We start from the raw sequence: 60948 nt of genomic DNA, 5'->3' as shown, positions 1-60948 counted from the left end.
GAGAAGAGCCATGGGGCCTGGACTGGACCACGATGGGGGCTGCCCTTCTGGTCAGCGGAGCAAGGATATGTAGCCCATAGCTGAGAGGGAGGAGGCACCTCTTATGTGGAAATGTATATGCCAAGGTCACGGTCACTTCTTAGTAGGAGGTGAGGGACCAAGGAGAAGAAAGCACAGACAGACTCCACAAAGGAAATAGGTCTGAGTAGAGGAAGCCTACTGGACCAGCATCTCCCAAGTCTTCAGACAATAACCAAAATGGCTGAAGGTACAGCTGCCCTTGCCAGGATATCTGTAGTCCTTTCTATCAGTCAGGCCTCAGTTTAGTAACACTGTCACTGGGGCAACTGGAGACAAATGAACTCCCAGGCTGAGGGCCAAGACCCCCCTTTCCCAGGCTCCTCTGCTCTCACACACCTTCCGGGAAGGGCCAGCCTAGTCAGACAGTGAGGACAGGGGTGCCGAACTCAAGGCTGGAAAAGAAGCACCTCTGCAGAGGGGGGCCCAGCAAGGGTGGGAGGAGGGCCCACCCGGCCAGTCACTTGAAGGTGTCATCAGTGTTTTTGAACATGAGAATAGCGTTATAGATCTTCAAGGCTGGGCCCAGCTTGACACTCATGATCTTCACAATGTCCGCCTGTGTCAGCAAAAGGAAGGCCTCGCCGTCAATCATCTGAGAGGGTGGGAGAGGGAGGAGGAAATCGGAGGAGGAGGAGGAGGAGGAGGAACCGGTGTGGGGTGTGTGTGTGTGTGGTGAGGGGTGTGGGAGACAGGTGAAAGGAGGTTAGGGGTAGATATGTGAGGGGGTATGAGGAGGAGAGAGAGGGCGTGTGGCAGGTGGGGAAGGGAGGAGGAGGAGGAGGAGGGCAAAGAGGAAGGACAAGGGAGGGACAAAGGAGAAAAGGAAGATAACAAAATGGGGACAGAGAAGGAAAGCGAGGCAGCCTGGTTCCCCGTGTCACACGCATGCAGTTTCTCTTTCTGCCTACTGCTCGGGGTCACCACCTATACAGACAGTAGCTTCAAGATACCAGCTGCTGCGGCACAACTGTGGGGCTCGCTACTAAACGAAAACGTGGAGCACCTTGCTTGAAAGTTAGTAAGAATTGCAAGACGGGGACAGCTGAGCACAAAGCCGAGAGCACAGGGCCCCAGGAGGCTGCACAGGTCACACGCCCAGGACGCCAACCTGGCTCCTGGTCTAAGCAGTTTCACTCATTAGTCATCAGGTTCGGGCTGCCTGGACCCATTCTGTAACCTGGGTAACAGCCTCCCCGTCTACCCATGGGATCTAGCGTTTGTGAACCGCCTGAAGTCAAAACAAATACAAACACAGCCACCAGCAGCCCCATCTCTGCCCGGGGGAGCCCACTAAACAATCTCAGTGCTACCAACAGAAGACCTGGGCAGACCGAGCATTCTGAGGTCTACAGCACAGGGTATACTATTACCTCCCACCTATTCCTGCCCTCAAATCAGAGAGAAGAAAAGAACACTTGACTCTAACTAAGCCTTTGATTTGATTTCTAGTTTAAAATTTTTTCTATTGCAATTAATTGTTTTGTGCATGTATGAGTGTGGATGTGAGCGTGGATGTGTGCCTGTTACCACATGTGTGTGTGTGGGGGGGGGCCAGAGGACAAGTTTTGGGAGTCAGCTCTCTCCTTCCATCATATGAGTCTCGGGGATCAAACTCAGGCCTTGGGGCTTGGTGGCAAACACCTCTACCTGCTTATTAGCCAACTTGGTGGTCCTGACTATGAGACTTTTAAAACTGTCAAAGGAAAAGGAAAACACGAAGTGAGAAATAGAAGAGGAAAACAAGTACTGCCCTAGAATGGAAGATAAGAAATGTAAGGGCCATGTAACACCTGAAAGGACCTATGTGGGTCTTACTTGGCTCATAAACTATTTTAAAAAAATGTTCTGAGGTAACAGGAAATGTGCATAAGGGTGTGGGTGATTGGAGAAGCCACTCCAGATTACAGTAACAACACTGTATAAAGAAGTCACGAGTCACTGAGCTCAGGGGTGAAACATCGTGGTGCCTGTAATCTACCTCAAAGCAAGTGTGTGAAAGGCTGCTAAGTGTGCATTCTCGTCAGGGAGGTGAGAGGCAAGTTGTGAGGAGGGAGTGAGTTGAAGCAAACAGGGGAAGGTGGTTGTATGGGAAAAGGGACTCAGAGGTCCATACACGGGCGTGCTGCGGTCTGTTCATTAAGTGGAGAAAAACCAATGAGAGTCCAGTGCACTATACAAGCCCCTCCCCCAGTGCTACCGGGAGATACCTATAGAGCACCTGGGGCCTGACCCTGCTCATATAACTCACCAGGCAAAGCCAAACCACAGCGCTACAGATCCACAGTGCTGAGAAGTGTGAGAATCTACACAGTTATGCCTTGGGGTGGGGACTGACTAGAAGTCGCTGGGGCAGAACTTCCTGGTGTGACAGGAGTGTTCTGTCTTGATCAAGTACACACATCGCACAAACCTTGTGGTATTGGATCTTCACCTCAGTCAAAATTCACCTGGGGTGGGGGTGGAGCATAGCTACTGACTGAGCAGTGGTAGAGGACAGTCTCAGCATGCAGGAAGCTCGGGGCTCAACTCTCAGCAACCAAACCAAACCAAGACAAAACTCAAACATACAAAAGGAAGACAACACGCCATCCCAGGGAGAAGGAGCTCAGTGTTCCATGTTGTGAGAAGGTTCTAGAAATAAGAGTCCAGCTGGACACCCAGGATAGCATAAATAAGATCAGCAACACAGGAGGCAAGCCCAACACCCGGATCAGAAGGGGCACACCGTGCTGGGTGTAAAGACACCCCTTCCTCACAGCGCAGGCCCTGGCCCGAGCTGTGGTCTCAGCTGCCCAAAGCGGGGCAGTTGAGACCACACCATGCTGATGCAGGGGAGTGTTTCTATTGTTCTGGAAAGAGGCCTTAAACACACTCAAGGGGCTCGCTCCTTTCAGTTCCAAACTCTAAAAATTAAGAGTCACGAATAAAGTTCTTTATTTAAAGGCAACTGTGCACAAAATGTCAGACTACCATTTATAGATGACTCCCCATATTGGGCTTTTGGTATAGTGGTGGCATTCCTATTTGACTATAACGTTGCTAGACAGATGTACACACATGCCAGGGATGCGATCATGCTAGACACCGCAGTGAAGACTCACTCCTTATTTCTAAAGTTCACATGACTTGCAAGGCAGCCCCCCAATGTGCTCGCTCTACCTCCATTTCAAAAACAGCAAGATGTGCGCTTGGAAACAAGTTGCTCAAATCGGGAGAGCTAGGATTCTAGTCCAGACCGCCTCCAAACCTGGCATTCTATTCCCTGGAACTCAACAGCTTCCTATCTTTCCTGAGCTCTTGGATGTTCATTTCAGTGTGTTAGAATCTCTGCAGCAAACATCTACACCTAGGTCACCCTGTGTCTGCTCTGGGCTCAGTGCTATGTGTAGGGAGGTAGCTCAGTAGTGGAGTATCTGCTCAGCCTGCTGGAAGCTGTGTTCTCTTCCCCAGCACCACAAACTGTGAAATGGCTTCAATTCCAACAGCCCTGCGGCAGAGAGCACAAGAGCAAACGGATTCCTTCTCCAGGATATGTGTTCCTTCCCAAAGGGAATCTGAACATAGCATCTCCAAGCGTGGCCACAGTCCCCTTACACGACCTCTCCCACAGATATGGCTGACTATGATTGGGTAGAGAGGCCTCTCTCGGGCTCAGGCAATGCTGGTGTCTCAGTGGCAGTGGCTTCATCTCTGTCCCTCTGCACTTGCACCTTACCTCATCTTTGAAGAGGCGTGCTTGGTCCTCAGAGCCCGTCAAGGTCTGAACGAAGCCAAAGACCTTGGAAATCAAAGGAGATATAGTGACCAGGGGATGGGGGATAGGGGAGGGGGTGAGACCACATGGTTTTGGTGCCCTCGAACCATGTCATCCTCAGAGAATCCTTAGGTCTTTGTATCGTGGCACATGAGGAATGGTCCTTTGTTCTTTAAAGGATGTCTGTCCTGCTGGATCTCCAGCCTTACTGACATGATGCACCCACAGGAGCCCTGTTTTGGCCAGCCTTGCTGTGGCTAGGAGGGATGAGCGTAGGTTTGGAGGCTATTCGGAGTGATATGAGTGATATGCGGCTCCATCTGGGCAAGCCCTGGCCTGAGTGCCCTGGGAGGGTGTGGTTTAGTGGGAGACTTACTTAGGATGGGAAGAAGAAGAGGAGGAGACTGAGGGAGGGGCTCTGTACCTCTTCAATGGTCCACTTGGAGACTGTGGAGGCTGTGATGCCTGCCACTCCTGGCAAGAGCTTGCAGTGCTGCTCCCAGCACACAGAGAGTGAGCGATCAGGGTGGGCCGACAAGGTGGACATGAAGAGGGACTGGTGCACCACACTGGGAGGGAGGGCTAGAAGGCACAAGCAGAAAACGGTGACCTGATACCAGGGACAGCTCACAGCTGTGTCACAGGGGATGCCTGGCTGGTATGGCAGACAGGACCAGGGCCAGGGCCCCTCCTGAAAGCCTGCAGAGTCACCTGGGTGACCCGGTGCTTACTCCTGCTGGTCCAATGGGTTGCCTGCTCACAGGCTCCAGCACCCACTGTCTGGAGTGACCCCAACACTCTGGGACTCGTGAGGCTGCTGCTCTTAGAGCTGCTGGCCTCAAACAGTCCCCAGTGTTCAAACAAGCTCATCCCTGACATCGACATGAGTTCTGTGCGTCCTTTCTGAAGTCCCTTTGGACTCTGACCAACTCTCTCAGCCTAGGGTGCTTCTGTCCCTGGAGAATGGGCTCTCCTCAGCACTCCGACTCTGCCTATAGCTTGCTTTCCGATCTCCTCAGGAGTCCCTGGCTCCGTGGGTCAGGTGACTGATGCCACTCTGTTTGGCTTCCTCTTTAGCAGGCCTGGCATGCATCCCTTGGACTTTACTCAGTTCAGCTGCTGACAACCTGACCCCATCCTCTCCAGCAGGTCCAGGGACCTCCGACAGCTTGGCTATTTTCCTGGGGGCCTACTCTGCCTCAGCCCACAGTTCAGGATAACTGCTCTGTCTTTAGTGCTTGCTACTAACTCTGGATGCAGAATGTAGCGCTTATGGTGTCCTGTTCTCTACGGCAACCCCTGCTTGCTACTGACCCTCCTGCCCCATCTCACTCTCTGTGCTTCAGGCCTTTAGGATTCTACCACAGCCCCCCGCCCCCCCCCATCACTCTCCTACAGCCTCCTATGCACTGCATCTCACCCATGCCTATGCACTGCACCTAAGTATTACTGAGGGGCTGTACTTTCCGTGACTGCTGGCCAGCTCTTGCTGTGATCCAATGGCTGCGCCTCCCCTGCTTGGCCATAATTTAGGCTCTAAAACCCTTTCTGATGTCCTGGGTCATATCTAACTCCTAGCCTCAGAGCAGCCAGACTCTTCTGAGCAGTCACATTATTTTATGTAACCACCTACCTGCATAGGCTAAAAGGCTCTTTCACAGAGGTGACCCTTGTGGGATCTGGGCAGTGAACACAGCCAACTCCCAGGTGGTGTCCCCTGGTGGAACGGTCACATCTAGAAACTATATTGAGGTCTGCCATGGCCATGGCCATGGCCATGTGAGAAGCTGCCTCTAGAAGGGTCAGCCATGGCTAGTATCCTTCTTGGTTAAAGGCCTGCTGGTACAGCAGAGAGCCCTCTGTGGTAGTGACAGATCTGGGCTCTGTCCCTGAGATGCCACAGCTACAAATGCTGGAAGGTCAGGGTACTTAAGGTACTTGCTGTGCAAGCCTGAGAACTTGAGATGGATTCCCAAAATGCATATAAAGGTAGAGAGAGAGAAATGACACTACAAAGTTCTCCTCTGATCTCCAGGAGCACACCATGACATCTCTCTCTTCCTTCCTTCCTTTCTTTCTTTCTTTCTTTCTTTCTTTCTTCCCAGGAGCACACCATGACATGTCTCTCTCCTTTCTCTCCCTTCCTTCCTTTTTCTTTCTTTCTTCCTCTCTTTCCCCTCCCCTCCACAAAGGACTAGCAATCCAATTAACTCTCCACATTCAGTCAGGAGGTGCCCTCTGGTGGTTAGAATGTAATCCAGCAAGCCAGGTGTGGTAGTGTACACCTTTAATCCCTGCACATGGAAGGCAGAGGCAGAAGGATCACTGTGAGTTCAAGGACAGTCTGGTCTACAAAGTGAGTCCAGGGCAGCCAAAGCTACACAGAGAAACCCTGTTCTGAAACAAACAAACAAACAAACAGAATATAGTCCAGCAACTGGGAGCTGACCAGGTGTACCAGGGCAGGCAGAACAGGGGCCTACCATAGCCTTACCCAGGAACAGCCTGCTAGGTGGGCCCAGAAGCCAGACAAAATGCTTGTCATTCAGGCCTGAGGCTACAAGAACTGCCTTCTATTTCCACCAAGAAGAAACAGTAAAGAGAGAAGCAAGAATCCGGGCAGTGCACATCTTTAATCCCAGCACTCGGGAGGCAGAGGCAGGCAGATCGCTGTGAGTTCGAGGCCAGCCTGGTCTACAAAGCGAGTCCTGGACAGCCAAGGCTACACAGAGAAACCCTGTCTTGAAAAACAAAATCAAAGACAAAAACAAAAACAATCGAAAAAGAGAGCAGCAAGAGGGAGTCTTCCACACGCAAGCTTCTGACTGATACGCAGCTGTGCAGGACACTTTACCAGGACCTCGTTAGTCGTCTATCATACCTTGCACTGAGCTCTTATCATTCTCAGCATCTGAGGACACCAGGCTCAGGGAATCTAGAGACACAGTGAGACACCAAGGATGCTCACACAGGAGAAACCAGCAAGGGTGCAAGTGGTCTGCATACCACAGAAAAAGGCCTGAGAAGATACCGATCCTATCACCTTGCCTGTGCCTCCAGTACTTTGAGAAATCAGCACCTGCCCAGTCTGTGATATTTTGCTATGGAAATCCATGTATTGAATCCAAGGGGACTGGGCACTGATGTGACATTAGGGCGCAGTGCTTTAAGCCTAATGCCATGTAGCAGAAGTCAGGTTCAAGTTTGAATTCCAGCTCTGCCCCTTACAAGGTGAATGACTCTGAGCAAATGATTTTTGCCCCTGTGCCTCCTATTCCTCCTTAGTTAACTAGACACAGTGCAGGAGGCTGGTAAGCAAGAGACGGCAGACAGAAAGCCTGGCTCAGTAAACCGCAGTAGCTACCGCCATCATTTCACCCACTGACTCTAAACGGTAGATAAGCATGCATGCTCTCAAGTGAGGAAAGTGAGGTACTGAGATGCCCAGCAACTTGCTCAAGGTCACACACAACTGACAGCCATGGCCTCCTGAGGAAGCCTAGAATCACAGAACAGAGCGGGGTGGGGGTGGGGCATGGCTACCCCTTGTGGAAATACAGCACCCGCCCACTTATCACCATTTCCACAGCTGCCTAGCAAGTCCGTAGGACCAGAAGCCATGCAACTCAAGGCCTCATCCCAGGCTGTGGCCACTTCTGTGTGCACCCAGACTTAAGGCAACAGCTCCCCCCTCCTCTCTGGTGCCCTGGTGTCTGATTCCGTCAATCACAGTCCATCAGTCACAATCCATCAATTACAGGCCATTCAGTGACCCACTTGACAGATGACCTTGAACAAGGGGACCCTCACTCACCTTGGAACTCTTCTTGTGGAGTCTTGCGAAACTTTGGAGGGCGTCCAATCCTGGAGAGAGAGGGACCAGGGCCGCAGCAGAGGATCAGTGGCTGGCTCAAGAAGACATGAGGCCCCACACCCGTGAAGCCCAGGACCTGACTCCCTGGCCTCCGCACCGGCCATGATGGCGAGGCTTTTTCCTTGGGGACAAATTAGACAGATTCTTCTTCCTGGCTGCAGTCTCTGAGTCGGACAGCTCCCCCGCCTTCAGCCGGCTCTGGTTCCTCTCGGCCAACGGGCAGCCAGAGAGGCAATGGTGAGCTGTGAACTTGCCTGTGACGTGGCCGGAGCCGTCACAGCCAGGAGTGGGGCACTTCCTGGAGAGATGAAGGCTGTAGTTGGATGGACCCACTTGTCTCTAGCCCTGTTCAGGTCCTGGGGAAGGCTGATGGGTCTCACGTCACAACTGTTAGAGACTCCCTAAACGATACTTGCTTGCCTCTGGGCCTCAGCTGTGACTTTACTTACCGGTGGTGAACACTATATTTGGAGGTCTTTGTGTGAGGTGGGCTCCTGTGGCTGAGAGGGGGGCAGCCCCCAGGTGAGGCAGAGCTGGACTCTTTGGGGCCTGCAGGGGCAGAGAGAGAAGTCAGCACAGAGTCCTAGAGACAGGGCAATGGGACAGGGAGGGGCAGTTTCCATGTGAGGGGAAGAGTACTGGGAACTAGCTCTTTGTAGACCAGGTCCTGAGCCAAGCTGTGCCACCATCCCTGCCACTGGGTATCAGTTCTCATTGGGGAAGGAAGGTTTGGCTCCCGTATACTTTCCTGGGACATGTGCACATGCCTTGGTTAGTGTAGCAGGAAGTCCTGGGGGCTAGTTAGGGGGTAGGCATCCCAGGCTCACTGTGAGTTATCAGAGACTGGTAGAAATGAGGGTGGGGAGAGAAGAGTGCCCTCGGGGTACACACGGAGAGGAGGCTCCAGGGGATGTCCTGTCTTGGAGCACCAGCCCGCAGGGTGGATGTCCGGGTGATCGGCATCGATCCAGAAGTCATAGTTGTGACTCCAGCCATCAAAGTGGAGCTGAGAAAGAAAGGCCCTTGGGGGGATCAGGTGTCATTCTCAGAGTCTGGCTCAGTCAGGAGGTCCCCTGAGCTACAGAGGTACTCTCCTAGCCTAGGCCAAGACCGTGGAGAGGAAGAACAGGGGCCACCTACACGGTAGCTGCTCTTGGCCACATGCTCTCAGGGTTCCTACCAGTAAAAATGCCATCGCTGTCACTCAGTCCTTGGGTAGGACAATTATTAGACCCATTTTACAGATGATAACATTAAGGCTCAGAGAAAAAGAGATTTATCCGAACCCACAAAAGCCAGTCACAGATAAGAAGAGAACGAGAGATGGGGTCTTCAGCTTCCATCTCATGCCACGCCTTTGACCTCTGAGTGTTCTACAGAATTTCTGTCCCACTGACCTGTCCACCTCCCCACTCCCCACCATCCCGGGCCTAGGGTCCCAAAGCCACCTTTATCCGATGGTCCTCCACATCTTCCACACTGGCTACCCGAATCAGTGCTGGGTTCCGGCGGTCTACAGCCTCCAGCTTCATGTTGACCAGGAAGCTGTGAGGGGGTCGCTGTGGGGAGACAGGTGCTTTCAGGCTAAGGCCCAGCTTGGAAGATCTAAGGTTCCAAGGAGAGAGCCACAGGCGAGACTGTATATTGGCCAGATCTTCTTCTGGCTGACTGGCAGGGCCACGTCTTCCTAAGCTCAATTCTGGGGAAGGCAAGAGTCAACGTACCACTTTGAAGGCCCAAGTGGGCACAGCTGAGGTCCCAGTTTCTTCTAGATATTTCTCCCAGCAGAAGCTGTCAGGGTCTGGGTAGTCTGGCGAAAACAGTGAGAACAATACCTGAGCTTGGCAGGTGACTCAGGGAACTCTCTGTCCCCAATTGGGATCAAGGACAAAGACAGAAGCCAGGCATGGTGGCACATGCCTTAGTTCCCAGCACTTGGAGCTGGAGTGGGTGGGGATGGGGTGGGATGGGGGTGGGGTTGGCACACGCCTATAATTCCAGCACTCAGGGAGGCAGAGGCAGGGGGATCGATGGGAATTTGAGACCAGCCTCGCTTACAAAGCTAGTTCCCAGGACCCAGGAGAAAGAATATATATATGTTCTTTGCTTGAGACCCCTGCGTGCTTGAGGTTGTTATCTTTCATTTCCTAAACCCCAAGAAGTCATGCTCCAGGCCCTATCTGTTCCCCACTCTGATCCTAAAGGGCCTGCTCCTGAGGTACAGGGAACACGTCTAACTAACATGTAAGAGACAGGAGGGAGAGCTAGGCTGAGAAGGATGCATGCTCAGGCAGTGGCCTCACCTTGTGGAGGGGTGAGGGGCTTTCCTTGCTTCTGGCACCAGCCTACGGGGTGGATGTAGGGACTGCTGGGGTCACACCTGCAACCCAAGAGGATGTCATTGTCCCAGGAGACATGGGGAGGGCTGAGCCTGCTGTCCTCACAGCATGGTATCAGGGACTTCCTCAGCCTCCTTCTTGGTGAGAGAGAGATGGGTGACTAGGACAGGGTCAGAAAACTGCCACCTTAACTGAAAACTCTAGCACACCGTCATAGCTAATGGAGATCTATGAGGGTATGTGTGCACATCTTAACCAAGGTATTTTTCTGATGAAACAGGAAAAAAGTGAGCCACATATCCCATGACACAGCTCAGATCCACAGGGCAGCTCACTTCCCCCCAAATAAAATCTGAATATCAGGAGAGGATTGGGTGGGGCCACACAGGTGTCTGAGGTCCTAGAGATGCCTCCTGGCCCTGGTGTCTCCTCCCCAGCAGGTCCCAGTACCAGTAGTCGTAAGTATCATCCCAGTTGTCAAAGTGCACCAGGAAGCGACTGTCCACCACGTCAGTCACACTGGCCACACAGACGAGGGATGGGTTCATGCGGTCCACAGCCTCCAGCTTCATGCCCACCTGGAAGCCCACCGGTGGAGGACTCTAGGAGTGAGAAGAGGGCTGCCACAGCCAGGGCCAAGCTAGCTGGAGCTAGCCCAGAGCTCCTGGCAAACACAGGAGTAGGTTCTCTACAGGAGTAGCCTGGGAGTGGGAAATGGGCACCAGGGAGAAGTATGCTGGGAATGAGGGTGGCTCTGGGCCAGCTGGGGGCGCTTTCTGTCCTCCAAGCGTAATGACTATCACAAGCTGACTTGTAGCATAAGATAAGTGACTGTTGGGCAGCTATATGTTTACCCAAAAGTCCTGGCAGGTTGAGGACAAGTTGCTGAACAAGCCTTCCCAGGCTCGCCTTGGGCAGCAGTGGTGTGGTGTGGAAAGGAAGTACCGACATGTTCTTCACTCACTGCGAGGAGCAGGGAGGTGGGGCGGGGGGGGGGGGGGAGAGGGGAAGAACTAGTATTGGCTGGGTAGTTGCCACAATCAGGCAGAAGCTTCAAAAGACAGCGCCCCCCTCACCTTCACACGCCTGCCCCAGACAGTTCCTCTCCTCTTAGAAGAAGCAGTATCTATGACCCAGAACACAATGCCAGCTAACAGCAGGGCCAGAATTCAAATACTTTGACTTAAAAAAACAACAACAAAAAACCTTCATTTCCTGTCACAATATTAGGTGGGACCCAATCAATCACCCGTTAAACCCAAATATGGTTTCTGGGGCAGAACTGGAATGGGAGAGCAACTGTCCCTGTGAATAGCATAGTGGCATTCTAGCCCTTTAATATGGTCATCTGGGGGGGGGGTCTCTACTAGGGTGCACATCCAGCCCCCAGTACGGGGGTATTTTCAGTGGGGGCTTCCTCTCTCTCAGACCCTTTGCTTGGGATTATGTGATACATAACTGCTAAAGCTGCCACCTGCCTGAACAGATTAAAAAGAGGAGGTGAGTTGGTGGAATGTTGGAGATTAGGAAGGAAAAGGCCTCCAGGATAGACTTTGCCCTTATACACTAAGCTGCAGAGAAATGAAGGAAGAGAATCTGAGCAGAGACAAGTCAGTGTCCAGGCTGCAGAGCCAGCAAGGACCTCTGTATGGAGAATTCTGCAGCAGAGAATGCTATGGCTCAGATGTGTTCTCCAAAGGGCCCTGGGCTGGAAGGGGACCAGAGGACCCTGGCTAGTCACTGAGAAACAGGATTCTTATTAAAAGATTAGAAAGCAAGCTAGAGATACAGCTCAGTGATTGAGAGTGTTTGCTGCCAAATCATGACTGGAGTTCAGAGGCCAGCACACGTCACGACCCACAAGTGTCTGTAGCTTCAGCTCCAGGTTCCAATGCTCTCTTCTGGGCTCTGTAGCACATAGGCACTGGCATATGCACAGACAAAACACACACACACACACACACACACACACACACACACACACACACACACACACACAGTCACTCACTCTCACACACATATACACTTAGATAAGTAAGTCATAAAAAGAAAAGAAAGCTTGAGCCTGGCAGTGGTGGCACACACCTTTAATCCCAGCACTCAGGAGGCAGAGGCAGGTGGATGTCTTTGAGTGGAGGCCAGCCTGGTCTATTGAGGGAGTTCCTGGCTACACAGAGAAACTCCGTCTCGCGTGTGTGTGGGGGCACAAAAGAAGAAAAAGGAGAGAAAGAAAGATAAAAAGAAAGAAACAGAAGGAAAGATAAAAAGAAAAAGAGACTGAAAGAAGGAAAGCAAGCAAGCTTGCGCTTAAACCCTCTGACTCTTGTGATCTCTTCTATGCATGCCTTCAACAGGGTGGGGTCGCCAGCGCAAACGCCCCCAGAGCCTCAACAGAAAGCCCCCCCACCCCCCACCCCTGTTTGTGACCTTTCCGCTTCTGAAGCTACAGGATAGAATAGGCTCCTTTCTTTCCATATTACTCAGGTTTAGACACTTTGTTGTAGCAACAAAAACTGGTGGGTAGAAGCTACTGCCATCAAGCTGCAAAACCCGAGTCTGACCCCCTGGATGCACACAGTAGAGGCAGAAAACCCACTCCCACAGTTCTGTCCTCTGACCTCTACATGTGTGGAACGTGCACCCCAAACACGGAGTACTTTTTTTTTAAAAAAGAGGTAATTCAAAACTGGGTGTAGTGGCGCACGCCTTTGATCCCAGCAATTAAGGGGGCAGAGGCAGGCAGATCTCTGAGTTCGAGGCCAGCCTGGTCTACAAAAGCAAGTCCAGGACAGCCAGGACTACACAGAAAAACCCTGTCTCAAAAAAAAAAAAAAAAAAAAAAAAAAGAAAAAAAGAAAAAAGGGGGGGGGTAATTTAAAAGAAAATGGACAAAAACAAGATAAAGGAGGAAACTAGGGGCAAACATATAACCAGCAACCCCCATTTGGGCTTCTGGCCTTTTCCCAGGCATGCCTCTAGAACCAGAAGGGACCAGAATAGAGCTGAGAGCAACAGAGAAGTTGCATTTTGCTGAGTCAGACCCCTGCACTGGCTGCAGTGACTCTGGCCTCAGGGGTGATGTTCACTTTTACTCAGATACTCACGTGGCTCTGGCTTACAAACAGGTGCTTAGGGGCTGCCTGAGCTCTTGTACTGCGCAGGTACTGGCTCCAGCTGAACTCCTCTTCCTTGTAACCTGGGCCCCTCAGGGGGAACGAACAGAGCGCTGTGCAGAGGCTGGGCCATGGTGAGGGCCCCAATAAGGAAGTAGAAACAGGCAGGTCTGAGGTCCCCAAAACCCTCAGGGACCCTCTGCTAAAGGAAGACAGGACCTGGTGAACACTCAAAGGGTTCAGAAGCCTCAGAGTGGAGTTGTATCAGAAGGGGACGGATTTACAACAAAACCAAACAACAACAAACAACAAAACCCCACGTGGGATGCAGGGTGACTTGAAGGGAGGAAGAGATGGCTCTGGGGACTCACTGTCTTCCAGGGACTAAGCTGGGGAGCTCTTACCTCTGGGAGGCTGCAGCTTGTGTCCAGTCCTCTCGAACCAGCCAGCAGGGTGAATGTCAGGGGAGTTGGCATTGACCCAGAAGTCATGGCACTCGGAATACCCATCAAAGTGCAGGCGCAGGCGGTAGCCACAGACCTGGCCGTGCAGAGCATCACAGGCACGTCAATGCCAGCAGATGCCACCCTCTGCCTCCTTCACCTCTTCCTGGGCCAGCCTGCAGTCTCAGGGTTCCAGCGCTAAGTGCAAGGTGGGTAGGCTCTAAGGCAGCCTCTTGCCCTCCTAAACCCCAGCCAGGATGTGGAAACTACTACAGACTCCTCTGTGCCTCCAGGGTCGAGCCTTCTGCCACCTCCTCCCACTGTACCCTCTCAATGTGCCCTGCTACGGTCACAGCTTGATCTCATGCCCCAGGGACCACTTTGCTGTATGTGCTTGAATTTTCCTGCTCTGGAATGGGGCGTGGCAGGTAGGCCTTCCGACGCCTTTCCTAGCCTTGGGCCAAATGGAATCCTTTCTCATCTACAAGCCCATGATGCATCACTGCTATGCTCATCTCACAACCTATCTTCCTAGAGGGTAGGGTCTTATTTGATCTGAGACAGCATCCCCACCTTTTGTAGCTTTCGTACGCTCCCACCCCTTTCAGCATGGACAACTAATATATACTCATTGATATCAGTGCTCCATTCCTTCTCATCTTTCCGGTATTTGCTTTTAGCTTTTCCTATATTCCAATGGATCTCCCTGTATGTCTGGGCTTCCAGTGGCAGGGTAGGGCCTCTCTCTCTCCCTTCCCCCTCCCATGGCTCCGTCACTTTACACTGAACTATTGGGAGGGTATTTCCAGCTCACCTCAGCCACAGTGAGAATGAAGTACATGGACGGGTGTTGGGGGTCAATGCCTTCCAGCTTCATGCCCAGTTTGAAGCCATTCTTGTTGTGGGTGACTGCCTGGGACTGTGAATGCAGAGAGAGAGGACCCAGCTTCCATCCAGCCTTATCCTTGCCTAGTGGGCTTGGGGCGAAGCGGCTGTCTTTAGGCCCCATCTGTCTGCTGCTGGTCTCAAAGGGTGACTTATTGGGGATCTGCCCTGCGGGGTTCCCAGAGGGTGAGAGCTTCAGGACCCATCTGAAGAGCTGGGCCTGGGATGGACTTAAGGCCTCTCTCATCTGCCTCATGGCGAGGTCAATGCTGAACTGGGTAAAAGGTACTAGAATCCACAAGACAGCAGGTGACCGGTGAGCTGGGAGGCCACCTCCCTATTTCCTCCCACCTAGGAAGTCCCTTACAGTGCACCCTTTTCAACTCTATACTTCATTCTGCTTGTGTGTCAAAGACTGTCCAGTAGAAAACACCAGAAGGCCTGCTCTTGGTGGTGAGTTCCCGAACTGAGAAGATAAAGAGGATAAACTCCCTTTAGGCTGAGAGGTCCCAACTCACGTCCTGGAAGAGGCTGACCGGGGCAGTGATGGCCTTCTGCTCCTCCAGGTAGGACTCCCAGGACCAGCCTTCCTTCTTCTCACTCAACACTGCAGAGACAAGACAGGCAGGCTGGCTCCTGGCTCCTCCTAAGGCATGGATCAGCTTCCTGGTTCCCCATTGAGCTCCAGCCTCTGCATGACCATGTGGACCTCTGGCCCCACTCAGCCATGACAGTGCCAGGCACAGGGGGAACCAGACATGAGGTGAGGTCACAAGATTCTGTTTGCTTCTCCTCCACCCCCAGGCCACCAGAAGCCCCGTTGGTCACAAAGGTCACAGAGTCTCAGGCGCTCTGTCACCATGAACAGGGCGAGGATCAGTTGTGAGGCCTGAGCCAGAGGACTTAAGCTCACAAAGGGGAGAGGAGGAAAGAGAGAAGTCGGAGGAGAACAAGGAGGAAGAGGTGGAGGGGTAAACACACTGAAATAAGAGCCCTTTCTAACTAGTGTACTCCCAAATACTTGCAGGTATAGACACACAAAAGTGAGCGTGAGCCTGGTGTGCCCCAGTATGTAGACCAATTCCACAGTCTTCCTAGACGTGTACACACCAAGTGTTGAGCATACATGTGTGTGATGAGCACACATATTTTCACAGACACAAGTATGTGCAAACATACAGGCACACGCACATGCGCACCACAGAGGCACACGCAACCATGCACACACTATGTACTCTGGAGCCTACAGTTCAGGTCCTGTTTATATCCCCCAGAGTCTTAAGGATCTTGGGGGAGGAGGGATGGGGAGTTTTCCTGCTGGTAGATTCCTGGCCTCCATGCACAGGACACTTTAAAGGCTGTGACAGCCAGTTACCCAGAAGGCCAGAAGGTGGGCTGACCAGTTCAGCTGAGCTACCTTCCACCGAAGGCCACAGACAATCAGAGACCCAACAACGCAAGAATCAGCCTGTGGGCTGGAGAGATGGCTCAGAGCTTAAGAGCCCTGTCTGCTCTTCCAGAGGTCCTGAGTTCAATTCCCAGCAACCACATGGTGGCTCACAACCATCTACATTGTGATCTGATGCCCTCTTCTGGCGTGCTGGTGTACATGTAGGCAGAGCACTATATTCTTAATAATAAATAAATAAAATCTTAAAAAAAAGAATCAGCTTGTATTTGGGATGGAGGGCAGCTCTTCCTTCTGGAAAATGACTCAGCTTTGTGATGTTATCTGCCAAACGGAGCTTGTGAGGACTTTTGTGACACATGGTTTAGAAGGGGGTCCGTACAAAATGGCAAGACTAGTCATGTTACCGGTCCTTCCTGGTCTTGCCCCAGACTGACTGACCTAGCTCTTCCTTGCTCTGGTTCACTCAGCCTTGGGCTATTTAAGCTTGTGGTGGTCTGTTCCTTAGTGGAACTCATTTGTTCTACAGCTGCCTAGATTCCTTAGTCACCGCTCCAAACCTTGAGCTCCCGATGACCCGAGCCAACTAATCAACCAATCAATAGAGCTATCAAACTCTCTCAAAGATTGATGCCAATGCCAAGTCTAGTGCACAGCTCTTCAGAGCATCCTTTGTCCTGAGTAAGACCCCTACTACGTTCCTCCAGAACGCCTAGCTCTCTACACAGCTTCATCTATACTTACTGAGCAGGGGCAAGGAGAAACAAAATCAGACCCCAAGATGCCAAGTCAATCAGGTTGGTGCTGGTTTTGGAGTTTTTGTTTTGGGTGTTTTGCCCCTGGGATGCCACACCACCCTGTCTGACTATTTTATCCAGATCACCGCTGCTATGACCAAGCCCTTCACAATACCCAGGTCTTTCTCCCTAGTTTGCCTTTCCCTCCCCAAACTGTGGCACAAGCACAGTCAGGGCCCGAGTATTTGCCAGCATTTAGATCTCAGGTACCTCTATGGCTCCTAGGCACTCCAGTACTGAGTTCACTCCCCTTTAGCCATTCTCCAATAGAGCCAAGCTATAAGACCTCCCTAACATACCAAGCAGACACTTCTCACAGGCCCCTGGTTGACCTGCCAGCTTACACCCCAGCCCGCCCTCACATCACTTCCTTCCTTGTACCAGTACTTAATATTTCCCAATGTATGTGGTGTCTTTTTTTTTTTTCTGACACAGGGTTTCTCTGTGTAGCCTCGACTGTCCTGGACTTGCTTTGTAGACCAGGCTGGCCTCGAACTCACAGCGATCCGCCTGCCTCTGCCTCCCAAGTGCTGGGATTCATATATGGTGTCTTAACATGCATGTCTATCTGTGAACCATGTGTATGCCCATGGAGGCCACAAGAGGGCATCAGATGCCCCTGGAACCAGAGTTAACAGATGGTTGTGAGTCACCGTGTGGATGCTGGAAATTGAACTTGTGTTCTCTGGAAGAGCAGCTAGTGCTCTTTTGTTGTTGTTTTTTGATTGTTTGTTTTCCCTGTGTAGCCCTGGCTGTCCTGGAATGCACCCATCTGTCTGCCTCTACCTCCCAACTGCTGGGATTAAAGATGTATGCCGCCACTGCCTGGTTTACAGCAGTGTCCTCAGTCATTGAGCCAGCTCTACAGCCCCCACCAATGTTATCTTGGGCATAACATATAACAGGTCTTTAGCTTTCTGTCTCCTCTTACACACTACCGTGATTTATCTTAACTATTCCTTAATACCATTTGGTGGAGCCATCTGCATGCCATGTCTGGTGCCAGAACTGGGGTTTCAGAGATGCTTCCAGGATTTCACATACATAATTTCTTTTAGAACTCCCAGTGCCCTTGAAGCGACAGGAACGGCTGGTAGGTACCCCCTTCACAGAGGCGCAAAGAGATCCTGTATTGCATATCATCTACTGAAAAGAGGCCTGGCTCTCACACCTCTCCGTAGAATCTGGATTGCTTCCATGGACAAGCCCCTGGTCTCCCCCAGTTTGCTGTATCCTTCCTTCCTGGTGAACTTTTAGCCTCATCCCCAAGCTCAAGCTCCAAAGTTCCCATGTGCGGTTCCATAATCTATGTACTATACACTGATACCCAGGCGAGGGGGCTACAAGGGCCGACATCCAGGCTGGGTTCCTTGCCAAGCCATGTGAAGACAGAGTCCTCTTCTGATCGGTCTAAGAAGAGGCACGGTTATGTGATGCATATGAAGGCACCACAGAGGCCATCTCTAAAACAGATCCCTTCTAGCTTCCAAAAGTGTCTGTCTGTCTGTCTGTCTGTCTCGCACATCCTGCCTGCAGATCAGGATGTAGGTCTGAGCTACTTCCCCAACTCCTGCTTGCCTGCTGCCATGCTTCCCACCATGATAACGGACTAAGCTCTGGAACTATAAGCCAGCCCCACAATTAAAGGCTTTCTTTTATAAGAGTTGCCTTGGTCACCATGCCTCTTTACAACAATGCAACAGTGGCTAGGACAATTGGCCTGGAACTTGATATGTAGACCAAGCTGGCCTACAGATTTCCAGAGATCTACTTGATGTACTTGCCTCTGCCTCACAAGTGCTGGGACTTAAGGTGTGTGGCGCCAAGCCCCATAGAAAAGGTGGAGGAGGTGAAAGAGCAGGGGGCGATTCTTCTGAGCTCACCCTTCCTTCTGGTTCTTTCTGGGATGGGAAAAACCCACGCAACTGAAGCACAGTCCACAAGGACTCATCCACACACAACATCAATTCACACAAGCATTCACTGAGAACCTGCCCCATACCAGGCCACACACATCTTGCCAACCTCAGCCCCAGGATGCCAAGATGGCTCAGTGTAAAAGCACTGGCTGCCACGCCTGATGATGGATCGCTGATTCCCCAGGATCCATGTGGCAGAAGGAGAGAACTGACTCTGACCTCTAACGGGCACTGAGGCACATGCGCCTCCCCACAATGTAATAAAACTATAAGTAAACAGACAAATAAATTCAGACCCTGTGTTGATAGAGTTTAAGTGTTGAGGCAGGAAGACCTGAGAGATCGCTACATCTATGTAGCTCTGCTTAGATCCATTGACAGCTGTAGAAATAGAAATATTAATAGCAGGTCTGAGGTCTGAAGCAAATTATGAAGGCTCTCTTAGAACCAAAACACCATTAAAGGGGCCTAAACAGGAAGGTCAGGCTTACGACCAGTGTGGGCTTACCAGTACCACCAAAAGAAGGCAATACTACATGGCTCAAGCCTTCAGATACTGAGCCCAGACTTCCTATTAAGGCCACCTCATAGCTGCATAATGCAAGATAAACAACCCCAGGAGGGGGCTGGGGAGATGGCGCAGAACTTAAGAGCACAATTTGCTCTTCCAAAGGCCCAGATTTCAATTCCCAGCAACCACATGGTGGCTCCCCACCATCTATAATGAGATCTGGCGCCTTTTTGTGGCGTGCAGGCACATATGTGGGCAGAATACTGTATAAATAATAAATAAATCTTAAAACAAAAACTAACTACCCCAGGAATAAACATAGTCACAAACAAACTATGAATGGTCTTACTGTGTCTTTCATACATGCTAATCCGTGCCCACGTGTACATTATACAACCATGACCCACAGTTTCAGTCTCACACCTCCAAAAGTAAACAAACATTTCACATAAACAAGCATACACAGGCCACCATACCCAGCTGGCTTCTGCTCCACTCTGCACTCTCTGGAGTGTTAGTGGTGGGCTCTCTCTCTGGATCTTTTCCTTCTTCTTGCTTCTGCAAAAAGAAAGCCTGAGTCCAGCTTCCTGTCCTCATTGGATCGGGACGGAAGTTCAGCCTCTGATCCCTGGCTCCTGCCTGGCTCTCAGGTCCAATGGGATGCCCAAAATCGCAAGCTTCCTCTAGTGTCTGTGCTCTGCAGTCAATCCAGTGCTTGGGTGTGTACCATGGGGGAGGGATGGATCCATGTGAATACGGGAATTCTCGTTACACGGCCTGAGTACACAGTCTCATTCCTAGGTGAGGAGACGGAATGTGTGAACATTTCCGTTCTGTGCTGATCCTACCCGCCCACAAGTCTTCCTGCGCCTATACCTTCCGCTCTGTGTTTCCTGACCTCTCGCGTAGGTACTAGATGCTAGAGATGGCGTTTTCCCCATTGCGGCAATGCACTCTGGGTGCCAATTTACTTGTGTGTGTCTTAATCCTGACAACAGGCTGTGAAGGGAGCCACAGAAAATCAGGAGAGAGATTTATGGGTCAGGTGTAGTGACATGTGTTTGCCGCAGGAGGTAGAGGCAGAGTTAAGTTCAAATCCTGCCTGGGCTATATACTAAGTCCCTCCCTCCCTGCCTGCCTCCCTCCCTCTAATAAGGTCTACAACCCGATTCAAGATGGACCGAGTAGGTTGCCAACAGCAGTCTTATTGACCCAGCCTCCTATCTTGGATTGACAAAAATACAAAACTGTCTCCAGTGCCGCATTTCTTTCCGCACCGCCCTCTTTTTACCATGGCCTCTGGCTCTGACTCCTCTGAGGGGCTCTGGTACTCCTTATGCTTTCTCTTTTTCATGGGTTTTAGGAGGTCAGAAGCGATGGTACAGCTTGCATTTTCTACTATGACTGACCTACAAAAGGAATGGTTTCATTAGAGAGAAAAACCATGGATATTCAGCAGCATCCAGTGTTTACCACATTCTCCTGAGCCCGAAACCGGAAAGAGGTTTTAAGGGCTTTAAAAAAAAAAAAGTAAGAAGAAAAACTGTAACCCCTCGTTCTTACCGCTTCTGGAAAAGCTGAGGGCAGCGGTCGTCCGAAGAACCAAGATCTGGGCCAATGCTTTGCTGAGGCCCACAATCCTGGCACTTGCAGGAGCTCGTGTTTTCCGGGGGTTCCTGAGAGTTGATTTCTTGAGGGTCCTGGTGGGCATCTTCTGTGGGAGCCAGTGGGGTCTTAGTCTTCCCAGCCCTGGACAGCCACACGTAGGCTCCGCCCACATCCCCTTCAGCCCATCCCCTACTGGACAACAATCCCCAGTTTTGCCCACTTAGGATCACTTCCGGTCACGTTCCTATCCAAGCCTCATCCACCCACGCATTGCCCCTGGCAGCAGGACTCTACCGGGGTGCTGGGTACCCTTGTCGCCTCCAATCGAGCCACCTTCATGTCGGACCAGGCCTTCTTGCCGCCCCTCCGGGCTTGGTGGTCGCTCCACCGCTATCATGTTCAGTGGTGTGTACTCGCTTATCTGGAACTAGGATACGGAAAATTCTGAGTACTGTGACTTCTTCACCAGCTCTCCACCCACCTTTGGGTCTCCCACGCTATCTGCTAACATTGTAGGAGGCCACTAGACTCAGCCCAAGTTTCAACCCGTCCCGACCACCTCCCTACCATCTACAGGCTCTCATACTGAGCCTCAGCCTGTCTTAAGCCCCGCCTTCAAGCCCACAGGTCCCGCCCTGGAGCTGCCAGTCATCGTGGGGACTGACCCGCAGGCCACGCCCAGCTGAGGAACTGGAAACCCCTGTCCAATCCAGAAGCCTGACTGTGCTATTGGCCCCTGGTCCGGTGCCTAGCTGCGGCAGAATGGTGGCTGTAACTGGTTCGCCACCAGCCACCTGCTCCAGGGTGCCCACGTGGATTGGCTCCCGGAGGTAGGATACATCCAGGGCAGAGCTGGGTAGACCAAGGGGAGCTGCATTGGCTAGAAATAAATACACAGATAAGACAGGGCACAGATGAGCCTGGTGACTCTGTCTCACTCTGGCCATTCATGTGTATAAAGGTGAAAAAAAAAAAAAAAAGGCACAGAAGAGTGAAACGTGGCTGGGCTTTGCGGCAAATGCCTTTAATCCCAGCACTCAGGAGGCAGACTCGGGGAAATCTCTGAGTTCCAGGCCACCCTGGTCTACAAAACAAGTTCCAGGCCAGCCAGGGCTACACAGAGAAAACAAACAAACAAACAAACAAACAAAACAAACAAACAAACAAACAAACCACCACCACCAACAACAAACCAAACCAAACCAAAACCCCCAAACAAAAAACCCCAATAGTAACAAAAGGAGTGAAAAACATCATCCTTTTTCAATATCCACACCTCCTAGAGCAAGTATGGGACCTGCAGACCCCTGGCCTTGACTTACTAGGAATTATAAAGGCAGTTGCAGGCAGGTGAGGACGGGCACCTGCACTGTCTCTGGCCACCAGGTGTACATTGACTTCCCCTGTGGAAGACCCTTTCAGTGTCCTTAGTGTGTCCATGTCACTGTGCCCCTCCATCCAGATGGGCCTACAAACCAAACACAGCCACCATGAGATAGGGAGGGAAGGATCTTCTTGGAGGAGAAACTGGCCTTCAGTTCTTTGAAAAGAAAGGTCTCATCTCTGAGAGTAAAATGTTTTAGGACACTGGCCTCAGGGCTAACTTCTGGCCTTCACCCAGGCTATTGAGAGAACTCTGGCTAGGCCCTGCATCCTTCCTTGACCTTTATTTGTGAGGATGGGTACAGTGGGATGTGTGAGGGTACCACTAACACCATGCACCCTGTGTGTATAGAGTGGCTCATATAAAGCATGACTCAGGCCAAGGTCCTGTTTTGGCCAATGACAAAGCCCAAGCCAAGTCCAAATTCACTTCTTTTTTGACATGGCCCCCCCCCCCCCCCCCCCCGCTTCCATTCCCTTTGAGAGCGCATAGCCTTCAGGTTCCACACTCTATCCTTGGTTTTGTCCTTTTGTGTTTCCCTGTGCGCCACTCCCTCTAAGTCCGGGCCGATTAGTTCAAAGAGAGCTGTCAAGCCTCTGCCGAAGCATCTGTTGCACAAATGCGTGTACCCGAAGAGCAAACGGGTAGCATATGAAAACCCAGTCAGCACAAGGCCCACACACTGGGTATAGCTCATTGGCAAAGCACTCGCTTAGCATGCATGAATCCTGTGTTCAAATCCGGCAGAGAGGATGGAGAAGAGAAAGAACTGTGTTCTGTAGTACGGCTGCTACTCAGCTGCTGCCTAGCGGCACTTGGCACATATGAGTAGAAAGGAACACAAGGCTCGGCTCAGGACAGAGTCTCAGCTTCTTATTCCCTTAACACCGTGATTTCAGATGAGTAGCTTTCCCACGCTGGGCCTCAGTTTTCTTAAGTGTAAAATAAAAGCAAGGTGGTAATAGCACCTACCTCAAGGGGCTTTGGTGACTGTTGGCTGTGAAGCATTGATACCATCAGGCCTTCACCAAACAGCAGTTCTCTCTCCCTATGGACAGAAACGCCAGGGAGCATGGCGGCTTCCAGCCAGTAACATGCACACTGCCTATTCAGGTTGCAATAGCTGCTGTCTTGTGCCCACCTTCCCTCCTTCATACTGTTTTTTGTTTTGTTTTGTTTTTTCAAGACAGGGTTTCTCTGTGTACCCTTGGCTGTCCTGGACTCCCTTTGTAGACCAGGCTGGCTTTGAACTCACAGCGATCCGCCTGGCACTGCCTCCCCAGTGCTGGGATTAAGGCGTGCGCCACCACGCCTGGCTCCTCGTGCTGTTTTCGTGTATTCATTTATTTCCAAGATTTTTTTTCCTCCCTAACACAGAAGATATTATAGATGTCTATTACAATATAAAGCTGTGGAGTAAACAGACAAGGCCACATATATGACCTGATTAATTAAAGAAACATTCAAGCAAAACAAGATGAGTTTTTAAAACTTATTTCTTTTTTTTGAGACAAGGTTTCTCTGTGTAGCCTTGGCTGTCCTGGACTAACTTTGTAGACCAGGCTGGCCTCGAACTTACAGCAATCTGCCTGCCTCTGCCTCCCAAGTGCTGGGATTAAAGGTGTGGGCCACTACCGCCCGGATGAGTTTTTAAAACTTATAATCCAGAATCCCCCAAATTTTAGTTCCAACTATTTTGCTTCTCACCGCTGACCACTTAGAAATATTTACTTTTACTTTGTGTATGGTTGCTTTTGCCCAAATGTACATCTGTGCACCATGTGCATGTAGTACCTGCAGAGGACACCAGAGGGCTTCTCATTTTTCCCCCTAAAACTGGAGAGTTCCAGATGGTTGTCAGACACCATGTAGGTGTAAGAACTGAACCTGGGTGGTCTGCCAAGAGCGTCAAGTGCTCTTAACCCTGAGCCATCTCTCTACCCCCACCTTTGCATAACTTTTAATTATTTTAAATCTAATAAACCTTTTGTTTAAAATACTGGCGATCGGGCTGGAGAGATGGCTCAGAGGTTAAGAGCACTGTCTGCTCTTCCTGAGGTCCTGAGTTCAATTCCCAGCAGCCACATGGTGGCTCACAACCATCTATAATGAGATCTGGCGCCCTCTTCTGGCCTGCAGGTGTACATGCAGGCAGAGCACTGTGTACATAATAAATAAATCTTAAAAAAAAAAAAAATACTGGCGATCATGAACTCTTTCAGAAACCAGTCCTATGTGGCAGGTGTCTCACAGAAGCTGAAGATGGCCTTTATGACTGGGAAAGCCCTGGAAAAACCAACGAAGCATCAACACTGTTCTGTGCTCTGAGGACATAGGTGCGACCAAGGTGAAGGGCTCTCATAAAGCTTGTACTTTAAAGGGTAAGGCTGGAGATGGAGACAGATGTGAAAGACATGTGCGCAGAAGGTACTTAAGACATAGAAGGGAGTACAGGGGAAAGAGGGACGCCTTGGAGCACAAAACAGAGGTTGGGAAGGGCAGTGGAGATCAGGTGCCTGTGTGGGAAGGGTCTGTAGTGAGATGCCCTTCTGGAGACTAATGAAGACAGTTGTCAGCCATCAGCATTGGGTCCTCGGGGAACTGGCCAGGGGAAATGTCTCTCTCCCTAAGCCAGATATGGGTGGCTAGTTACCTTCATTCGAGGTGTCTATGCAGGGCGATCTCAAGTTCAGGGCTTCCTGCTCCATAGGCTGAGGTCTCTGTGGAGACTAGATCAGGATTTCGTCGTCTCTGCCCGATCTTGCTGGCTTCACAAGGCTACTCTCAGAACCCTAATCTGTGTTTCCAGGGAATCCTACTTAAAGCTAGAGTAGCTGCACATAGCAGATGCTCAATAAACAATTTTTGAAAGGGTCCATGTCTCTAGCTGACATGCTTTCCACACACACTCTACCCGGAGTCCTTTGAGATCTTGAGGCCTTGTATACAGCAGACACCCAATAAATGCCCTAGTGGTAGGCGTTGGAGAGGAACTAGTGCTAGTAGCACACAGGAAACTTGGAGTGGTTCGCCAGCTCTCCCCCGCCACAGCTACCCGGTGGGAGCGACCCTGCAAGGCTGGTGTGTCCAAACCCGCTACCAGCCTCCCTGAACTAAAGCAGACTGTCGCGGGCGGGGTGGTCACTGATCCGTCTGCTCTGCAGAAGGGCTACTTTTTTAAACGCCAAAATGGCGGAATTCTTTAGACCCCCCCCCCCCCTCCGCCACCCCGCTTTATAGCCAAATTTTAAAAAATCTTATTTTCTGCCAAAAAAATTGAAAATCGATGGCGGCGCAAAGTTTGCCAAATGGCCTATGGAAACCCCAAACTCGCCCTTCACATCCCCTCATTAATGGAAACTCTTGATTGCATTTCTCTGCAAGGCCGAGCCTCTGCCCTCCCCACAGCTCCGGATACAGATAGCAGTGCCGGTGGGCTCGATCGCCCGGGAGCCCGCAGCCCCCACCTGCAGCGCCCGGCCCTAGGTCTGAAGAACCACCTCCCTCGCCCGCAGCGGGTGCGGCAGGAGATGGGAAAGGACCTGGGGCGGCGCCCGCAGGACCCCAGCACTCACTGTGCTGGCCGGGACAGGGGTGTGGCGTCCCGGCAGCAGCCAGCGAGAGCCTTGGACCCGAGCTTACCTGCAGGGTTAGCGGGTGCCGCCCGCACCCAGCGACCGTGGGAGTTCGGCGCGGCGCGCGCCTGCGCACACGGGGGCGGGGTGGGTGGGTGGGGGCGGGCTAGTTCCCTGCAGAGCGCCGCGCCGAGCTCCCTGCCTGGAAGGTTTGCGCGGGCTTGGGGCCCTGGTTGCAGCTTTTGCCTTCGGTCCGGGCCCTGGGGGTGTAGACTTAATTGTCTCTTCCCCTGGGACAGGTAGCTGCGCTGGAGAAGTGGGTGGAGATTCTGGGAACCTCAGGGCCTGGAGAAGCAGCCAGCCTGATGGACCTCCAGCTGAGCGGACTGTATTAGGCAAGGCTGCACACCTGCAGCCACACTCGAGTTCCACATTTGGAGACGAGGACTCCCGGAGTTTCAGGAAACTTTCCTAGGACGGCTGAAGAGCAAGGAAGCCTGGCTGTCTTGGGCTTGCCTGGCATGAAGAACTCCAGCCGCACCAGCCATTGGGTGACCTGGAGACATCACTGTACCTCCTGTGCTTCCATTCAACATTGGGAGACTATCAAGCCAAATTCTAGAGTCCGATAATGGTTCCTTTTGTGTTGATTTGATCAAGTCATTGCTCTTCTTGTGCCTTGCATTTCCTTAACTATCTGCCTCTACCAGACTTCTTTTATTGGTTCTTAACTCTGGCATCACAGCAGTAAAATCAGAGAGACTTAACTCGAGTTTAATCCCAGAACTCGGGAGGCAAAGGCAGGTGGATCTCGGTGAGCGCATCTACAAAGCGAGTGCAGATCAGCCAAGGCTACAGAGAGAAACAAAACAAAACAAGGGACAGGTCTATCAGGCCCTTTGGTGATAGCAATCAGCCAAATCTTTAGATTCAGTCCAGATGAAAAATAGCTTCTTTTAAATAATAAATTCTCCCAGTTGCTGTGATCAAGTTTAAATTTATGTAGATTTGAATTATTCTTTACATGTGTTCTTCCTTGCCTCAATGGTTTTAATAATATTTTGTATTGTAGGGGCAAGATTAGTCAGAAAATGGATGGAGACTACCAACACCTCTTCACACACACACACACCCCTCAGTTTAATCTCTATTCAGGCTCTGCTTATTTAAGATTCCAAAGTAGTTAAGTGTTAGAAAATGGTAAACCTATTTGAACACATGGTTTCTCTATTACAAACCCATATTTTAGGGATTCAAACAGATGCATGGAGTTTGAGCAGGTGGGACCCAGAAACAGCTTATATAGACTTCAGTTGCTATTTTTTGCCTATTTACATATTTATTGGTGGATGTGATGTGGGCAGTTCTGCCCTAATGTTCAGTGTACCCTGTGGGCCCCAGCCTGCTTTTAGGAGTGAGCAAGTCCAATGCTTGCTTCATATTCCACCCACTTCCCAAGAGCAGGCCCAGATGATGTTGGCATACAGCGGTGTGGAGGAAGCCGTTGTTTGGAAGCTACCCATGCTTCCTGTTCCTATCAGAGTAGATGCACATCGCTGATTCAGTAGTCCAAGGATCTCAGAATAGCAGGGTTTTGCCCTTTGCATGTGAAAACATCTTTGCTTCCACAGACAAGCCAGACTGTACAAATCAGGAACCCTTCTAACACAGACACCCAAAAGGGCTGTATAAAGGTACCACCAGAAGGCTTGCTGCTCTTGCAGAGGACCCATGTTTGGTATGTACTCATAACCATCTGTAACTCCAGTTCTCACCTCTGCAGTCATCAGTCATGCACATGGTGTATGTGCATACACACGTACTACACAGACATGGAGCAAAACATTCATGCACATAAACTCAAAATATTACAAGAAGCAAGCAAACACAAGGAAGGGAAGCAAATTCCCCAAACTTGCAAGGGGAAGTTGTCAGGAGCAGCACACAGGGAAGCAGCAGCTTGGCACTGGCATTTCTCTTGTTGGGGAGGTTGTTTTGGGGTAGTGCAGGGCCCAGCTGCCAGAATCTTTCGTTTTTTTTTTTTTTTTTTTTTTTTCCCAAGACAGGGTTTCTCTGTGTAGGCCTGGCTGGCCTGGGTTGGCTTTGTAGACCAGGCTAGCCTCGAACTCACAGCGATCCGCCTGCCTCTGCCTCCCGAGTGCTGGGATTACAGGCGTGCGCCACCACGCCCGGCTCAGAATCTTTCGTTTTATCATTCATGGTGACAGCAGGTAGGACATTGAGCCCTTGTGGTATTGTGGACTTGGAACTGAATTTCCCTGTCTCACGACCAGACACTTGGCAAGGCAGTGGGGGTGCATGCCTTTAATCCCAGCACTTGGGTAGCAGTGGAAGGTGTGCGCTGTGAGTTTGAGGCCAGCCTGCTCTACAGAGTGAGTTCTAGGACAGCCAAGGCTACACAGTGAAACCCTGACTTAAAAGAAAAAAAAAAAGCCCAGACACTCACCTCACAATAGGGGCTCCTTTGAAATTTTCCTTTGCTTCTCATGCAAGCAGTGTACACTGAACATAGGGGAAGAACTGCCCACATCACATCCGCCAATAAATATGTAAAAAAACTGACTCCATTTTTTCCCTCTGGCTTGTTCTAAGTCATTTCTTTTCAGCTATCTTGAGTTCCAGAATAGTTAGCCCTATAGGCTAGTCATCGCGTGTCATAACTGAATTGCCCAGCCAATGAGTTCCAAGGTGATACCAGTAACTCCATAGAACTAGCCCTGCATGACTGAGGCTGCTTGACTATGCAGAGTTCTTGCCCTGAATTCTGTCCTGGAGTAATCCTCAAGCTAATGTCAGTATCATGCAGGCACTTAGGGTACTAGTCCCATTGTTCCCAGGATGGCCGCGCTCGACCCTCCCCCAAAACGCGCAAAGCTCTGTAACCCTGAGCAATACTCCCAAACTCTCCCCCCTTTTAAATGTCCTGTTATGACAGCATCACTAATGTAGTCCTGCCTCAGCCTCCTAAGTAGCTGAGAGTACAGAAATGAGTAACAGGCACTTTTAGCCACTGTCGGACCCTTAAGGTGGCACATTGTCAAATGTGGCCTTTGGGAACCAGGCCTGTGGCAACTACCTCACTAGACTACAGCTCTAGGAAAATACACAGGTCATTTGGGGTAGGGTTCAGATATCATTTTTCTTTGTTTGGATGCTCAGTGCTTACTGGAGTCAAGACATTGATGGAAAATCAAATTCCTTTTTTTTTTTTTTTCTTCTTTTTTTTTCCAAGACAGGGTTTCCCTGTTTAGCCTTGGCTGTCCTGGACTCACTTTTACAGACCAGGCAGACCTCTAACTTACAGAGATCTGCATGCCTCTGCCTCCCAAGTGCTGGGACTACAGGTGTGCACCACCACGCCCAGCGAGAATCAAATGCCTAAACTCATGCTGTATGCACTGGCTCTGGGTTCATCCTACCCTTTAGAAAGTATTGTTGTTTTTTTTAAAGTGTGAGTGCAGGTATACATATGCCATGGCTCATGAATGTCAGAGTCAAACTTTTGGGAGTCAGTTCTTTTCTTCCATTATGGGTTCCAGGGCTCAAACTTGCGCAGCAAAAGCTTTTACCTGCTTTGCCATCTCCCTGGGCCTACCTCTTGGTAGTCACACTGAAGCCAGAAAGGTAATGCAAAATTGGTGCTGGGAAAGACACTAACTTGTAGAATTAAGAGACAAACCACCACAGACATGAGAACTTGCCTACTTAACCATCAGCAGACCTCATAGGGAGAACAGCATCTGTACTGACTTGAGATACCAGTACAATTTAGAGAATATCAGGGCACAAAGGCATGTTCCCGTAGACCCGGTGACTCGGGGCTGAGGCAGGATTCCTCGAGGCCAGTTCTGGGCTTGCCTGGGCAAAATAGCAAGGCATCATATTACTGAAAGGTTCAGATTACTTATGTGTACGAGTGTCTGCCTGCATGTTATGTGTTCTTGTGTATGCCTGGGGCCCATGGAGGCCACATGAGGGCACTGGACGCCCTGGGATTGGAGTTAAAATTGTGAACAACCATGTAGGTGCTGGGACTTGAACCTGGACCCTCTGGAAGGGCAGCCAGTGCTCTTAACCACTAAGCCATCTCTCTAGATTGTAACAATTAAGAAGGGGGAGGAGACTGGCCTGTTTGGAAATTCGGTTTTTACCTGGTTCCTTAGAAAGCCATCGGCCAAATAGTTTAATTTGGGTTGGTAACGTAACTTTACCAGGAATACCTCCTCCACTTTGTTTACAACATTGTCTTGTGTGCATATACACATGCTCACATATCCAGAGGACAGCTGGCAGTTCTTTCTTTAGACTATATGGGTCCCAAGGACTGTACTTAGGTTGTGTCAGGCTTGGTGGCACGGTGCTTTTACCTGTTTAGTCATCTCTTGGACTCCTACTTTGGTCTGCGTGTGTGGCCTAGTGCTTGAGCTCAACCCTAGACAACGGCCTCTGTTCACCATAGGAAGGGATGCTCCTGGTTTTGGCTCATTAGGCCACCCAGTGGAGCAGATGCAGGACAAGGTGACAGCGGAAGCCTAACTTTGTCCAGCCCTGCAATCTCAAGGCCCGCTGCTAAAAGCCCCCATTGATCTTCGTATGGTCACAAGCACTCTCAGAGCTCATCTGTTTTCCAATGGGACCTGGCACAAAACAGGTGCTCAAGAAAAATCCATCTCCTCTTCTTTGAACACATTTATTTAGACAGGGTTTCTTTGTGTAGAGCCCTGGCTGTCCTGGAACTCACTTTGTAGAACTCTGAGAGATTCACTTGTCTCTGCTTCCAGAGCACTGGGACTACAGTCTTGCATCCCATGACTGGCTTCCTTTATCTATTTTTTATTTTCATTTTGCCCAGGAGCTATCACAGTGACATATACACCAGAAGACAGACCACTGAGAGGAAGAATGAACTTAGACTTCCCTTCCCCTCCCCATATCCATCTTGTTCGCACAAAGACTAGCAGCTAAGTATGAAGTGACCCGCCACCTAGCTAGCTTAACAGTCCAAAAGAAGGGACAGTCCAGTTACATAACAACCTAGTTTAGAAACTTTGGGGTATTTTTCACAAATTGAAAAAACTGGTTAGTTCAACTTCCTGAGTTGAGCATGGCACCCACATGAGCCTTAGGCAATGGTGCCAACTCTCATCTATACCAATGGTTTGCTTGCTCTTCATGTCTTTAAAGTGCCACAGTACACTAGTTACTAAATGCTAACTTGGGAGGGTTAGAAATGATGTGTACTGCTGAGGGAATCCAATTCCTTATCAGAACACCAAGCAAGAAGGCCAAAAAATGGCTCCGCGGCTAGAAGCACTTGCTGCCAACTCTGGAGTTTAATTTCTAGGACCCACATACCAGGAGAGTATTTCTGAAAGCAGTCTCTGACCTTCACAAACCTATCAGCCAGATTATTGGTTACATAGCAGTTTCCTAAAAATCTGGCTCCATTTCCTTGAGCTTTTTGTAGCGACAAGCACTCAACCTAGTGTCTTGTGTGTTCTGCCAACACTGTGGCTGCTAACATTACTCGCCTGAGTGTGAAATTAAGACAGGTGCCACCACACTCAGCTCTAGGGCAGGCTCTGGGTGGTAAGGCCAATGGTACTTGACAAAGAATGGACTGGAACATGTGGCAATCTGGGATAGAGTTGGCTGTGTTTTGAAGCACTGGGTATCAAACCCATGGCTTCACATCTGCCAGGAAAGTGCTCTATCACCTCTGGTCCATGTTTTATTATAACCTTTCTGTTAGGGGAACTCAACTGGGTGTAATCCCAACTACTATGAAACTACAAATAATTTGTTAAAATAGAATAAATTTAAAGCTAAGTTTTTTTTGTGTGTGTGTTTCTAGAACTAGGCACCACCTACTTTAGAAATCAAGTATTCTGACTAGCTGAGAATTGGCTGCACAGGCAGAGGAAGCATGGAGGAACAGAACAAGATGGGGCCCTGCATTTCAAAATGTTCCTTTTCTCATAAAAGTCCAAGTGGAAGGGACCTTTGAGTGTAAATCTAGTTACAGTCCTCTTCATTTCTTGGGAGGCCAGATAAACGACTTTGCTTTTTGTATGGTGACTGCAAACTTCAGCATAAGTGACTCTGCTCAGTACTGCCGGGTAAACTTCTTAGGGCTATGTAAGGCTGGATTCCACCCACTATGTGTTCAGGGTTGGGACCAAGAAGCTGCATTTCAAATGATTTGGCAGGTGGTGGTATAGGTAAGTGAAAAATAACTTATCTATCCATTCAACAGCAAATCCAAAGCACAAAATATACGTAATTGAACCAGATTCTAACTAGCAAAACCAAGATTGGGAAACTACACAATATTGACCTAGCTTCTTCAATCAAATTGAAGCAATGGAAAGATGGATTTAGAAACCCACCCTCCTCTTGTGGGACAATCTCACCCATGTGAACCCTGATCTTGAAAATCATCTTAGATTACAGATTTTTGCCACCCACATTTGACAGGGCATTAAAGAGATTTTAGATGCCCACTAGAATTATGTACTATATTATTAGCATTATTAAATACCTAGGTTACCTTCAAGATTGGAAGTGCAAGGTATATACTGTTACAGCTAGATGCTTAAGTGGGCAGTGGTTCATCCCACTATTCTTACTGATGTTTCAAATTCACTATAAAACTGCAATGGTTCCTGCACATGCCTGTAACCTGAGGTCTCAGAGGGCTGAGACAACAGTTGTTGAGTTCAAGGCCACCCACCTCAGAGCAGCCATTTCAAAGCACGAATACATGTATTAAAGTAGCAATCTGAGTGTGAAGTGTTAAAATTCATGTTACATGAACTAAAACTTTTTGATTTTAAGAAATGTATTCATTCAATAGAATACTTATCATTTTAAGGCAGAACTCTATTATCATGTATTATCAAGTTACACATTAAGTCAACTATGAACAAATTGTTAAGACAGCTGTGGTACAGTAGCTTATGTCTATAATCCCAGTATAGAGTCTGAGGTAGAAAGATTGTTGAGGTGGAGGCCAGACTTGACTGCATAGTCCTTGCCTTAGGACAAAAGGGACAAACCCAACATGTCAGCAGTACTAATCAAAGACTAAAGTTCAAAGTCATCCTTAGCTATAGTTGTTGAGATTATATAGACCAGCACAAGACTCTGTAAATAGTGGCATCCTTAGTAATTGGACTCAAAACATTATTTTATACTCCAAGTAGTTTCCCCTCCCCTGCCCCCAGACAAGGTATCCTGCTAATTATCACTGGCTAGCCTCAGATTTGTAGCAATCCTCCTGCCTTAGCCTCCCATGCTAAGATTAGAAGCAGGTACCACACTAGGATATGGCCCTATTCATCTGCATGTGAGGGAGGGCTGCATGCCAGCAAGGCCTGAATCCAGGGCTGTGCACATGCTGTGACCAAGTGTTCAACTTGAGCTATATATGAGCGCCAGATTATTCCTATAAACACAAGAAAATGAAACTCCATACTAGGATCCACCACCACGTATCTGAAGTCAGATCAACCACAGGTAGTTTCTGAGAACAAGGTTAAACAATGGGGAAGCAACAGCATTAAAGATAACCGTGCAGAGTTTGGAGTGCCTCAATGTCCAGGATTAAGAACATTAGGTTAAGGATTTCCAAGGTATTTAAAACTTAATTTGAAAAATCGTGAAAATGTCAGCCACAGATTAAAAAATGGACATTAGTAAATATATTAATAAAGGAAATTATTAGTAACACAAGTCAAACTGTCTGTCAATCTTCAATTCATGCTTCCTAGAGCTAAAACAAAGAACACATATCAATAGCTAGGCAATGCTAACTCCAATTTATAAAACCACCTGCCAACTATTTGGTGCCAAGGGACAACACAATAAATCCAGAACAAGTCTTTCCCTTCGTAAGCATTTTATTGAGATAAAGCATAAAATAGGTTAACAAAGTAGGAAAAAAAAAAATTCAAGATGAAAGCAATGTTAACACAGGAGGAGTGGGAACATAATGGTTGAAGTAGGCAGGATTCAAACTGGCCATGAAGGCACTGTGGCATATCAAGAAATGCTATCATGTCCAACAGGACTCAAGATGTTCCCCACTTCTCTTGTGCTATTGTATCAGTTGATGCTGTTAAAACTTCACCCAGGGCATCAACCAATGTATGCAGGATGGGATTTTTAGATTTTGCGCATTAGTTGGCAAGGAACTGAATTCAACTGTCACTAAGAACTAAACTTTTAGGTCAGTCAGTTTGGCTAAGGCCAATGCAGAGGTCTATTTGGTGTCTTTAATAACTAGGGTCTACAGGTATGAAATAGGCCTAGAATTTAAATAAAATGGCCTTTGCCCTCACTAGAAAAATTGTAAGGGTGTTAGCATTTACCTATTCATTATATACTTATTAGGGCAGCTAAAAATAGTCAAATGTCTGTCATGTACTACTACATTAGCAGAAGGCAAGCCCAGTTGAAGATGCATGCAGTCAGAAAGTAAAATTTCACTGTTAGTTTTTCCCCTTTAAAAGGCTGTGGGCTCAGCAAGCCTTTATATAGTTTTCCCTGAAAACAAAGATAACTTTGGTCAAACCCAATTCAAAAAGAGCCATCACTTCTGTTTTTGAACAGGCAAAATAGTAAACTACAACCAGATATAATTTTCTTTAGGTTCTGAAACTTACACTGGAAAAATAACCCTATTTCTTATTAACATCTAAACAAAGCATCAAAGAAAAGGTGACTAAAGCAGCAGCTTCATTTGACACTATATTCCTAAAGTTAATCTTTAAGATTTTCTAATAGGATAAATTCTTGAAAACATTACCCTTTCCCTGTTCCCAAGTTCTCTCAGTACTGACACCCACCTAGTCCCTTGAATCTCCACCTTCCCACGCAGCCTTGTTTTATTGCATGTCCTCTGATTATTTACTCCTACAAACCAACCCTACAACCTATAACCCACTATAATCCAACCTTTGCTAGGTCATGTAGTGACAGCTGAGGAAGGCATTAAACTTGAGCCATTCATTTACACCGTGACTAATGTTGAGCATTTAGGATGAAATGACTTTAAAACTGTCTGACCAATAACAGGGATGTAAGGTAATTTATTGATTGCAGTCTCAACTAATTGGCCTCTTAAGATGTATGGAAACTGCAAATCCAGTTATTCCTACAAGTTTGCACTATGTATTTTTACTTGGGTTCCACAGTATCCATAATGCCTTACTTATAAAGTACAAAGCATTTAGTTTATCCATGTCATTGCTTTCCAAACCAACCACAAATGCCCCATGAAGACAAAGGGGACCGATTATTGGGAAGAATTTTAACCAGCAAATACCTTACCAGGTAAGTCTGCTAAGTACCTGTTAAATATAATCACCCTTTAGTAGAAAACGCAGCATATGTTCTTTTTCTACTTTGATAACTAAATTTCTAATCAAAGAAAGGCTACTTCTGCTTTTCAAAACATTGAAGACCACCCAACCATACACTACACTAACCATGCTGACCACTTCAGAACACAGGGTAACAAGGTCCCAAATACGAGGACCTACTTCTTAAATTCAAATTGTAATCCTTTAGTTTTTTATTGAAAAACCTATTAGACAAAAATCTTACGGCATTAACTACCGAGTCCCTTTTACTTTTAAATCAACTTATTAAAGGGATAGATAAAAGACTTTGGTAGATTCGATTAACAGCACAAATAAGGTTATCCAAACTGAATAATTTATTGCTGGTCTGTGGCTTGCCTTGTTTTACACTTAAGTAGAATTATACCGTCTCCACAAATGGCAGGTATCAACACTTACAGGGCCTTAGTGACCTATTCAATAAGGCAATCATCTTGGTAGCAAACTTTTATTTAAATCTTACATAACTCAAGCTTTATAAAAAGCTAACATAATTGAAAATTTGGGTTTTCCCTCTAAAGCCTGCGGTATCCAAAGCTTGAAACAGTTAATTTAAAAATAAGCAAACAAAACAACGAAACCCGGCAGCAGATCCTGCTGAAATACTTTAAAAAAAAAAAAAAAAAATCTAAATGAGCTTAATCTTTACAAAAGTTATTTTAGCTCAAAGGCTATAAAATCAAAATTATCTTAATTCTACAAAGAAGGGAGAGGGCTTCATACCGCCATTTTAGAACCTCATCTTTTTTTTCATTAAATTTGGCCACAAATCAAATTCCTGTGTTCCCCTTTCAGGAAATCCTCTTGAGGAAGAGGCCAAGTACAAACTTGGAAGAGTAACTGCCTAAGCAAGTAGGAAAGTGTTCCGTTATAGTGTGCAAAGAACGTAGAGTTCAGGGTTAATCTCTGGAACTTGATCTGGACCTTGAGCGAGATCTAGAGCGGGACCGTGAGGCTCTTTTTGGTGGAGGGGACACAGAACGGGCCTTTGCGGGTGGAGCAGGCAGAGGCGGATGGGATGGAGACTGGCTCCCAGATCTGGGTTTTGACTTTATATCTCCTTTTCCGTTTTCTTTAGCGGACCCAGAGCGTGACCTACCTCGGGACTTCCCATATGCATCCTTAGATCTGCTTCTTGAGTCTGAATGGCAACCCCGATCAGACTTGGGCCTAGATTTGCTCTTTCATCTGGATTTCTTGCCTTTCGAGCAGGATTGGTATTGGCCTTTGCTCCGTGATCTAGATCTGTACAAAAAAATGCCAAACTTCTTTCAGTACCTTGTCAGAAAAGTACATGTAGTCCAAGAGGTAAAGCTAAGAGGTACCCAACACCATGGTATTTACCGGGAGCGACTTTTTGAGATACTTCCGAGATCTACCGCGGCCGCTCCTGCAACTCCTACTCCGTGTTCTTCTTCTAGACCGTGATCTACACACAAGAGACAGTGACTTTAACCTCTTTAGGAATGTGTCTCAATTACTCCGCTATGGCTGGAATATCTGCTTTCTACAGCCAAGAGACACTGTTTAAGTACAACCAGGCAACAACTGCAAACTACAAGCTGTTCAGTCGCTCACGTTACCTGGATCTGCTTCCAGAGTAAGAGCGCCTATGGCTTGTTTGTGGCTTATCTTCAATAAGCCTGATATTTCTGCTATTTATTTCTGTGCCATCCAGTTTATCCAAAGCACGCTTCATGTCAGAGTAGGCTCTAAATTCAATGCCACCCTCATCTGTGCGTTCTTTGTGAGCATCTGCGTAAGTCACCTCTCCTGCTTGCCGCATGAAATCCTACAACAGTAAGACTGATAAGCCCCAGAAATCTAAAGCAAGACTATGTAGCACTAACTCTTAAGGAAAATAACTGCCCTGCCATTTAAATCCCAGGTACATACCTTTAAGTCTTGCCAACTGCAACGACTAGACAGATTTTCTACAATAAGCCTGTATTCTGTACGAACAGGTGGTCCGTATTTGTCTCTGCCAGAAGTTCTCCGACTGCTGGATCCACCTCCACCACCTTTATCACACGGAGGGAGCAATTAGATGCATTGCAATGTCAGGGATGCAAGTTTTTGAAAGTTAGTACAAACATAGCAACGTTTATTACTGGAGTAGGACTTTGCTATTACACTGCTAAACCCTTGATACATTTGTGATTTGCCACAAATTAAATTAAATTAAGGGCAAGTCAAATAGACTAAATCCAACTAACCCTCTCCTACAATCTGTTAGAGAGTGACTGCTCCTTTATTCAATTTACCTCGCTAAGTTTTATTTTACAGAACATTGTAAAATATAAAACTTAACTGATTACATGCATTTCTACATTTTACAAAAATGTTTACTAGTTACACTAAGTACTTACATCACAGTGTGAGGTTTTTGGTGGTGGTTTGGCCACAAAACACGCAAGGTAACAGTCACCTAGTTCAGATTAACCAGTTTTGTCTAACCCTTGGAATCCTCACCATCACCCTGCGTCTAATGGCAAAAGGCTGCTGTCGTCATGGCTTCCGGTAAGGTCAGCCAAAGGGTCATAGGGCAAGGGTCACACAATGTATGGAAAAGCCAAGGCCAATCAGGAAAGGCAGTCATCTTAGCCTCAGTGGACACAGCCTCAGCCCCATTGGTCACTTTCAAATTGAAACATCAAGGACTTGTTAAAAAGTTTGAATTCAACATGCAACAATTTCAACATTAAACATTTCACATAACCAAATACCCGCCGCCCCCACCCAGTAACATGCCCCAACCAGCTCAAATACAGCATAAAGCTTATTTAGATTTAGTTTGTGGTATTATACCACATTACTTAGTTTAAAATGACATTTTCTTTGGCCCCGTCCAAGTCTCCCATCTCCTTAAGACTTATGCTGCAAGCTCCTCCCTTTCCCCCGCCCCCTGCCCCACCTCCACCCCAGCCTTCCTTCAAACTTCCTCAACGCTAGCTAAAGCACTGACAGATAAGCAAGGGCATACTACAAGTACAGCCAACCCTCGCTTTCAACATTAGCAGAACCCCTGTCAGTGCCAACGAGGGCCAACTGAAGCCACCCCCCCCCCAAACTTAAAAACCAACCGACCACCCTACCCCATTCCCCGCGCTCCGGTGTCCCACGGCTACCCCGGCATGCGTGGAGGCAGAGGAGCCCAGGAATACCCAGGGCCGACGACCCCCGGTCTCCGCGCCTGCCCGGGCTGGGGGGGGAGGTCCCACCCTGCCCACTGCACCCGCCCCCTCCCTCCCCCAGGTACCCAGGACGCGGAGCGCGCGGGGATAAGACTCACTGCGGCTTCCGTAGCTGTAGCCATCGCGGTCGCGCCGCGGGCCCCGGGCGTGCTCTACGATCACGCGCTCGCCGCACAGCTCCTTGCTGTTCAGCTCATAAACGGCCTCGTCCCCGTCACGGGAGTCCTCGAACTCCATGAAACCATACCTGCGAAAGGGGCGGAGCGCGAGCCGCGCACCGGGCGGGCGGGCGTGTCGTTAGCCCGCGCCGCGCGCTCCCGCGACCTCTCCCGCCCCCCCAACACACTCCCCGCGCGCGCTCGAGGCGCCGCCGCCGCCATTTTGGAGGCCCTGCCACGCGGCGCCGCGGCCTTGGCCGACTCGGTCCTTAGCGCGGGGGGGGGGGGAGGGACTCCGTTCACCGCGGGGCGCGGTCGCCCAGACCCGGACTCACCCATTTTTGAGGTCGATTTCGAGGAGGCGGCCGTAGCCGCTGAAAAAGCGCTGGATGTCCTTCTCGCGGACGTTGTAGCTCAGGCGCCCTATGTAGACGCGCGGCATGGCCGTGGCGGGTGGTCTCCCGGAGGCTAGCGGAGGTGCGGCGGGCTACCGGGGGGGCAGGGCTGCGGTGCGGGTGCGGGGACGGCGAAGGCCCGAACACGCGCCTCACACCGCAGCTGCGGCCGAGTCAGCCACACAATGGTGCGCGCGCGCGCGCTGGCCTGCGCTATAAGCGTCCGGGGGGCGGGGCGCGGCGCGTGACGTCGGCGCGCAAGCACGTCGTCCTCTCCCGCGCCGCGGTCGGCTCCGGAGGGGCTGAGGCGCGTGCGGGGCTTTAGTGCGAGCCGGGTTCGCTTCCGTCACGTTCCCGGGTGCTCGGCGGCGCCCATCTCCGTAAACAGCCGAGACCAAGGCCCTTTTTGACTAGCGCCTTTTGGTTAAACTGTTCTCGCGCCAAGGCACCGGGAGAACGAATTCTATTTCTCATTGGTTTTCAGGGCTGTCAGGCTGGGCCATCTTAAGTCTCTGATTGGTCTACTAAAAAAAAAAAAAAAAAAAAAAAAAAAGGTTGCAGCTATCCTTCAGCGGTTGGCTCGCACTGGTTTCGACAGGAGCGTGCTTTTCGGAGTTGGTCAGCTTCTTAGTTTTTCCAGCGGCGCGGGATCTGGAGGGCGTAGTGATTCGCGCGGGAGGTGACAGCTCCGAATCCCGCGCTCACCACGCCTGCCCACAGAGAGCGTGGCAGGGTCCCCACACATCAACAGGCGGGTGGTGCTTGGAGGATAGTTAAAGCAGGTGAAGGTGCTTGTTGCCAAATCTGAGGACCTGAGTTTGGTTCTAGAGACCCACGCGGCAGAAGGAAACAAAACCAAAAACAATTCTTGCAAGCTGTCCTCTGCCCGCCACATGTGTGTCATGTCCTCAATAAGTAAATAAATAAACGTGATAACTTTTTTTTTTTTTTTTTTTTTTTTTGGTTTTTTCGAGACAGGGTTTCCCTGTGTAGCCTTGGCTGTCCTAGACTCGCTTTGTAGACCAGGCTGGCCTCGAACTCACAGAGGTCAGCCTGCCTCTGCCTCCCGAGTGCTGGAATTAAAGGCGTGTACCACCATGCCTGGCTATGTGATAACATTTTAAAATTCATCATTTATTACAGCAAACACACACACACACACATATATACATATAAACACATAAAATACTCTATGTGTGCACATACTATATATTTCTGGCTTCCACATGAGAAAAAAAAGTCTTTGTCAATCATCCTATGATCACATTTTGTTCCTTTCCCTTTGCTCCTCCACATAGTTCCTTTCCTACTTTCATGTTCTACACACACACACACACACACACACACACACACACACACACACAATCTAGTTTCTGAATATGAGAGAAAACATGGGATATTTATCCAGAACAGCTCTGTGGGAAGTCTTGTTGCTGTCATAACAAGGTACTTCGGAAGAAAAAAAAAAAAGAAAAAAAAAGGTGAAATGGTGAGTGTGCAACCTAAGAATTTATTATTTCTCTTTTAGTGGGCAGGGGGAGGGAAAAGCCAGATGAGGCAGGTATGGTAGCTGATGCCTGAACTGACGCGGTTGGCAGCTGCGGTAGGAGGATTGCTATGGGCACTAGACCAGCCTTGGTTACAGCGTGAGACACTGCCGTAAAAAGGACAATGAAGGGAGGGGTCTGTTGGGAAAGTACTATGGGGCTTGATCCTTTCCTGAGCAAAGACACCTGAGGTGACACTTGGCCTCCACAGTTGATGCACATGTACACAAGTGCAGTCCTATGTTCACTTTTGCACATGTAAGCAAAAAGAAAAAAATGCCTAAATAATCATCAGAGTTGGACAGAGACTCTTGAGTGTGTTTCCTGTTTCTGAAGCCTTTGGACATCCTAGTTAGGAAGGTCAGAGCCTCCTGTAGTGAGGACAGTCAGTTCCTACAGGTCCACCCCGAACTTTGTAGATTCTGCTACTCGGTGGAGTCCCAACTAACACAGACACCAAAGAGCGTGTGTGTGGGATGGGGTGAATGGAACAGGGCCTGCCCTGCGTGCACATTCCCGAACTGGAAGGTGTCTGTGCCAGAGTTAGGAAGAACCGTCAGTTAGGTAGGCTTGTGTGACTGGGAGATTTGGGTAAGCGTTCCTAAGCCATTCCAAACTCTAGTCTGAAAACATCTGAGCCAGGTGTGGTGGTGTGTACCTGTAACTCCAGCGGGAGCAGGCTTTCTAGGCAGAGGAAGATGCCAGGGGTTTGTATGGCTCACTGGCTAGGAGCACATGTTATTCTTGCAGAAGACCTGAGCTCAGTTGTTAGATTGAAAATCTGGTGTCTCACAACTGCCTCTGTGCACACAAGTACATACCTCTACACATACACACACACACACACACACACACACACACACACACACACACACACTTTTAGCTAAAAATAGATGTTTTTAAAAAATATCTCCAAATGTGCCCCAACACTTGGGAGGCAGAGGCAGCAAGGGATCTCTGTGAATTCAAAGCCAGCCTGGTCTACATAGTGAGTTCCAGGCCATCCAGGACTACATACTGAAACTCTGTCACAAACAAACAAACAAACAAACAAACAAACAAACATCCCCACATAAAATAAAAATTTCAAAACATCTGTACAAGATCCACTTAGAAGCCAGATGCGGCGGCACACGCCTATAATCCCAGCACTCTGGGAGGCAGAGGCAGGCAGATCTCTTGAGTTCAAGACCAGTCTTGGTCTACAAAGTTAGTCCAGGACAGCTAAGGCTACACAGAGAAACCCTGTCTCAAAAAAAAAAAAAAAAAAAAATTATTGATTTAGAGCTGGCTTCCTCAGCCTCCACACTGCTGCATTTGGGGCACATCTTGTTGTTGTTGTTATTGTTGTTGTTGTTGTTGTTAGTCCTTTGTGTTATGGGATGTTCAGCAACCTCCCTGAGCTCCCTGATGCAGTGCCAGTAGCTTACTCCCATCTCCAGTGTGATTGAAAAGTAAAACGTCCTAAGCCTTCAGATAGCGAGCAACAGATGCTGCTGAGGGACAGCCTCTGTAGAGAACAGGTTCTGACTTGAGACGACCGGACCTACCCCTCTTTGTGATTGTATGGTTAAGGATTAACCAGAGTTTTCAGTAAGATGCTACTAGACGCCGAGGTTGTCGCCCCTAACGCAGGCGTTTGTTAAACTAGTGAAATATTTGATATTATCTGAATGGTATGCTGAGGACTTTAAATGTCACAGTACAAACATACAGTTTTTGTCATACTAAACATACACATCTGGACCTATAGTACACAACTCCCATACCTGGCAAAATGCTCAAAGTTTGAACTTGTAAATAGACCCTGTGAGCTGTTATAAGGTGGATGAAAACTTGAAAAGAGGATGAGCTGCACAGTAGACCTGAACATCGCATTCTGAGGATTAGATTAATTTTTGTATACAATTTGTGTGATGCTGGGAACTGAACCTAGGGCTTTTCAAATACTAAGTAAGTGGTCGTCCACCAAGCTCTACCCTCAGCCATCAACGCCTATATACCCCCATGCAAAAACAAACAAACAAACAAACAAACAGGGTTTCTCTGTGTATCCCTGGCTGGCATGGAACTGGCTCTGTAGACTAGGATGGCCTCAAACTCAGATCAGCCAGCCTCTCCCTCCCGAGCGTGTGAGCCACCACCACATGCCAAATCAGCATTACAAGTGTGTTATCTTTACTTATGAAGGTCAGAAGTCTGTACTGGTTTCCTGGCAAAAACAAAGGAGACAGTAAGACCCTGTCTTCTGGAGGCTCCAATGGGAAAATCTATTCCTTTCCTCTTCTCCAGTGTCTAGAGGTTATTGGCTTTCTTAGGCTGGTGGCCCCTTCACCATTTTCAAAACCACTAACTTGGTGGGATCTGTCTCTTGGACTCCAACTCCGGCTCATTACCACATGTCCCTCTCGGAGCCAGCTATCTTCCTGCCTCTACGTAGACCTGGTGATGACACGGGCTCTGTAGTAGGGTTGTTCCCCACCCTCCCACCCCCCCGGCCCCAAGATCCTGCAATAATGACTTGTGAGACTCAAAATATATTTACAAATATAGTTAGGCTCATTTCTGACTAGCTCATAACTTAAAATAATCTATTTATACTAATTTACATTATGCCATGTGGCTGGTTACCTCTGCTTAGGTCCCATGTGGCTGTCCTCCTCACATTTTCCCCAGGTGAATTTCCAGTGCCTAGCTCTGTCCCAGAATCTTTTCTGCCTGCTGGATATCTCATCTTCTATTCTATCCTTTCCTATAGGCCATAGGGGTTTTTAATTGACAAGCAACATATCCACACCCTACACAAGATATTCTCTTTACAATTCCCCCTTTTAGTCTAATAAAAGGCCCTTTTTCTTACATAATAACCTATATACAATAAGAACAATTATGAAACAACTATGAAATCTATCAGGTAAGAATTACATTCATAATGTCCAGTCCATTTGTATTTGGCCACTTTGGAGGAAGCACTCTACTATCTATCCTAAATGGTGTGTTCAAAGTTCTGTACCTAGAAATTTTTCTATCCTTACTTGCGTCACCAATCTAAAAACATCTTTTTGGACCTAAAACATCTTCTTAAATCCTAAACAACTTAAGCTTTACTGCAAGACTATAACTAGCTTGTCTTCAACTCCATGAGAGACTTGAGAAGGTATAAATATTACATGACTATGCAGGAAGTACAGGCAAGCAGCTTCCAATATTTTAGAACTGACAGACAGCTGGCTGCCTGGATAGTCCCTAAAATTTCTCTATAATGTTGGAGCATCAGTCTTCAGCCTTCTGGTCCAGTATATCTGACAGACATTTTTATGAAGCAGAATTGTTAAGGACTGCCTACCTTGTCTTGGCAAAGTTCAGCAATCAACTTCTGTGTGTCCAAATTTTGCCCATTTTGGACAGCATTCTGTCTCCAGGGGGAGCAAGGGCAGTTTAGTGGCTAGCTGGCTACAAATGTAGCAAACTCCATAAGGAGATTTTTTTTTTCTTTTTTTAGTTTTTGGAGACAGGGTTTCTCTGTGTAGTCCTGGCTGTCCTGGACTCACTTTGTAGACCAGACTGGCCTCGAACTCACAGTGATCCACCTACCTCTGCCTCCCAAGTGCTGGGATTAAAGGAGTGCGCCACCACGCCCGGCCATAAGGAGATTTTTCAATGCTTATTATATTCTTCTGAATTGAATGGGTTCCTGCCAGGAGCTGACATGTCTTATTGCCAGAAAAGTCTTAAAAAAATAAATCTTGGACTGGAGAGATGGCTCAGAGGTTAAGAGCACTGTTTGTTCTTCCAAAGGTCCTGAGTTCAATTCCTAGCAACCACATGGTGGCTCACAACCATCTACAATGTGATCCAATGCCCTCTTTTATCATGCAGACAGAGCACTGTATATATAATAAATAAATACATCTTTAAAAATAATAAATCTTTGAGAGGTTGGGTTCGGTCCTCAGCTCTTGAAAAAATAAATCTTTAAATGCTATTTCTATAGATCTCAGGCTTTTGAAGACCACATATCTCTCAGTACGTATTTACACAGTACATAATCATTATCCACAGCATATATGAATAGATAAACATTGCTTGTTTCTAGCTATTCACTATCTGTTCAAGCCAGGTTGTATATTTCTGTGGTAAACTAGACCAGTATATGACATGACCATGACTTTGACTGGCTATTAACTTGCATGACTTAATTACCCTAAAGCAACTTTGAAAGACTGGAACTGAATGTTGTATTTGTGAGTTGAAAAAGTCCAATACTTTATATAGTAGTTGAAACATAAGTACACTATGTGGATCAAAAATATCTACGTTTGTATAAATATACAATCTAAACCAATGTAAGCCTTAAATTTGTATCAGTATACAAAAATCTAGCCAGGTGCAGTGGCGGCGCACGCCTTTAATCCCAGCACTCGGGAGGCAGGGGCAGGCGGATCGCTATGAGTTCGAGGCCAGCCTGGTCTACAAAGTGAGTCCAGGACAGCCAAGGATACACAGAGAAACCCTGTCTCAAAAAAAACAAAACAAAAACAAAAAACAAAACCCCCCAAATCTAAACCAATGTGAGCAGACTAACCATATTTTTGTATTAATATACAAAATCTATACTATTGTTAGATTATTGGCTTATAAATACTCGTTGTTTTAAAAGTAGATTCAATAATCTCCCCTTTCTTCCTATTATTCCCATATGATATTCCTATGTTTCCCCCCTTTCTCTTCCACCCTTTCCCCTTATCTAAGAAAGGATAGAGAAAAGAAAAAGAAAGAGAGAAATCACTGAGTTTAATCTCCTATACCTTGTTTTCTCCTGGATCAAGACCATTTTAATATTTTGTAACCTATCCCTTTTAATGACAAGCATCCATCACCCAACAGCACGACCAAAGCCTACCCACCCCACTTTAAGGGAAATGGGATGTCCTTCTCTTAGCATTGCTACCTGCTAATTTGGGGCATAATGTTCCTTTTTCAGGGGGTCAGGGGACAAGAAAAGTGGGAAATTGGTTAAGAAAGCTAGCTGTAACATTTGTTGTCCAGTCTCTTAAATGCTGTGAAATTGCAGGCTTAAATGAAGTCCTGTTTGGAACAGTCTGAAAAGCTGGACCAATTGGATTCAGCAGCTTTCTTTGAAACTGTCCTGTAACTAAGCTCTGATGGAACAGCAACTGAAGGAGTCTGAGGCTGGATCAAGCAGGATGCTGGAGTAATGTCTTTCAGCATCTCAGCATCCTGGAGGATGAGTCTTGTCAAGGCTGTCTCCATTCTGTTGGTGTTTGGTCCCTTCGTTCTGTAAACATATATACAATTCTGCAATGACCTATGCATGGAATGTGCAGTGTGCACAGATCAATTAAAGACGGATTTTCTGTTTTGTGGTTGAGCAGATGAAAGACACCTATCTGTCTTTATCAGCTAGTTTGGACTGTATAAGCAAATTGCAATATAAATCTCTGTCCATGCCATATGAAAGGATGGCATGTACTAAAAAGTCATGAGGACCCTGTAGCAAACAAGATTTATTAGCTATGCATAGACGTTTAAGTCTCAGCCAGTCTCAGGGCTGTTCCCATAGAGGGATCAGCATACACATCACCTGCCTTGTGATCCTGCTGACCTCCCTCATCTTGTCTGCAGCTAAGATCTTCAGGGGGTCTCCCCCTGTCAAGTCTGATTTCCAACAATTTGGATGGGAGGCAAATCTTCTTTTCCTGTTGGAATAAATGCAAGATCTCCTCCCCAATGCAATACACCTCCTTTCCTCCATTCTGGAATTAGGACTTCTATAGGGTAATCAAAGTCAGTCCTTTCTAAAGCCCAGTGCTTTTTAATAGCTGTGCTACCCGCCCCGTCTCATCACAGTCAACAAAACACCATTTAATCTATCCCGGGATACTCTGTGTCCCCCTTCTATTCTATAAGCACCTCCTTTAAATTCTTGTTAGATCTCTCCATAATTGCTTGACCTGCAGGATTGTAAATTATGTCTGTAATATTTTCTATGCCATATTGTCTAAAATATTGGTGCATTCTAATGGATACATATGTTGAAGCATCATCAGCTTCCGTCTGTAAAGGCATTTTTAAAATAGTCATCAACTCCAACAAATGTGCAACCTCAGAATCATCCTTCTTAGAATTCAAGGCAAAAGCCCATTGGAATTCTGAATATGTATCAATAGTGTGATGCACCAGCACGCGTATGTATCTCAACTTTCCAAGCTCTACAAAATGAAACACACAGTCTATTGTATAATCTTGTTTTAGTGCAGCATCAGATACAATCTGCCTCTTCAGTTCGGAATGCAGACTTCCATCTAGTACTTGATCCTTGGCAATATAAATGTAATATCCAGTATGACCGTGTTGGTTTATAAGTGAAGCCTTTTTAATCCAGCATCTCCGTGGGCTGCCACTTTAATTCTTTAAGCCTTTGTCGATTTCTCTCATCTGGAACCACCTCTTTTTGGTGTTATTGGAAGTTCCAGATGGGATTCCTTTGAAGGTTCCCTATTTTGAGTGAAATAATTCTCCAACCTCTGTTCTATGGGCTCCAATCCATTTCTCAGTCTCCTCCAAGTCTGTGCCATTCTGATCTCTCCCAGAGTATATACAGAGTGTCATCAGCATTGAAAAAAATTACTTGTGGGCTGGAGAGGTGGCTCAGAGGTTAGGAGCACCTGCTGCTCTTCTGAAGGTCCCGAGTTCAATTCCCAGCAACCACATGGTGGCTTACAACCACCTGTCATGAGATCTGGTGCCTTCTTGTGGTGGGCAGGCACACGTGTGAGTAGAATACTGTATAAATAATAAATCTTTAAAAAATTACTTGTATGTAAAGAAAAACTAATTCAAATGGAATTCAGATGCATGGTGTGTTTGTGCATTACTTCATTTATAACAGAAAATATTATTATTATTTTTTCAACTCTCTCCCTAAGGACTTTACTTTTATATTTTCAAACCAAATTTTTTTCCTATGGATTTTTTTTCGAGGCAGGGTTTCTCTGTGTAGCCATGACTGCCTTGGAACATACTCTGTAGATCAGGCTGGCCTGGAACTCACAGAGATCCGTCTTTCTTTGCCTTCTCAGTGCAGGGATTAAAGGTGTGCACCGGCTCCTATGATTTTTTTTTTTTAATATTCTTCTCTTTTAATTGTTTTCCAAACTCAATACCTTACCAGTTCAGACACTTGAAGCTTCTCAGCCTCTAGCCGCCCCAGCCACTCAGCTAGCTTGTTTCCTGGGCTGCTGGCTCTGCCTCACTCTGTTTGGTGCCTCTCTTGGACCAGAGGCAGCTGTAGGCTTTTCTGGCATGGACCTGAATTGGGCTGCAGTTTTCCCATGGGCTACCTAGCTCTCTCATCCTTCTCTGGAACCATGCTGCACTTGGGAGAGGCTGCAGTTGCTGTGCTCTGAGGCTCTGACCCACCTGTCCAGGGCGCACTTCGCTCTGGGAAACCTTTTTGCCTATGGAGCATGCCTGAGGCTCTGGTCTCTTATCATTCCCTTTTAAAGAGACCAGGCCTCCTATACTGCTAGCAAGTTGTTGCTTCAGGCTACTGTTTCTAGCTCTACCTGCTGTTTACCAGCACTTGCTGCTCAAATGCTTGGCCTGCCACCATGGCAGTTCTTAAAAGGGCCTTTCCTGGCTTTCTGATCTAGCTCCTGTGTCTGGAACCCTTTGACTAGCGCCCGGATCCTGTGTCTTAATCTTGGATTATGTGCCCGAAGGTGGACACCATCTGTAGTAGGGTTGAGTGTTTTTCCTCCTGGCCCCAAGATCCCAGAATAATGACTCATGACACTCAAAATATATTTACAAGTACCTAGACCATATAGCTAGGCTCTTCTCTGACTAGCTCATAATTAAAACAACCCACTTAAACTAATCTACATTATGCTACATGGTTGGTTACCTGTGTTCAGGCACCATGCCTCTGTCCTCCTCTCATCTTCCCTGGGGTATCTCCTGTGCCCGGCTCTATCCCAGGATCCTTTCTGCGGGTGGATGTCCCACCTACTATCCTACCCTTTCCTATAGGCCATAGGTTTTAAAACCGGCAGGCAATGCATCTGTACAATACAGAAAGTATTCTCTCTGCAGGGCTCATCTGTATAATTAAGACAAGCATCTCTCCTTCAAGATGCCTGAGCTAACAGCCTCTCTCTGCAAAGTTTCTTTTGCAGTGTAGGATGACATTACCAGGATCCAGGGATTAGGATGTGGGGCTCTTTAGGGGAGAGACCATCTTGCTTATCCGGGGAGTGCTGAAATTGAGTCAAATTCAGGAATTGTGGCTAAGAAGGTAGAAAACCAGCAATTACAACAATCAAGAATGGGTGTCACAGAAGGTAGAGATGGGAAGGGGGGTATTTCAAGGAAGTAGGGGTCAACAAGGTCGTAAACCTTTCACTCGGCAATCTCACACCTAAAAAAACCTAGGCGACAAATAAGAGGTCCAGTTTGTCAACAGCAGTCCACTGATGCTTGTTGCAGCTCTGGAGTACTCTCTGTTAACGAGAACACAGTTCACTCATTTACCAAATGGGTATTGTGTGAACTATTTTCAGCACTGAAGATTCAGTTGTGCACATGTTCCTGCAAAGTAGGGCCTCAGTCCAACTGGCCCTTTATTTGTTTTGTAAATAAAGTTTTATTGGCATGCGGCCACATCCATTCACTTACATAAGGTCATGGCTTCTCTCAAGGTGCTAAAAGTATCAGTAGCTATTGTATTGATTAGTTGCTACAAAGACCGTCTGGTCTGATAATTTTAATGAAATTAAATCAATTTGGGGCCAGGATCTCACTATGTAGCCCTGGCTGGCCTGGAACTTGCTATGTAGAACAGGCTAACTTCATACTCACAAAGACCCTTCTGCCTCTGCTTCCCAAATGCGAGGAATAAAGGTGTGTGTACCACCAAGTCCTACTTTATTTTTATTTTTAAAAACGATTTCTCTCTCTTTTTTTTAAAGTGGGGTGTGTGTGTATGTGTGTGTTTGTGTGTGTGTGTGTGTGTGTGTGTGTGTGTGTGTAGAGATGTGTAGAGGTCCAGGCAGTTACTGACAGTCTACTGAGGGTGCTGGAAACCAAACTCAAATCTTCTGGAAGAGCAGCCAGGCCTCCTAACCACAACGCATCTCTCTTGAACAGGCTAGGAGAGTAAGTTTCATTGTCAGCACAAAGACTGCGTACAGCGTTTATTTGCTAGCTTGTCACAGGAGAACTTGCACAACCCACCTCTACTACTGTTTTTGATGCCTGTATTGTTTAGTAACAAAACCAAATGGGGGCTGTATACATAACAATAAAAACAAAACAAATGGTCTTAATATATACTTGAGGTCATTTTTATAGACCACCCAAACTCTTGTTAGGACCATTTTTTTTTGGTATGGGTGTTCTCTCTCTCTGTCTCTCTGTCTCTGTCTATCTGTCTCTCTCTCTCTCTCTCTGTGGTGTGTGTGTGTGTGTGTTGCACGCACATTTCTGCAGGGCCTTGAGCATGCTAGACAGGCACTCTGCTCTGGTCTAACAGTGCTTGGGCTGGTCCTGTACACAGCCATGCCCCATCAGGTTTTACAGCCTTTATTCCCTACCTTACTCCACCAGCTTCTCTTGAATGTGTGGCCCCTTTTCATCGAACACTTCTCCGTTTCTGGAACAGTCTTTCTTATGGGTTGCTCCCTGGGTTCCTTCTACTTTCTGCTCAAAGTTATCAGAGGACCGTCTTCTGTCCATGCATCCTCCCTGTGCTCCGCATCCTCGGCCACGCCCACCTCCCCACCCCCGCCCCCATCCAATCCCCACCCTCAACCCCCAGCCCCCCTACTCCACCCGACCCCTACTCCTCACCCTACCTCCACCCCCCCACCACCCTCACCCCACTCCCACACTCATGCCCCATCCCCTCGACTCCACCCCACCCCACCCCCAACTATGTGTTCTCTTCTTCCTTGCAGAGCTTTTCTTTCACCCCTTGTCACATTTACAGCAGCGGCTCCAGGCAGTGATGTGTCTTGCTTCTCTCTGTTCCCAATATTTAGAGGTGTGCCAGAGGCACCCTGTGAGGTTTCAACAAGTGGGTTGCCACTCTGGCCTTGTTCAGAACCGAGGACATGGAGATCTGCAGACAAGTTTCACATGTCCATGGGTTTGTTGGGATATGTGAGTGGGAGGAGAGTTTCCAACTTCGTCTGTGATCGCTTTTTGGTGCTGCACTGACTCACACTGCACATGCTGCCCAGGAGAGTGGAGGGATAAGGGTTTGCGGAAATGCCCCCCTCCCCCTTTCCTCCCTCTCCGCATGCCCTTTCCCTTCCACCAAAATGCATCTGAACAGAGAATTCAGGGTTGGTGTGAAAGCCCTGGAGCACTCAGCTGAGAGTGTAAATTTTTACAGATACTTTGGAAAAGTGCACCTAACGTCTTCTGGTACTACAGTCTGGAAGCAGCCACTCCATGGCCGAGCCAGTCCACACTCACAGAAATGAGTCCACAAGCTTGCCAGGTAAAGTACTGGAAATAGAGAACAGGGTTATGGGTACACTCCCTCAAACTAGAAACCACGCAGATGCCGCCCTCTACCCTCTGCATGAGGGAGCTCCACAACCATACAAATTCTATAAGGAAGGCAGAGAGGAGGCATCCCCCTCCCCCCAACAAGTGTTAGTCTGCATATGCACTTATGATCCAGGGTGCTGAAGGTGAGGAAGCCCCTTCGTCTCCGTGGAGGAGAGGCCTTTAGGGTGCAGTGACGCAAACCTATAATCCCAGCCCTCGGGGTGGCAGGGGCAGGTGGATCATGGCAAGTTCGAGGCCAGCCTGGTCAAAAAGTGAGTTAAAAAAAAAAAAAAAAAAAAAAGCAATCTCAAGAGAAATTGGGGTCTGGATGTGGTGGCTTGCACCTATGATCCCAACTCTTGGGAGGCTGAGTCAGGATCGCCAGAAGTTTGAGACCAGTTTCAGGCAGCTTGGACACAGAGTAAGACTGTTTAAAAAAACAAAACAAAACAAAACAAAACAAACACCAAACATACAAAAATATCCAATTACTTGTGATGGAGCTCTTTGGGTTGTTCTGGGGACCAAATCTTACTTTGTTTATAGAGTCTGATGATTAATGTCAATTTATCCGAATCAATGATTTATTTTTGTATTCTAGTTAGAAGCGAAAATTAGCTCTGAGAATGTACCTTTGTCGCCACCAGGTGGCTACATGCATGATTGCAGTGATAGAGAAATTACGTGGGTTTCAGGAAAAGTTTTGAAGTTCCGAAATGGAAATCTAGTTGTCAGATCTCTTATTACCCTGAGGATTTCATGCCAGTACTTAAAAGTTCATTTCTGGCCATTTTTCATTGTCTGTAAATTATTCTTTATGTAAATAAACCACTGCCTCCAATAGTTACCATGGTGGGTCTTAGTCTGTGCGAAGCAGAGCAAATAAAATACCACATCTGTTTCCAGAAACAATCTTCAGATGTTTGGTGTCAGCACTCAGACCTTCTTTTAAATGTCATTTCTTAAAAAAAATGTCATTTCTTGTTGTCCACTATCCTCCAATTAGAGGAGGAAAGGGTTAAATTCACCATATGGGTTACAGTCCAACTTAGACTTGCCTTCCCATACAACACCATTCCTGTGTGTGTGTGTGTGTTCTCTGTATGTGTACACCAGAGTACAACTCTCAGGAGTCAGTTCCCCTTCTACCATGTGGGTCCCAGACATTGAACTCAGGTTATCAGGCCCCACAGTAAGCATTCCCACCCATGGAGCCATGACTCTGCCTCCCACAACATTATTTCTGATCAAGGAACCCACTTCATAGTCAAGGAAGTACAACAGGAACTGTGGAGGATGCTAGCATCCTGTAGGCTTATGGCTGGCTACTTTCTTATACATCCCAGGACCACCTGCCGAGGGAATGGTGCTGCCCACAGTGGGCTGGGCCCTTCCATACCTACTGACCATCAAGACAACCCCTCAACAGACATATCCCTGGTCAATCCCTCAACTGAGACTCCCTTCTTAGATGACTCTAGGTTGTGTCAAATTGACAGTTAAAGTTGATTAGGGACAGGAGGCAGAGACATGCTGTGTCTGACACTATCTGCATCCTCCTGTCTTTCTAGTACTCACTTCTGCAGCCCTTTTTCAAGGTTACAAAAGCAATTTCTGAGCATAAGAAACTCTCAGGTGGAGCTGCTTGCAAGCTGTACAGGGAGCTCTAGGGATGTAACTTCCGTGAACTATCGCCTGCCCAAGGGTAGGTTGGTAACGGAGCTGCCATTGAGTAACAGATATTCTTGCAAGCAACCATTCACCTATGTGTCTGTAAGGAAACTAAGCTAGTTTTGTGTGGAATTGTTTCTTTGGTTGGCGACTGGTGCTCTGCCAGGGGTCAGTAGACCCTTGCTAGTATCTCCCTACGAGGCTGTCACACAACAACAGGCAATGAGTAAATGCTACAAAAGCTAGCACTGATGGGTTAGTGAGAATGGGTGGGCTGGGGAAGATTTTGTTTCTCTTTGGTGGGTTGGGATGGGAAGGAAATGTCTCCCACTTTTTATTGTTTTCTGGCACCAGCATAGATATAATAGGAAATATTTACCGAGGGAAGATAATATGTGACATTGGAAGAGACTAGCTCTGGTGTCCAAATCTATTGATGGTGTCCTCGATCTGTCCTCTGGGGTTCTAATAAGACTCACTGTGGAAGGTGGTGCAGGCATTCGTGGGATGACAGTTAAAGAAGAGCACACACACCAAGAAGTAGTTTCTAGAGAGAAGCACATGTCAATCTCTCTCTTCTGTGATTGTTTAACCCAGTGGCCTTCAGACCTTAGTTTCTCTGTACAGAGGAAGGCCATTTCTTCTCCTTTCCAACCTGCACAAGCACCTCTCTCTAGCCCCTCAGGGGCTCTGGGACGAGGTAGGGGAGGGCACCAGGAGAAGTATATAAAGAGGGTAAGGGGAGAGCCAAGACCCTGTTCTGAATTCAGGGCCAGGCTGGCAGTAACTGCAAATAACCAGACATTGCCCCAAGGGCTCTGAGCTGGCCGTGAAGAATTAATGGCTAGGAAAGGTGTCTGCCAATTATTTTTGCACTCAGGGTGCAGAGATTGCAGACATTCAGCAGAGCCCATCTCAGGTCCAGCCTGGCTCCCAGTGCTGCCTGGAAATTACCCAGAGGACATTCATCTCTGGAAAATGCTGGGAGTCAGGGTCTCTCCTGTTAGGGTGTGCCCAGGCCCCACGTGTGTGCAGGTCTTCACGTTTCTCAAATAAAGCTGGCTGAGTTGCTCTTTGGTGGTCAGTCGAAGAGGCTGACCAGATCCTCTGCCCCTGCCTGGCTCCTCCAGCACATCCCTGGTTTCAGTATCATCTGAGACTGCAGAGCAGATGCAGCAACAGCGTCAGTGGCAGTAGTGAGGTTGCAGGCACAGGAGTCACCAGTGCAGGTGGGTCAGCTGAGAAGCTTTGGCTTTTTCACCAGCTTGGAAGACAATGTACCCAGTCTTCACATAACCCCCCCCCACCCCCCGCTGGTACCCACGGATAGACTGTGGCAATGAGGGAGTAGTCAGGCAGCTGCTGTGAAAACACTGCCAGGATCATGGACAGCCTCCAGGAAGCAAGAATGCAGTTTCCTCCGCCATTGGGTAGCATTTCCCGGTTGTAGACATTGCCCTTGGCAAAGATCTACCTGTTGGATGAACAGCTCAGAGGAGAAGGGATATTTGCCAGCTTGGCTTCCCTGCTTCCCACTTTGTCTCCATCCTTACCAGCTGCACATCACTCAGAATTTCAATGGTGCCTCTGGAGAAAAGTTAGTAGTGAGGCTTAACGGCAGGAAGAAGCTGGTCTTCTGGGTCCCCACACCAATGTTCTGGGCTGGCACAATGACTTCACCTGGGTAGTAACACCAGTATGAACAACAGTTGGCACCCTATTGACCAGCAGCATGTTCCTGACTTCTTTGAGGTCCTCCTTGGTGGACAACTGCTCACCTGCTCCCTGATATAAGACAACAGTTTCTCCAGAGCTGGATTGTTTGCCAGATGCTCTGTGTTGGCATTGCACACCATGACCGTGTTGGTTGCTCTCAACTGCCAAGTTGGTAGGATTCAGAATCACTCATGAGATTAAAAAAAAAAAAAAAAAAAAAAAAAAAAAAAAAAGCAAACCTCTGGGCATACCTCTTGTTGGTTATATAGATTAAGGTTAGCTTCTGAGAATGCGCGTGTGGATTATCTTGGTCCTATTAATTGATGTGCAATTGATTAATTGACGTGCCCACTATGGGTGGAACCATTCCCTCTGCTTGGGTTCTGGAATAGATAAAAAGGAGAAATACATTCATTCCTATCTGCTTCTTGACTACAGATGCAATGTGACCAGCTCCTTCAAGCTCCTGCCGCTGTGACTTCCCCATCACGATGGACTCTAAGCTGCAACTGCGAGTCAAACTCTCCATCGAGTTGCTTTTGTCAGAGAGTTTTATCATAGAGACAGGAACCTAACTAGCACAACGGAACTCTTGCCCCATGAGCACCATAGCCTTCCCTGTAGGGGACCTGTGGACCTGCTGCACCTGTCTGGATCACCTGGCTGGAGCCCACACTGTCTGCCCTGACGCTGAAGCATTTCTGGATAAGCATCCACAGGTTGGGTAATCTTGTATTTCCAGCTTCCACCCCTGCCCCCATCATTGTTAGGTATGCAATGTTGTGCCTGTATGTACACCTGCAGGCCTGCAGGGGGCATCAGATCACATTATAGATAGTTCTGAGCCACCATGTGGTTGGTGAGAACTGAACTCAGGACCTTTGGAATAGCAGTCAGTGCTTTTAACCTCTGCGCCATTGCTCCAGCCCACCCCCATCATTGTTAAACCTTGCTTGGAAATCATGACCAGTATGTTAGGTCAAGCGGGGTTTAAAGGCGATGTCAGGTTAATCAGGATGCTGTACAAGAGTGGATTATTTTTCCCCCAACAGAGAAGAGGGTCAGAAAAGTAAAGGACAGAGGTACATCTTGGTTTGGATAGTTCTGGAAGTATGTCCCGAGGCTAGGATTCAAGCACATTCAAAGATCGGAGAGATGTCCCCAGAACCCTTAGGAGGGTGGGGAAGTGAGATCCGGAAGTGGCCCAGTATTATCAGGCCATCGTCTTGCTCTTCTGATCCTTTTCACTTGGTGGCCAAGGAAGTCCTCACACAGGAAATGTGCTGTTGGCAGCTGGTGTGCCCAGGAAACAGCAAGGCGTGGGAGATGAGCCATGAGAGTCTGTCATACCAGAGCTGGAAGGTCGACCCTTGTCCAGGCGCTGAGCACCCGTGATGTCATTTTATCCACAGGTGTATCCGAGGCTGCATCTTGGTCGATCCTCTCTCTCTCCCTAGACCTATTCCTCAGCACTGAGATTGGGCAGGGGTTAACTCAATATTTTACCTCAGGGCAAAATTTAACAGGGCCTCAAAACAAATACACAAACCCCACTGACAACCTAGCAACCAAATAGATTTTAATGCAATGTGAAAAGAGAAAAGAAACAATAGAAAAACAAAATCCATGATGAACAAACTATTAAAGGTTTTAATCAACAGGATCAGTAACCTTGCTGAGCTGAACCATATTGGAGCCTGAGGCGAAAGGAAAAAAATCAGTACTCCTGATTGTGTTGCTGATGGATTGTTATGTACTCAGGCTAATTTTTAAGAAGTTATTGCATTAAAACACTGTCTTGATTACTAACCTCTCCCCCACACGCTCGTATCTTAGTCTGATTTCTTTTACTATAGCGGAACTTACTCACAGACTGGGCAATCATGAAGAACAGAGGCTTATTTAGTTAGTAGTACTGGAGGCGGCGTTCAAGAACACAGCGTCCCCATCTGGCAAGGACCTCCGTGCTGTTTGTGACTGTCCGCAGAGTCTCGAGGTGGCACAGGGCGATCTAAAGTGGAGGAACTCACGAGAGACAGCTGAACTGGCTGCATTCATGCAGTGACCGCCCCACTTGTCTGAGGAGCTTCCTGTTCGTGGGCTCCCTTTGGCAGCCGGGGGTGGCTTCTTGTCCTTTCCACAAGCTCACACGTGTCCACTCGCACCTGGGCTCCCGGTAGACATCAGTGGCTGCTTCGGTGACCCTCTTTCCTCCGTGTCTCCGAGTCGTCCCACGTCTGTGTGCGTTCTTGTCCCGGCATAGGATCTTTCACTTCCGTGGTGCTTGTGGCCATTTCTCTGCATGGTGGCTATGGGCAGCCGTGGCACAGCCTTAGAGCTTCAGCCATGTGGATTTCCCTCGGATCTTTCTTTATCCCTTCCCTAGTGGTGACCTTCCCACACTGGCACCAGGCTTAAGGGGGGGTGTCCCCAAGGGATTCAGGCAGATGCCTTTCTCCTGGCCACACTTTCCCACTCTCTGTTTCCTTGCTCCGCCATCTTTCCTTGTGGGTTTGATGCATTCCTGACCTTACTATATCCCACCTCATGACTCCTTGCCAGAAATTCTAGACTCATGCCTCAAGCTCTGTGCTTGATACAGAAAGCAAAGGTTTTGGAATCAAGAATTCTGTGTCCCCAGCTAGGGTGGCTTTTTAAAAAATTAATTAATTTTTTTTTTAGACAAGGTTTCTCTGTGTAGCCTTGACTGTCCTGGACTTGCTTTGTGGACCAGGCTGGCCTTGAACTCACAGTAATCCACCTGCCTCTACCTCCAGAGTGCTGGGATTAAAGGCGTGTGCCACCACATCAGGCTTTTTTTTTTCTTTAGACAGGGTTTCTTTTTTCTTTTTTAAAATATATTTTATTAATTTATTCATATTACATCTCAATTGTTATCCCATCCCTTGTATCCTCCCATTCCTCCCTCCCTCCCATTTTCCCCTTACTCCCTTCCCCTATGACTGTGACTGAGGGGGACCTCTTCCCCCTGTATATGCTCATAGGGTATCAAGTCTCTTCTTGGTAGCCAGCCATCCTTCCTCTGAGTGCCACCAGGCCTCCCCATGCAGGGGACGTGGTCAAATATGGGGCACCAGAGTTCATGTGAAAGTCAGTCCCCACTCTCCACTCAGCTGTGGAGAATGTCCTGTCCATTGGCTAGATCTGGGTAGGGGTTCGATTTTTACTGCACGTATATTCATTGGCTGGTGCCATAGTTTGAGCAGGAACCCTGGGCCCAGATCCACCTGTCATAATGTTCTTCTTGTAGGTTTCTAGGACTCGACAGGGTTTCTCTGTGTAGTCCTGCTGGCCTGGAACTCACTCTGTAGACAAATCTGGCCTCGAACTCAGAGATCCCCCTGCCTCTGCCTCCCGAGTGCTGGGATTAAAGTTGTGCGCCACCATCACCTAGCATTAAAGTCACTCTCTCCAGAAATATCTCAAACTGAGATATGGCCTCCTGAGCTGAGGGGGGTTGCCTACATTTCTCTTAAAGTAATAAATGTCTTTAACATGGAAAGGGAGGGGGACGCTGAGGAGATAAAGTTCTTGCTGAGCAAGCTTGAGGACCTGAGTGCAGTTTCAGTGAGAGATTATGTCTCAAAAAGTAGAGGCAAGAGTGGTTGCGGAATAGATGTGATATTGACTTCTGGCTCCTACACTCACTGCGCATGGGACACACACAGACAGGAACACACATTCACAATAGAGCAAGGGCTGGTGAGGAGAAGAGACACAGTCCATAACTCATAGGCATGGAGAATGAGGGAAGCTGTTTGCTTGGTTCAGAGACATATTTCTGGGCCGGAGTGACAGCTCAGCCATTAGGTGTGTATCGGCTTTTGCAGAGGAATCAGGCACAGTGTGCCACTCTAGGCAGCTCACAACCTTTGGTAGCTCCAGCTCCAGGGGACTCTGTCACCTCTGGCCTCCTTGGGTACCTGCAGTCAATGTTCACATAAACACCACACCTCATATACAGAATTTTAAAAATCTTTTATAAAATCCCAAAGACTATCTCTTTAGACAGCCAAAGGGATCTCCAAGTTTCTAATACCTTTACTGGATTCTTGAGTATTTGTTATTTCTGGAGAATTCTGATAAGTTTTGTGGAGCATCCCCTTTCTACATCTGAGCAGAACCTCCCTTCTCTCTCTCTCTCTCTCTCTCTCTCTCTCTCTCTCTTTCTCTCTCTTTTCCCCAGAGGCCAAACTTGTCTTGAGCAATTCTGGTTTTTCTGATGTGTTGGCTAGTTTTGGTTGGCAACCTGACTACCTACATGTGGAGTGAACTGAAACCCAAGCATCTGGGTACTGGATTTTTTTCTTTAAAAAAAAAATTATTTATTTATTGTTATGCATACAGTGTTCTGCCCTGCATGTACAGCTACTTGCCAGGAGAGGCCATCAGATCACATTACAGATGGCTGTGAGCCACCATGTGGTTGCTGGGAATTGAACTCAGGACCTTCGGAAGAGCAGCCAGTGCTCTTAACCTCTGAGCCATCTCTCCAGCCCCTGGATTTTTTTTTCATGGCTGAATCATTTGAAGTGGGAAGACCCACAGTAAATCCAGATCTTTGGGGGTTGGGAAGAGCCACTTTAAACCTGGGGCTTCCCCCCCCCCCAGTAGCTACCTATGTAAAGGGCATGGAAGAAGGAAGCTCTTGCTTTCCGCCTGCTTGCCCTTCCTCTCACTGGCAAGTCCACTCCCTCCCTGGCACTAGAGCTTACTTCCTCAGGATCCTGACGCATATGGGAGATCAGCTGAGACATCCAGCCTTATAGGCAGAGCAACTCCTGGCTTCTTGGGCTTTTCTTTCAGACACAGTCATTGTCAGACTAGTCAGACCATAACCGGTGAGCCACTCTACTAAGCCCCATATATAATATATTCAGTCTATCAAGTCTGTTTTTTTAGAGAATCCTGACTAATACTGAGTAGAGCTGTTTCTCAATCCATGCAGCAAAGTTCATCCAGATTCCTGGTATCTTGGGATTTTGGCTCAGCACAGGGGTTCAGGGAGATTGGTGGGGAGCAGGGGAGAGCCCGGAAGTCCATCTAGGTACCTGCAGTCACTCTTCCTCTTTCCATTCGCTCATGTGCCCATTGTGTGTATGCATGAACATATGCACACGTGTATGAGGACACCTGCTTGCATTCTTTCATATGTGCGTGTACATGTAGGCCTGAGGTTGATTTTGGGTGTCTTCTTCAATCACTCTTCATCTTACTTTTTGAGACAGGGTCTCTCACTGAACCTGGAGCTCACTGATTGGTACCCTGGCTGACCAACAAGCTTGTGCTCCTGCCTCCTTAGGCACGGAGCCATCTCCCCAGCCTCTACAATGACATTGCGATGGTTAGAACCCAGCAACAATCCCAGCACTCTGGGAGGCAGAGGCAGGCAGATCACTATGAGTTCGAGGCCAGCCTGGTCTACAAAAGTGAGCCCAGGATAGCCATGACTGTTACACAGAGAAACCCTGCCTCGAAAAACAAAAAAATCAAAACAAAACAAAAAAACCCCAAACCAAAGCAAAAAGAACCCAGCAGCCTCTTCCATGTATGGAGGCATTTCACCTGCCCTGACAGTTCCTTTGAGTCGGTGTCTCCCCTCCTTTCTCTTCCCGTGACCAGCTTTTTACTCATCAGGTAGTAGCTTCCATGCCCCCTTTCAGAGAGGTCCTCCCTGATCATCCTATCTAAAGAGGACCCTACTGGAAGTGATTATTATAAAACCTCTCTTGCTTCCTTCACAGCACCAATCACAATTTGTAATTACTTGCTTATCTGTTTGTTTGTTTGTTTGTTTGTTTTTGAGGCAAAGTCTCATGTAGCTCATTCTAGACTTAAACTCATCATGTGGCTGAGGTTTGAACTCTGATCCTCCTGCTGTGCTCCTAAGTGCTGGGATTACAGGTGTGCACCACCCACCCACAGATTAATCTGCATCTTTATTTGTTTTCTGTCTTCTCCGCCAGATTGTACGCTCTGCAAGGTAAGAGCCAGTTTTGTTCTGTCCATTACTCTAGTCCCAGAACCTACACTAGTCCTGGCACATATTACATAATAAATATTTGTGGAATGCATGATCGTCACTTCTTCCCATTTAACTTGATGATGATGGTGATGATGATGACGTGTGAATGTGCACACACACATGCACCTGTATGCACACTCCAAAATGCTTGTGTGGGGGCTCAGAGAAGAACTTTTAGGGGATGTTTCTCTCCTCCTGCCATGGGTGAAGGTATTGAATTGGAGCTGTCATGCTTGCTCAGCAAGCCCTTTCATCCACTGAGCCATCTTGCCAGCTCCATTTTGTTATTTATTATCGTATGTTGGTTGTACACATGATAGGGCTTACCGTGGCATTTTGGTACGTGCATATCATGTACCTCATTTATTTCACAGACAGCCTGAGAGAACATCTGACTGAGTCCTTTTGGGAATAGTTTTTAGGGCTTTGTCTCCCCAGTCTTTAGAAGCATCTGGGGTTAGAGTCTCCAAAATGTATAGACTCCAGGTTGTGAAATGTGGACTCTCAGACCTTGGCAAGGATGA

The 60948-nt window shown here is 48.0% G+C and overlaps 2 protein-coding genes across 2 annotated transcripts; both read right to left on the bottom strand.

Moving 5' to 3' along the window:
* Positions 1-273: 273 nt before the first annotated feature.
* Positions 274-22377, bottom strand: L3mbtl1 (L3MBTL histone methyl-lysine binding protein 1). The gene is made up of 21 exons (XM_051143723.1): positions 22055-22377; positions 21398-21612; positions 21027-21159; positions 20688-20835; positions 20416-20533; positions 19601-19682; positions 15008-15096; positions 14419-14523; positions 13566-13701; positions 13153-13244; positions 10499-10650; positions 10013-10089; positions 9434-9519; positions 9158-9268; positions 8601-8715; positions 8159-8258; positions 7807-8007; positions 7650-7699; positions 4260-4417; positions 3797-3859; positions 274-673 (listed from the first exon to the last, which is right to left on the bottom strand). Exons 1-21 carry the CDS (start codon positions 22188-22190, stop codon positions 539-541), a joined length of 2502 nt encoding a protein of 833 aa, XP_050999680.1. The 5' UTR covers positions 22191-22377; the 3' UTR covers positions 274-538.
* Positions 22378-35734: 13357 nt separating this feature from the next.
* Positions 35735-39067, bottom strand: Srsf6 (serine and arginine rich splicing factor 6). Its single transcript, XM_051143722.1, is given in 7 exon segments — positions 35735-36361; positions 36461-36483; positions 36485-36545; positions 36700-36908; positions 37013-37137; positions 38409-38557; positions 38804-39067. Coding segments are annotated over 7 exon segments (1020 nt in total). The 5' UTR covers positions 38911-39067; the 3' UTR covers positions 35735-36015.
* Between the last annotated feature and the right edge of the window lie 21881 nt (positions 39068-60948).

The sequence above is a fragment of the Acomys russatus genome, chromosome 4 (genome assembly GCF_903995435.1).
Source record: "Acomys russatus chromosome 4, mAcoRus1.1, whole genome shotgun sequence".
Classification (NCBI taxonomy): domain Eukaryota; kingdom Metazoa; phylum Chordata; class Mammalia; order Rodentia; family Muridae; genus Acomys; species Acomys russatus.
The sequence above is the reverse complement of the archived record's forward strand: the minus strand, read 5'-3'. Positions and strand labels throughout refer to the sequence as shown.

Excerpts from the sequence above, each read along its gene's own strand:
- L3mbtl1 (XM_051143723.1), bottom strand. The coding sequence starts at position 22,190 with ATGGAGGGGCACAGTGACATGGACACACTAAGGACACTGAAAGGGTCT. Across the intron at positions 13,245-13,565 it reads CAAGCTGCAGCCTCCCAGAG|GTTACAAGGAAGAGGAGTTC; the intron begins GTAAGAGCTCCC and ends TGAGGGGCCCAG. Across the intron at positions 3,860-4,259 it reads CCAAGTGGACCATTGAAGAG|GTCTTTGGCTTCGTTCAGAC; the intron begins GTACAGAGCCCC and ends TTGATTTCCAAG.